At 39.6% G+C, this 72,089-nt stretch overlaps 1 long non-coding RNA gene across 1 annotated transcript; it reads left to right on the forward strand.

Annotated features, from left to right (window-relative positions):
• The first annotated feature begins 3,038 nt into the window (after positions 1-3,038).
• LOC134562037 (uncharacterized) lies at positions 3,039-30,512 on the forward strand. Its single transcript, XR_010083049.1, has 3 exons — positions 3,039-3,173; positions 25,221-25,400; positions 26,971-30,512. It is a non-coding gene; the product is annotated as an uncharacterized LOC134562037 (long non-coding RNA).
• Positions 30,513-72,089: the final 41,577 nt, after the last annotated feature.

A 72,089-nucleotide genomic window follows, 5' to 3' on the forward strand; every position in this document is an offset into this window, starting at 1 on the left:
TTTGGCGAGCTTTTAGCAGTACCTCATGAGAGACCAAGGCAGTTTATTGCTGTACTTCTGGCAGCCTTAGAGTTATTCTGAATAAAATATTTTGGTATCTGTTCAGAGTTGCACTGTGCCAAGGGAGCTGACTCTGGGTACAGCCTCATCCGCAAATGCCCCTAAGTCAAGGATGGGCAGCACTGGCCAGTGACCCAAACATGGGGTCAGAGTGGGCTCCCTGGGTGTCACAGAGAGGAGTTTTATCCCTGGGCTCCAGACAAGAGTGCTACCCTATGGGAAGCAGAACAGAGACCTCCCTCTTGGGGAGGTCCCCACCATCCACGAGCGCTTTGGACCAGACCTTCAGTTCTTGACCTCTCTGCTGGTCAGCCCCTCTGGATCCCCAGAATTAGACCTCCACAGAAGATGTTATGGGCACTTGGCAAGTAAGGAGAGGAAATATGGCAAATTAATTAAGAAAAAGGGAAGAATTATTATATTCATTTCACAGATGGAGATATTGATGTTCAGATTAATTGATTTGCCCTGAAGCCATGCAGCATGTCATTAGCAGCCTAGTGAATATAGTAGTGTTGCTTGAAAAATGGTTTCTGTGGATAATATTCAATTTTCTATTATATCAATGGAGAAAGCTATTTCTCTAAAGAAGAAATATATTTTTTTGTAAAAAGTAAGCTGTTAGAAACTTTCTATTATTTTAACCTTTTGAAAGTCTTTGTCTCCTCCCCCCCCTCAGATTTTCTTATCCTTCAATTTGCCTAAATAAGATTTGGAACATTACAGCTAAAATGAGAGGGAAAAAAACCCCAAAAACAACAGAAGCAAGGTTAAGACTGCTGATGTGCAATTTACACTGAAATTCAAAAAAATAATGTAGTCAGACTGCTATCCCCTTGCATTCCCAGTTTCAAGAATCCCAAATATGTTAGTTCATGTAATGGATCATTGGTATGTATGTCATTGTATTCAGGTCACAAATCAAACCAACTGTGTTGGAAAGGAATGCAAACATCACTCAAGTGGAGAATAATATTTCATACTAAACAAAGGAGGACAGGAATAGAAGTTTATCCTCTCTGAAAATTGTTCTGTTTCTGCATACCAATGCCTTCTATCAGCAGAAACACCTGCAGCCACCATAAGGTCCACCTTTCAAGGGGACATTTTCATCTTTTCCCTTTTTCTTCGATATAAAGGAGCAAAATAAGTATACTGATGTGCAATTAATTGTAAAGGCTCACTGCTGAAAAGATTTACTTGTGGTTCAGCAGGGTAATCATCTGTTGGGCATTTGCTATAAATCATGGGTGTCTGCTGTTGTCTCCACTAATTAGTACACTAACTTGTTATTAAGTCCCTTAAACATTATACAAGATCTCGGCTATACACAGAATTGCTGGGGGAATGAGAACACTTGAAGTTTTATTGCATAGCTACACAGCATACAGTAAATATCTGGGTGGTGGACAGTGGTAAGGCATAAGACAAGATGGAATATATATCCTTTAGTAAGTGCTCTACCCATCCATAATTATAAAAGCCCCTTATTTTTCAGCCTTCAGTGTGTCTGTTCAGTCACTCAGGCACCAAATAAAGGTCTCAAACACAATAATTCAAAGCAACTGGTACAGTAGTAAGTGAAGTTTTAAACAACAGTAGACAAGTTGATTAGAGCCTTTGGAGATGCATGCCCTGAATAAAGGTTAACCTTTGTGAACTCTGAATACAAAGCTTTCAGATGAATTTTATATGAAATCTGGTGACAAAGAAAAGCACTATTCAGCAAGGGCTGATTAATTGAGTTACACTTCATTGTAAACCCCTGACAATGATGGAAAATAAATTTAGCAATGCGCTTTGTAGCCATACATGTTGACGGGATCTCACTAAAAAGCAAGAATCAGACCACATAAAGGCCTTGTTGAATACCTCTGAAGATAGTCTGGTGAGTGAAATGTAAAGCCAGGATTTACAAATATTACATAAGTGAACACTGTTACTGCACTCAGGCTGAAAAATCCTGTTCAAATCCAATAAGTGGTTTAAGATGTGTAAATAGAGGTTTCTGCAGGGAGTCAGGCATTAGAAGCCACCTGGAGCATGTGGTAAAGATTGTATCCATCAATACAGCAGCTGGGCTGAAATTATAAAGAGAGCTGCTTTCCATCACGCTTGTTTTAATGCATACATTTCTCCTGTCACTAGCACCCCAGGAAAACTACTAACTACAAAAATGAATGGTACCCATTACCTGATATTCATACTTGTGACAACAGAGACAACAATCACAACACAACAGTAAGCAAAAAAACTGATATCCAAATTATTTTTAAGTTGTTGCAGTGGATAGATCTTGAGAACCAGTTGGTAATATTTTAATAACACTGTAGGTTAGAGGAATGAAGCAGGCATCTGGCATTCAATCCAAAGTTTCCTTCTGCTCCACACATTCCATCAAATCATGCACCAAAGCAGTTTAAACAAATCAAGATTAGTAAAAAATTGTTCCAAGAAGGGGAATCCTATGTAAGGTTCAGTTTTATGCCAGCACCAGGGGAAATTTGACATTGGTTTTCATTGTGATTATCTTTAAACAGCACTGATTTACTATAAGTGTGTTCCCAATGCATAAAGAGTGCTTTTTAACCCTACATTAGTGTTGGACGGTCTGAAGAGGCAAAGTAGGCAGCTGCTTGCCTGAGGTAGTAGCTCAGGGCATCAAAAACTCCTCTGTCGTTTCCTTCCCAAACTGGCAAGAGTCATGGGTGAGAGAAACATGGTCTTCAAATTACAAAAAGCTGCAATGAAAGCAACATGCAAGTGTCACTCCAAAACAGGCAAGGAAACTGTTAAATTGCTCACTGTAAAGTCAATGTTAAAAAATAATAAAAAACAAGCAAGCCATATTGCATGTGTAGGGACAGACTGTGCCACTAAGCCACAGGCCCAAGCCGTGGGTGGTGTGGAGTAGCATTGTTCCCCAGCAATTAAAATGAACATGCTCGCCACACAAACCTGCAATGTGTTCCTTCCTCTGTGAGCTGTGCCCTCCTTCTGCCCTCCTTCTGCTCCCCGACACAACCAGCCACAGCAGTGAGCTGAAACTCGCCTGTGTTCCAGGGAATTTGGGGGACTGCAAGCCTCACTGTCATCTCATTGCAAATTAGAAGGTAAACAAAATTTAGGTGTTCCCTGAATGATTTCTGTCCTTCTTCCTGTGCCTCAGTTCAAGCATCAGAACTGCCAGTGCTGTGTTTAGGTTATTGTCTTACTCCCTGTGGATTTTGAAGGAATACATGAATACTGATTCTGGGCGTACAGCAAGAGGCAGGTTTGCAGCTGGGTGGAGGAGATGTAGGTTGTGTAGTGATCCTATACCTGATACATAGGGTCAGGCAGCTGGACATCAGTCCTCCATCCCAGACCTCACAGGTGAGCAGCAGCCACCTAAGGAGAGAGGACCACATTGATTCCTTACCTTTTTTCTTGCCTTACTTCTGGGTAATTATGTTTCTTTTTAATTGTTTAAGAAGGGACAGCAAGTCTGTTTTTAAACTTTACCAGAGTGTAGCTTTTCCATCAGTTAATACTTTATTGCATATGAGGAGGGCTGATAACAGCCCAAATTCTTTCACTGTTTACTTTGCTGTGCAGCTTATTTTCTCAGTAGCCAGCTTGATTTAAATGTATTAATGAGGGTGCCACAACCTTGCTCTGAATGATTAGTGGGCCAAACCAGTTGAGATGTTTCAGATGTTCCCCAGCATACCTGAGCTAACATCAGAGATAGGGATCACAGGCACGAAGTTGCTACATGAATAACCTGCAGCCACATCCTGCCTGTGTGCACAGATACTCTGATTAACCTCCCTTGGGCCCCCTCCAGGCCTCATGCCTTATGTTTGATGGCTCTCACTCACCTCAACCCCTATGAAAAAGCTTTCCATCCCCACACTATTTTCTAGGACTTCTTTCTGAAGTATGGATGGAGGAAGGGAGGGAAGAGGGTATTTTTCCCTGTGTCCTTGCCTCCAATCCGTAGATCCTTTCACTCAGTAGAACTCTGTCCCTCTTTCTGCTGCCATGGTGATTCAATGAGTTTGAGATTACTTTGCTAAATCTGCCTCTCCCAAGAGACAGTGGTTTGATTCTCAGTATTCTTAGACAGGTCAAGAATCGCATTAGCTCAGGGCAAAACTGCTCACTGTACAAGGAGGCGAGTTTCAAGATCTTGTGGCAAAGCAGCAGAAAGGACTTGCTCTTGACTCTTGTGATAGGTGTCACAATGCTGCCAAATAAAAGCAGTTTTGCTGAAAGAAAACTCAGAGTGGTATTGCTGCAGCCAGGGACAAACCAGCAGTGGTGCAAACAGTCTACCCAGAGTGGAAGAATACAGCACGATAGCATCAGGCATAACAAAGGAAGGGATGGCAGGTGAATGACACGCTCATTTGGCGTCTCTGAAGCCACTTAATTTGAGACGAATTGTTGTGCGATAGCTGCTCAGCAGCCCAGAGGCAGAAGCACATTTATGCTCCGCACATCCGTGACTTGTGTTGCACAAACAGCAGCATAAAAGGCCACTGTTCTTGGTTTGCATGTGCACACGATTAGGTCCATTCACAAATCCACTTTATCCTGCCCTTTTATTTATGTACACACCAGTCAGCCACACAATGCAGCACATGGCACTTTCTGAGCAGGCAGTCTGAAAGTCTTAGCCTTCCCATTTTGAAACAGAACTGGGTAAAAAGCAGAATTTTTAACCTCATGGCAAAGAAGAGTCAAAAATAAGTGTTCTGTTTTGAAATCTAAATTATCAGAAAACTACCATAAATTGAATCATTTTTCCTAAGAATTGTTATGGAGGCTGTGGTAGTTAAGTCATAGTTATGTCTAATGCTGGAAATACTCAATTAATATTTACAAGACGATGACTTATTACTGTTAGGGAAGATATACTAAGTTGAATATTCCACAGAACTGACTCTTGTGGACCTTTGTTAGTTCAGTAAAAATTGTTTTACCCGTATCTAGCTTGAAATGCTCTCAACATGAAACTTCATGTTGTGGCTTATTTATGTTTTAATATCTTACAGATGAAGCTTTAGCTAAAAAACATCAAAGCATTTTGCAATAGCAATAGATAATGCCACAGTCCAGTGGAACTTACTGTCTTACCAATTTTATGAAGAGTTTGGACTCTGAAATCAACTGATTTCTAGAGTTACTGCATTTCAATTTACAGTAATAGTTAGTCTACCATATCAGGATGCGTGCAGGCTTTTTCTTCTGTGACCATGAACTTTAACTTCTTCTATATTGAGTGCAGAATATTGCAAGGAATTTTATTTCTTAATGTTTGTGTTGTGCCCTGACTTGTTCCACATGACTTCTTTCTTCACGTGTTATTTTTAGCTGCCAGCCTTGTAAATGCAGACTTACCAGTAAGTGGAGTTCAAGTTCAATCTCAAAAAAGCAAGGCTTTTAAAAAATAAATATGTTGTCTAAATATTAATTTCAGGAAAGAAATTCTCAGATGACACAATGTCAGAGGTTTTGATTTCTGTGATTAAGAAAAACATGATAAGGAAAGAAACTGGTGTAATTATTTTCATGGAAGTTTGCAATTTTGTTAAAACAGTTAAAGTCATTAATTTGTGAGTCATTCAGACTTGCAAACCAGATTTACCTATATATGAGAATACATACCTGAATTCTCAAAGGTAATGGCGCTGTGGGTTGTTTGTCTTGGAAAGACTTTTTTGGTCATGATTTTTACTATGTACATATGTTTTTACAGGAAATTTTGTCTGTTTCTGCTATTCTCAAGGAAAGCTATCAGAGAAAAACTGACGCTGCTTTTAGCCCTGGGAAAGTTATTAAGGGATTAGATTCCCTTGTCTAGGAGCATGAACCAGCTTTCACATTGCAGCCAGGACTGTGGTGGTGTCTCCTGCTGCAGAGAGGGAACACCATGAGTCCATTCTCCTGAAAATCTGCTGCCCAGCATTAACTGTGCTTGATACCCACTGTGACACAGCTTGACAAGGTAAAAACCACAAATGCATTCCACAGTGGAAAAGACAGTTCAGAGATCCATGAAATGTTCTTGATGGCTCCAACTTACACACAGGGAGGACCCCGAGCAACCAAGTCCAGATTAGATTCACAGTCCCAAAATCCAGAAAACTTGCCAAAGAGAGGGGAGGTGCTGTGTGTAAAATATGAAAATGTAAAACTTTAGACTAAAGCTGGAGATCTGAGGCTGGAATATTTACTGTACCTAAAAGTCAGCTTCTATCATACAAATTATGGTCATTTTACATACCAAACTAGGTGAGGAAAAGATTATCAGAGAGATTATTTTCCACCATGTGAATAGCCTTTTGGCTGAATATTGAACGCAACAAGTCATTTCCTTCTCTCATACACTTTCCTCCCTCACTGGCTTAAGTGCCTAAATTAGGCTACATGTGAGCAATTGATGGATGGCTCAGAATCTTGACCAGAAATAAATCTTTTCTATGCCTGCTTGTCATCTTTTCCCTGTGCCTTCACTTTAGGAAACTGTCTGGGGAGGAGGGAACAAAAAAAAAAAAAAAACTTCCTCAGCCTGTAGACTTTGCTCTTGGAAAAGCCCTCTTCTGCTTTGCTGCAGTGAGATTAATCTGAATTTTTATTGTTCTCTGATAAAAAGTTCAAGATAAACATAACCTTCTCTATCGTGAGGGAATTTGTATAAAATTTCCTGTGCCTGGATCAGTTCCAAAGCTGCCACCTCTGGATTAATGGTTCTACCTGAGCTGAAAACAGTGCTTGTAGTGCCAATAAGACAGAAGCTGAATTAGTATAAACTGTAGCATCAATAGTCCACTTTCACCACATTTGCAAGTAGCATTAGACATTTTAATACTTGCGCCTTTGCCTTGTCATGAAAATGCTCTTCAAGAATGTGAATCATCTGCTTGATGTACATTTTAAATCAGGAGGCATTTTATAACCCAAGGTATGATTCTACTCAGAAAGAAAAAATTGCAAGTCTTCCTACTAACAGCTCAACTTTTTTTTCCGTTTTTGTTTGCAAATCATTTCAGTGTGAGCATAACCAATGTGGGTGTGTCCCTTCCAAAATCTGTAGTAGATAGTAGGATAGATAGTTTTATGTGTTAGGAATTCTGTTTGCTGGGGGAGGTTTGGCAACCAAGCATGTTAACTTCCATTGAAAAGCTCAAATTCAGTTTAGACACTGGTGTTAAAAGTCAACAGATGTATTTGAACTGTGCTTAGATTGATGGAATTCTGATTTTTCAAAATTGATATTTTTCTTACTATGTGATGCCATGCCAGAAAGAGTCACCAAGAGTGGACTTCGCATGAGAATCACTCTGACATTAAAATGTCCATTTATTGGATCATGCTTTGTCTGTTGCAGGACTTTACACCAGGTTTTATATGTTGAACTCACTACAAATGTAATTTTGCCTGATTTTATATGTATGTTTTAACTGAACAAACATCCTCTATCTCAAAGCTCAATATATTTCTAAGGTATGTGGTTTGCTTTGTAAGTGTAAACTTTCCCTTCTGCCTGGACTCCCTAGTCACTTGTAAATAATACAGACCATAGCACATTCCAATTTTTCCAACAATATCTCCTTTTTGAATTTATCCATTTTTATTTTTAGCATTCACAGTGAACTGGCAAAAATAAAAGCTAAAATAAATATGTCCTTTTGTGAGGAAGACAATTTTTTGGAAAAAAGTGCAACTAAGACTGACTTATTTCAATTAAAGTTGTGTATCTGATCCATACATTTGGTTCTATATTAAAGTGAGAGCTTAATTGGAAGTTGTGGCTGGATCTAATTAAATCTAATAAGGATAATGAGATTTTTAGGTTGGCATGTGGATACCAACAAGTTACATGTGGACATTGCTGTGTCATGTATTAGATATCTTGAAGCAGACCAAATATAAACGTCTTTACTGTGCTCATGTAGGAAAACAATGTCGTAAAACATTACAAATGTGAAGGAAAAATTGACCTTTTTTCATATTTATAAATTATATTTTATTAGCGTAAATCTCAGCTTCCATTTTCAAATAGGGCTTGGCCAATTTTATGTATTTTGAATATAAACTAGTCCAAGCAGATGAGGACAATGCACTTAGAATTCGTTATTTAGAACAACGTTGTTCTCCTGTTAAGGAAGATTCTGTCACTGTTGCGCCCTGAAAATGTACATTTTCTATCTGTAGCACTAATTCATCGAGGTTATACCTGTATTTACACTGGTTTTCTCTTTGCTTATTTATCTGGGAGAGATGTGGACCTTCACTGATGATAAGTACTGCAAAGTGCTCGTTGTTTTCTATTGCTGAACTTGCTTCTTCTTCCATCTAATCTGATCCTTTTGTTCACTCAGGTATTCACAGGGTAAAAATGCCTCAATGAGAGCAAAGTCAGCTGAAAAAATATAAGGGATATGTTCCAAGAAAGTGATATCAGTATGTTAAAAGAAGTAAATTGAGAATCAGAGAAAAGCTTTATAACTTAAAATTACCCCAAAGCAGCAGTGGTATGCCAAATATTATGCAGCATTTAAGTGGTAAATCCTTGCCATCTTTGTTTTCTGTTGTTGGGTACTTATTATCTGTAACACTGTAATTTACCTCCTTCCCTGGGAAAAAAAATGTATAAATAAAATGAATATATATGCACATTTTTATGTATTTGTGTGTGTATATCAATGCACTAATATCTACATACTTATGGAAAGAAGCAGATTCTGTTCTCATCTCTACAACACGTACCCAAGTGATTCTGAAGAAATACTAAGCAGAGCTTCTGCAGTAGTTTGCCTTTTAAGGGGTTTGGCCTGAGACAGATTTTTCATGCGTGCTCAAAACATCACTCCAACTGACATCAACAATAGTTTTGTTCTGAATGTACGAAGAGCAAGATAATGCCAACCAATCAAAAAAAGTGGTCTCACAGGTCTTGGGTTGGGTACCCTGCATCAGTAGACACTTCAGGATTACTATCCATGCCTCATGTCCCCAGCTGAAACATAAAGAGTAGCCACTCCATCACTTACAAGGCTGTTATGAAGATAAGTGTGATTAAACAAGATTTGGATAACGTTGTGACAAGCACTGGAGAAACATTAATCATTCTGATTTTCGAAGGTTGTTTGAATAGTATGCGTCAGGGGGCTGCAAATGGGACAGGAGGAAGAAGAATGGCTAGCTGTTCACTGACCGAGGAAGCATGATCTACTTCGTGCCCTTAGTGAAATCAGGATGCCATGCAAAAATGGTTTTTGATGAGGTTATCAGACGCTGTATTATTAAGCTTACAGAAAATGCATTTTCTAACTTTTAAGTGCTTGACTTTTTAAGCAATACTGTGATATTCAACTTGGTTTTAAAATATTTTGCTCATATTTAACAGACAATTAGATTGCATTTTCACTTTTTCGTATTTGTGATTTGTATAAGTCATCAAACGTTATTATAAGTGTCTCGCCCCCTATACTTCATAGTTTTGGTCTGTGTCTGCTAAGATATCCCAGGCAAGCATTTCTTGCCTCATATATTAGCACAGGTTACCACCAAGGCAATTTTTCTCAATCTGTTCTTGAAATTTACTCCCTTTTGAAAATGAAAGAAAGGTTGGTTTCCTGAAGGTTGTGTTTCTTCCCTAAGCATCAGCAAGGCTATTGACAGGGACTCAGTCTCCCTGCAAAGCTTCCCTTACTGCCCCAGGCCACCACCACCATGGCACAGCCTCTGCTCTCCCATCACCTTTCGTGGTGCACCTGCTGCACCCTGGCTGCTCTGGTGAGTGGCTCCACATCTTTTACAGTGACATACAGATGGCACACTGTCATGGGTTGGCACTGGTCAGATGTTAATGCACTCATGAATATATGTTTTTTCTCTAACAACTCCCGTGGGATGTGATCAGGAACAGAGCAGAGCAGGCTTAAATCTTGAAAACAAAAAAAAACTCACCAAAACTTTATTAATTACATAAGAACAGGGACAGAAATACTCTTAAACACACACAGAGACAGAAATAAAAACTTCTTAGAACATTTCTTCTCCCAGTTTTTACCTCCCCACCCATCACTTTTCACAGACCAACCTTTGGGTTTTAAATCAAACAATCACTACTCAAAAAAAACTAATCTTCAATTCAGCAAGGGAGAGAGGAGTCTCTCTCGCACCACAAACTGTTCTTCAGAAAACAGGGGTCCACCCCTTATGTGTTTTCATGTCACCTATAGCACCGCCCGGAGAAGTCTGCCAGGGTGACACTCTCTTTTTTCCTATGTCCAGCGCTCTCACCGCTGTCTCATAGGCCAAAACTACATACAGGGCTTTTTAAGGATACTTGCATGCCAAGCTCTCCCCCTTTTTACTCAGGGGCCGGGGTTCCAGGAGCAGGTCTGCCCTGAGGGCAGAGGGCACCACCTCACCCTCTCCCTCTTTTCTCTGCTCGCTCCATTCTTCAAGTGCCAGTCACTGTAGCAAAAGCAAGGGCAGCTGCATCCACCCAAAAAATGCAGTTTATGTTCAAAAGAGACTTAAGTTTAGTCCATGGCTGACATTATGCAAGAGAATTCCAGCTCAGAAGGCTACTCCTCTCATTCTTCTATCGGGTTCTTTCTAATCATGCTTTATCATCTCGGTCCCAAGCCGCTTCCTTCTCCTTATTTCTAAAATTACCAGTCATGAGAATCAATGTCTAAGAAAAGTTTCTTTCTGCCAAGCAAGGGTTAACAGTTTTTTCTCAGCAGGGTGCAGGCTGAGGCACTCCCAGGCTCCTCAACTCCCACGTGGCTGGGCACCTTCTCCCAGAGTTTGGGGGTGGAGGGGGGTGAGCACACACAGAAGGCACTTCCACAGTTTTCCACCCCTCCATCCTGGACGGGGCAGCTCAGTTCTAGTCCTGTCCCTTCTCTTCTCCTCCCAGAGCCCCAGCTTACTTTAGTTCTACCGCGTGGTTGTCTTGAGCCTGGCCACGTGGCTTCTCCCTTCCCCACTCAGCCCAGAGCTGAGCAGGGGAGAAGAGATGTTTCCACTGCTGAAACCAGAACCCAAAAGAGGCCGAACCCCCTAGACTCCTGCTTTTAACTCTTTGTGTCCTCAGAGGCGTGTCCAAACCTCTGAGTGACCAATCCAGGTGTTAGCAGAAAAGCTGATCACTGATTAGACTGCCCACATCCCCCTAGAAAAAATTCACCTCCCCCCCAACTACGACACACACCATCTCTTTTATACTTTATGGAGGCTTTGAGGAATTAACAGTATGGCCTGGTGAAACTGCTTTGCTTTCTTTTTTTCTTTCTGACCCAATCTGGGCTCAAATAAAGAGCCACCTAGCTTATAAATTAAAGCACACACAGAGTAAGTGGCTTCTCTTGGCAGAACATTTCATGCAAATGAGCTAAGGAAAACAAGACATTTACAACTTTATCATCAGATGGAAACTCATGCAATGTGACTACAGCCTTATTCCAGCCTGGAATGTCTTCCCTGACCCTGTTTTATCAGCTCTGTACTTGGAATTCTGACAGACAGCAACTAGTACATGCTGCAGACTACAGTTCTGTGACCATGTTTAGTAATGAGCACACCACCACAGGAGAAAATTGGGCCTCCAGAAACCATAGTCTGGAGGCAAGAGATTTCCCTTTCATTAAACTAACAGCAGAAGCTCTACTGAGCTTTCCCTGCAAGCTGTCACTCTTGGATGTTTCTATAGACTTTCCAAACTGCTAAGTTGCAGTAAATAGCAAATAAAATAATTTGGCCCAGTCATCATTTGTATCTATGAAGTTTTACCATCTCAGAAAGCTCCTAACAATCAGACAAGCTCAACAGATTTTTAAGGAAGTGTAATCAAAAGGCTGGAGGATGTCTTAGAAGTATGAGCTCTGCCTGACTCTGCTAGTGCAGATGAAGCCAACTGCCAGTGCATTATAAAGAATATATGTCTCTGTAGCAATGCCTTTCATGGAAGAGCACTTGATACTTTCTGATGATGAGCAAAGGGATTGAACAGTGTGGTTTTAGTACAGCAGTCATGCACTCCCAGCTCTGTGAACTGAACTCAGAGATGTAACAGAGAGATGAAATTTTTGACTGATATCTGATAGTTGCTGCTACCAAAAGATCAGTAATTTTTGGACCTTTGTAGCTAATTTTTTTTTCCTGTAACAGGACACTCTTCAGAATAGGTGAATCATTTGATAATAAGTTGTGTTCTCCAGAGATAAATATTTGTCATTGCATATTTGGGGGTTTTTTACATTTCATTTTTGTTAAGCATGATATAAAACAACTGTGGACTTCTACTGTACAGGATGGGTTTATTCCAGGGATGATTCTGCATGAGTCAATGCTGATCCTGTAGAGCATGTTTTAAAACTGCTCAGTTGGACTTACCATCAGAGAAGACACAGTTGCTCTATGGCAAGGGTACCTTTGCTGTGTTGCATGTATAATTCCAAAATCACAGCTTGCTCTTTGGATCATCCAGAAAGACAGAGGGAGAGAAACTGCTGGGTATATAGACTGTGATTGCTTATTTTAACTCAATATAAAACATAAGAATACAAGACTTCTGACAGCTTTAAAGCTCAGCAATCTCCAATATGTTGATTCTGCTATTCTATACATTTAATTTTCTTTTTAAAATGTATCATATTTCTCCAAGCAGTGATTTGCTTTTCAAATTATCGTTGCCTAGCTAAGACTTGTGTACCAGGTGCCATGTAAAAGCATGTTAAAAGTAGATAAAAGCAATTTATCCTGCCCTCTAATTAGAGATGTCTTGTCTTTACCACTGACAATAGCAGCATGCAGCTGTGGCAGAGGAGAGATAATAGCACCAGAGCAGAGAGAAATTAAAGATAGGTTATCATATGCTGGCTGATGTAGAGTGTCATCTCTCCATTGCATTGCTAAGATGGTCCTTAGGAAGAATACTAACTTAGCTCTTGGCCTGACTCAAGCAGATTTATTTTAGTTATTAAATCCAAGGTAAGATTTTATTATAATGAGGCAAAGGGGGCAGAATAATAATGTCTCCATTAAATACACAGAAAGAGAATGTGACTCGCTGTGATTACTGTATCAATAAATACATGCACACCACATCCCAGTATGTGCTGGATCTTTATGAGGGAGGGACTAAGATTCATTTTGCCCTACATAGAGCTCCTCTTCAGATGAAGTGAATGAGTGCCAGGGGGGTCATATAGTGGGATGGATGGTGGCATGTCTGCTGGATGATATAAAGAGTACCTTTTAGTTCAGCAAGAGGCTCAAAATGAATGGGGAAAGGGTGGCATAAGCCTGTAAAGATATTCTAATTTTTGTATCCCGATGCCTCAATATGCTATTTACAGGGAGTCTGCACTGGAAAAATGATATGGAGAAAGAAATCTCCATCAGGATTAGGACTGAGCAGTGTCTCAAGAGCTGCAAAGGCACTTGATGTGGGGCACCCAGCAGGGAGAAATTCAGTAAGAGTGGAGCTGAATACGGGATCTGTTTTGGTTTTAGAGAGCAAATTTCCTCATATTGTTACAGTAATACTGGGGTAAGACTCCTAAGTCCTTACCGCAAAACCATAGTCCCCAGATTATGGAGGAGTTAAAGAACTTGATCTTTGTCTCCAGCAAGATGCAAACGGGGTCATCATCATCTCTGCACTTTGTCCAGGTGAGAAAAGATCTAAGACCAAGGCTAAAACTCACTTCTGGGGTAAAGAGTAGTGATGGGGAGAGGCTGTGTTCAAGGCTGGGGTGGAGAATTAGATCATGACTAGGAAATGAGCTAGATCATGCCTCAGTCATCTGTACTCATGCCATCACTGACATATGTCTGCACCTCAGAGTTAACTCACATCAGATATCACAGACTGGATGACATGGAACACCAATGTCACCCTGGTTTTTCTGAGTTTTTCTAAGCCTTCTGCATTATACATGAGATGGAGTCAGTTCTTTAGTTTCTGCACAATATTAGGAGCAGTTTTTTCAGGTTCTCATGCCTTGGAACATAAACAAACTTTCTTGGTTTTGTTCACTGTCTTTTGTTGACATATTTCTAGCCTGACAGCTGGTCTGGCCAGTGGGGTGAAGGGGTAGTAATCCCAGAAGCCAATCCACAACCAGACCCACAAATGTATAAAAAATGAAAGAAATAAACAGGCTTGCCCTCTTTTTGGGGAGCAGCTCTGCACTGCAGACCTCTTGCCTCCGTGTTATCATTTTACATGCCACTTTCACACACCAACAGAGGAAGCATTTCACATCCCAAGTCCTAATTACAAGAGGTTGATATTATGCATGTTTCCAATGTGCAGACACAGTAAAACTGAAAGAATGCACTTCACCTCCAGTAAGTTCACACACAACACCAAGGTGGGCAGGAATGTTGATCTGCTGCAGGGTAGGAAGGCACTGCAGGGTGCAGGGCTCTGGACAGGGTGGATCAATGGGCTGAGGTCAATGGTGTGAGGTTTAACAAAGTGAAGAGCTGAGTCCCACACTTAGGTCACAATAACCTCTTACAGTGCTACAGGCTTGGGAATGAGAGGACAAAGAGCTGCCTGGCAGAAGAAGCCTTGGGGGTACTGGTTGACAGTGGCTGAATATGAGCCAGTGTGTGCCCAGGTGGCCAAGAAGGCCAATGGCATCCTGGCCTGTATCAGCAATAGTGTGGTCAGCAGGAACAGGGCAGGGATTGTCCCCTGTGCTGGGCACTGCTGAGGCCACACCTCAAGTGCTGTGTCCAGTTCTGGCCCCTCAGTTCAGGAAGGACATTGAGGGGCTGGAGCGTGTCCAGAGAAGGGCAATGGAGCTGCTGAAGGGTCTGGAGAAGAAGTCCCGTGAGGAGCGGCTGAGGGAGCTGGGGGTGTTTAGCCTGGAGAAAAGGAGGCTCAGGGTGACTTTTTCACCCAACTTCAACCTGCAAGGATGTTGTAGCCAGGCATGAGTCAGCCTTTTCTACCAAGTAAAAAGGAATAGGATGAGATCAAATGACCTCAAGTTGCACCAGGGGATGTTTAGATTACGAAAAACTTCACTGAAAAAAAAAAACTTCACTGAAACTGGTGGTTGGATATTGAAACAGGCTGCCCAAGGAAGTAGTGGATTCACCACTCCTGGAAGTGTTCAAAGGAAATGGATTTGGCACTTGAGGACATGCTTCAGTGGTGAACACAGAAGTGTTAGGCTAATAACTGGAGTTGATGATCTTAGAGGTCTTCTCTAACCCTAATAAGTCTACAGTTCTATATCAAATCACAAAAAGAAAATCAATTTTAGTGTACAGAATTCAGAATCAAGACTGACTTTGAAAATCTAATCACACTTCCAGAGTGAGTAAAGCTTTCACTGACATTAAATAAGTTTGGAAAAAAATGTTTGTTTAGAACACAACATGCATAAAATCATGGATTTCCCTCTATTGCCCTTGCAGTGTGATGCCTGAGAACAGTGCTTATAACTCATGCCACGGTATTGCATGTACTCTGCACAGAAGTTTTTTTCTACTCTGACCTGTCCAGCTTTTGATTAAAGGGAAAAGAAATCAAGATATACCCCTCTACTTCTCTTGCTATATCAGATACAGACAGATTAAGCTTTGTTGATTAGTTTAGTTGTTTTAACATGTTAGTAATGCCACTTGCAGTACTTGAAATTTTCTCCAAAGATCTAACAAATAATATTTTAGTGCTAGTGGGCAGAGATGGAGAGGAAATTGCAGCCAAAAATCAGTTTAACTGATTTGATATACACTGGTGCATTTCTCCAGATCTTTCACCTGACTAGATCCTATCAGGGATTGACAGAGATCAAATTCCTTCTATATTAATTAAAATGTTGATGTTTCTGCTGAGTGTAAGTAATTCCTTTATAGGGATATTGCCTCTGAAGGGTACTGGAGATAAATCTGGTATACATGCTCTCATCTGTGGAATTATGTCCTTGGATTATTAAATCTGAGCTCTGTTTTCTGTTTTGAGAGAACATGAATTTAAGCACTGAAATCAATTGTACTCATTGAGTTCATCCATTCCTACATTGATAGTGCAATGCAGAGAACAGGTTCAAAGGTCTTAAAATTGTATTTATATGGTATCTGAAGTATTGCAAAATTTTATCCTATAATTTTATATTTATATCCTGTGGTTCTGAGCTTTTCAAATCCTTTTTTGACTTTATAAAAATAATTTTGCATGATGCCTAGTTGGATTATAATGTGTATTGCAGAACCATAGCTAGGATTTCAATTAGTGGCCTCATGCTGCTGCTTGTTCTTACTGGGGAATTGTTTAGTTTCTCCAGGACCACAGAATCTTCATGGTTTAAATAGCAGTTAGTTCACTGATGCTGGTATCCATGTACGATTACATTGCTTAATAGACATAATATTTTTTAGGTTGCTGTTATTTCCTTTTGTTTGCCTAGTAAATTTGTGTTTGTAAAGGTTTATGATGCTGGCAGCATTGGGAATAAGAGTCTCACGTGTCTCTAAGTCACTAACACTGTGAATTGCTGTGATCCTCCAAGATATCGTGCTTTCCTTAGGATCTCTGCCTCCTAAAATCCCTTGAGCATATGAGATAACTGCAGTTCATCCTGTCACCCAAACAATTTAATGACTGCTGGGTGACCATGTTTCCTCTTGCAACCAACATGCCTCTAAAATGCAGGTCAGTTGCTGAAGTAGCAGAGGAGAAGGAAGAAAGGGGATGTATCCCATGAGCCAGGTGAATGGTGATGCATACAATTGCCTCTAGCATTGAGGGCTGGGAAGCCGCCAAGACTCTAATCTGGGAGGACTGAAATCACATGAAGTGGATGGAGAGTGGATGAGTGAGCTCACAGGGCAGTGGGGGACAGTGATCAGAGGTAGGGAGCTCACATGGAGGTCCATCTCTAGAGCAAATAAGTTAAGGTGGAGAAGAGAGGAAAATAGACCTGTGATGGAATGGAGTCACGATGGTAAAGCAAAGGCAACAAACGAGAGACAGGGAAGAAAAGGAGAAAAGTATTCAGTCAACTCAGTAGCTGAGAAAGGGAAAGGAAACTAAGTCTGTACTCTTAGGCTGGGACAAATGAACCTTGGTACACAACAAGGACAGGGATAACTTTCTGCCACCTCAACAATTTTTTAAACCACAGTGTTACTCAAATGTGAACTGGCTTCCAAAGATGTCAGCAGATGTTTGACAGAGGCTGTATCCACCTTCTGTTCACTTCAAACTTGCCAAAGAAACACAGTAGGCAACTGCCTAGAGTACATGAGTGCTGAAGCAGTAAAATAGCCACGACTTTCCTGACTTCACTTCTGTCATGGGTGTTGCCACCAGGAAAGTGCCTGGATGTGTGGGGCTGTGATGACTACTGAAGGTGAGGGCATTCTCCTGCTAATATCAATCCATAGCTCAACCTTTCCCTTGTTCATACTAGTGGCAGGAATGGCCACTGGCCTTTCTCTGCTGCGTCCAGTCCTAGGATTCTTGATTAGTCCAGATCCTTGAAAAGTCCTATCTGAAGAGCAAAACCAAATTTTCATACATTCTGAGAAGACATAATCCAGTTTCTGTCCTCTTCTATGGTTCTTACATTGACTCTGGGAAAATACTACTCCGTCTGGGAGAGGACCCTTCTGTGAGCAGAGAAGCTGCCTTTGTGATTATTTCTTGTCGTTGAGGTGGCACAGACAGAAGGAGCTGAGCTAGTTCAAAGGGGCTATCATCAACAGGGTCCATGGTTTTGTGATTGCTAGCAATTTATTTTCTGCTGTCTAGAAGTCAAAAGCAGATCGTTTTGAATGTGAGAGAAGATGACACTGCCAGTATCATGTATATATTTATACTTTTAATGTATATATTGGGTCTGGCAATGAGGAGTCCAAATTGGTGACTCCAGCTCCAGCTTTCATTTGTGTTGTGAGTTTGCATTCATCTTTGAAGTCTGGTCTTTTAGAATGGAGTGTGTGCAAACTGAAGCAACTTTTGTGGGACTAATTTGGAATAAAAATAGGGTACCAGTTAACCAGAAATATATGGATCTGGTTGGCTTCATGAACAAGCAACTAACTTGTACCTACAATTCCATCAGCTGCACACTTGCCAGGTCTAAGGCTCTATTTTCTGTAAGTGGGAGGTATGACTTTCAAAACAGGATGCTTAATATTCTGGATTAAAAGTAATGAGAAAATAAGGTAGCAACTAATTTTCTGCAATGGTGGGCTTTGAGTGTAAAACAATTCCTATTCATAAAATATTTTAGACTTTTGCACAGAAGTGTAAATTTTACAGAGCAAAGATATATAGATATATATATATATATATAATTGGTGAAGTGCAGTATTTCTGTACACAGAATATTTTATTGAGCTCTCTAATGGACTAGGTAAATGGATTGCCCCATAAAAAGTTTACCAAGGCAATAAAAAGATCAAAGACATTTTTCACATTGCATCTCCAAACATCTAAACCACTGAAGTTTAAGAGTTGTAATGTGACCTTCCAGCCTTGGAAAACTTGTTACAATGACTAATTGTCCTGCTTTGCACTTTCAAAAGGTGATGACTGTATATAGAAATTGAGATCTAAAGGAGAATAGGAGTGAAGTGTGCGTATGAGAGAGAGGCAGAAAACCAATTCTGTAAAGAGCCAAAGGCAGAAAGTTATAGTCACAGGCTATAATTAAGGTCTAATGAAAGAAAAATAGGCATGACATAAACAAAGGGCAGAAGACTTGATTATAACAGGAGGGTGAAGAACATAACAATGAAAGGCAATGTTCTAATACAAATAGAATAAAGAGAACAAACAGAACAAAAAGTAGAATCTTGTGAAGAAAGCCAAATATGTGTGCAACTCATTTACATTGCAGGACGTGAAATCAGAAATCACATATATATTTTTCTTGATGGCGATGAAGATTTTGTCATCTAGGAGTTAAACAAATGTGCCAATTGCTAGCAAATAGGGTTTTTATCATGTAGATCAAAGCACTATTTTGTCCTCCCCAGTACTGTTATGTGTTCATGTAACGTGAGTCTGTGAGCTGGCATTACGTGCAGTGAAGACTCAGCCTGAACAGCCCTGCAGAGGAACAGAGCCTTGGGCTGGCACGGCTGACACTGACAGCAGCTTTCCTCTGCCGTGCCTCAGGAGGGAGGACACCAACACCAGGATTCTCCACCACCAGTCCATCTGCCTGACCCACAGCATGTTCCTGCACAGGACACTGCCACAGGCTGTGGGCTCCTCAGGAGCAGCCCACAAGAGGACAAGCTGATGGGCTGGGGCTCGCTGCAGGAAGGAGCAGATCACTGCACATCACCGGCCGATGACACTGCAGGGAGAGCCTGAGCACAGAGGGGCTCACGGGGTACTTCTTGTCAGGTTCTGGTTCTCCTCCACAGCAAACAGCCAAGCTGCAGCATGGGCACAGAAGAATGTTAAAGTTGCTCCCAGATAGCATGGGAAAAGTGAAACCATTTTTCTTGAGGCTCCCAGGGAGAGAATGGCATTGCCCAAAGTTTGGTCCACAGTTCCCAGAGCTCTTAAATGCTGAGCATCTTCTGCAATGCTCTGTGCAAACTCTGAGCCTCCTCAGGTTCCCAGGGCTTCAGTGACAGCCAAGAATACTCAGTACCTCTTCATACAAAGCACCCTGAAAAGTCAGGTTCCTGGATGAAGTGTGTGCCTCTTGGGCAGTTGTAGGTGCTCCTTCTGTCTGCTCAAGCGTGCTTGTGTGTTCAACAAATCATACATAATAATGTCAAATTATTAATAACTTGTGGAATTTCTGGAGTGCTTTGGGAATATATTCCTAATGTTTTATGCAAACTACTTTGCTTGTTTCTTTGAGAGCCTTTTATTTGCTTATTGAGTCACTGATAATTTCCAGAACAAAATGAGCCTATTTAATATAAAAAAAATCTATTAGTCCATGCAGTAGAAGTTGTAATTTTTTTCAAAAAATTGAGAGTATTTCTTTGTACTGGAGAAAAGACCACACAGGCTTTAACCAAGTGAAAACAGCTGTGTACAATCTCTGGTACTTGCTTTGCAGGATCACATCTGTGTGGTCAGCATGTGCTGCAATACTGTGAGCAGACTATTTATAGATCAGCTGTTTAGATGTGGTGATCTGTCTGAAAGTGTCAGTAGCTGCTCTGTTTGTTCACTTGATTTTCATATTATATTTGGTCTGATTGTTAAAAAGAGTTTGAAATGCGGATATGGCTTTTGCTTATTCTTTGTCTTTCAGTGTTCACTAAATATTCAGACAGAGTATTTTCTGAATATCCAGTCCTACTCTGGGAATGACATGAAGGGTGCACACTCTGCTTTGCTTGTGAAATTCAGTATATAGAAGTTCTCTCTAATGCCTGTTTCCTACTTTGTTTCCATTTAGACTGTGTCAGGCTTTTTGTATTGTGCAGGGGTTGTGTTCCTGCAGAGGATAATGCTTAGCATGTGTATCCAAGGTGAGTTTCCATTGTAGTCTATCAGATTGCATCAGACTTTCAAACAAATTCAGTCCTGGGACTGAGTGTTTCCAGAGCCTTGGCTGCCTCCTCCTATCTAATGAGAATACCTCATGTATTTTATTAGATAACTGCCTTGAGAAATATATAATTTTGCAGGATCTCATTCTTTAATAGGCATTATACTGCTGAGGTTCTGCTATAAAAACTTTTAAATGGATAATGGATAGCAAAGGTTTGCAAAATTGCCCCTGGAAAAGCATTACTTTCTCAGGTCAATTCAGTGAAGAAATACTGAATGTAAAGACATCTGGTTTTCTGTCCTCATATTAACGAAGACATGAAAAGGCCAAGTAGAAGAGTTGCACCATTACTATAGTTTGCAAATGGCTGTGGTCACTCCATTGTTTCCCACACTGGGGTTAGAAGGCAAACACACCGAGGAGTGTCACACAAGAAGGGTGAAGGCACAGGTCAAACATGTGCATACAAGTGCTGAGAAGTAACTCGAATGTTTCTTCATTAATTGAAAGACCAGTATAACACAAGGATGAAATTATGAAGGTATCCTAGCAACTGTGTTTTCAGAGCAGCCATGGCCTGTAATATTGCAGTGAATGCCAGCTGCATTTTATTAATTCAAGAGGGTGAGAGCAGATAATTTTAATTAATAAAACTTAATAGCAAGCTCCTAATGCAGAAATTTGATAAGCCCCCTATTGTGGGCACCATTGCTACAGTTCTGTAGAGCTTTTAGAGTTTCCTGAATCTGAAATTATGAACTAGTCCTAGACATGTTAAGATGATCCTTACGCTATTCTTATTTTGGAACATAAGCATGGTTGTGGACCAGGACCTCCTGCCCTTGCAATAATAATATGGAAAACATGAACAAGAGGGGGAAATGTTTCTTGTTTAAGGGGTCTCTGCAGTGACACCTGAGTGTTTCCTCCTAAGCAGGGCTCAGGCTGGCCAGGAGCAGGCAGGGTGGAGCTGAGGGATTGAGTTGCTCTGCCAGCAGCACACATGGGTGTTGCACAGTGGCAGCCAAGTCTGTTCCTGGGCCAAGCAGCTGTCATTTAAACAGCAACAAATGGTTTGCTGTGGAGCAGATGGAATAGAGAGTTGACCCTTTAATTTATTCGCATGTATGTGTATATAAAGGCAAGATTGATAAAAAATTCAAAAGTAAAAAGACCCCAAAACCCAAAACAAGAAAGGCTTAATTACCCAGGTTATTCTGTGTGCACAATGGCAGAAAAAAAATAAACTAAGTCTTTCAGCTGGTGTAATTCAGGTTAGTTTTGCAAAACTTATGTTGCTATGGTGGATTTCTGCCAACTTCTACCAGCTGATGATCTGGCTGATTATGTCTGGTAATTTGTTTGTAACGTCCATAATGCCTTCTTAGACATTTTAGCTCTGGAGATGATTTGTTGGATTCCACATGCTCTGGGACGATTACAAATTTTTATATTCTGAGTGAGCCAGGTCAAACCACTGCTGCTGGCTTTCCCTGTCAGTGTGTTCCATCAAGACGTTTCCATCTGCAGTTCAGCCAGGGTGTACAGGCATGCAAGTGCCAGCCAAATTTGGAGGAGGCACATCCCTCAGGTCTCTGGAAAACATCTTCCTGAGATGAAACCCAGCATTGTGTTCTGGTGTGAGTCCCTTAGATACATTTATCAGCACAGACAAGGGGACAGTTCTCATGGGAGAGCAGGAGTGGAGGGCTCCCAGACCCATACTAAGTCCAATCTTTTCCACAAATTGTCCTGCATCCTTGCTTACCTAAAAACAGGACAAAACTGGCATCACTCTGTGGACCAGATCATCAGATCACTGGCTGGACATGGACTATAGTTTGGGAATTGCTGTTGTAAGCTTATTTATGAACCAGCGGAAAGTTGGGAAATTGCCTGCAGGGCTTGCTTTTTTCATTGGACTCTGTATTTACATGTTTTGTAAATACTTATCAAAGATCATTTAATTGAGGGAGGTATAAATGGGCCACTGTGTTTGAAACTGCTTTTTGAATGAGGCAGATACATGGAGATATTCTCTACTGTTGAGCTAAGGTTCCACATGGAACATCCACACATCTCTGAGAGCCTGCAGAAAGCATCACAACACACACAAGGAACCCTTCCAGTGGTCAGAAATACATGTCTCAGTCTATGCACAGCTGGCATGGTATTGCCACTGTGACAGGCTAGCCAGTTCAAGAGGTTTTGGTTGGGTTTTTTTAAAACCATCCACGATGGCTGTTTCAGCATGCTGCATGAACACTGGAGGCTGCTTTCTCACGTGGCAGGAGGATTCACAGCACTTCTTGTTTGGCTTTCCACAAATATTTTCTTAACATAAAACACAGTTCACATAGAAATGCACAAGAGGGAGAATTTGAACCCAACTTAAAGGTGAGGTTCTGCCCCATGCAGTAGGTGAGATGGGATTTCATAAAGGTATGAAACTCTTACAATGCAAGGATACAATGCAAGGCAAGGGCTGTTGATTGGGTCAGGCAACACGTGGTATCCTATGAAACTGGACATTCTACAGTTGGTGTTGGGGATTTCTGATTAGCTAAAGAAGCCAAAGCAACATTTCCTTGAGTTAAAATAAATATTGTGTGTATGGAATTTACTCATTCTCAACGTAGAATGGCCAGCTCTGAAAATTTTCACAAACAAGATCAGCAAACAGGGCCATTTGAAAGTCTTGTAAGCTAAATCATGGAAAACTTTCTACACTTAACAATTTGCCTTTACATCATTTTAATTTGATGTTACCTACACTCTTGATTTTCTTTTTCTACTCCTTGCTGAAATGAAAAATTATCTATCATATGCATTTTAGGAGTTGAAACACATGTCTTTGAGAAGTCCTTCTTTATTGTTATATTTCTGTACATTTTGGGACACAACTTTTGTTTTAGCTGAACCCTATTATGCCTTAAGATATTTACCTCATAAAACATTTTGTCCAACTCTTTTTTTTCACCTTCTATCACTTCTGTAGGAAAACTGTAGAGTACAACTCTTATTTTCTGCACTCTTTTGAGCTTGATGGAATCCAGTCTGCAGTGCTTAGACCACTGTCCGAGGCAATGGCTGAGCCATTGCAGAGGATGGCAGAGAATTTGTGGAGGATTAATGTTTTCCAGGGGGTGGAATAGGGCCAGGGTTTACCCTGGGAAATTAGACCCATCAGCATAACTTCATATCCCAAGAAAAGCACTCAAGACTACATAAAAGAAAATGCAAGGGTTGATTTGCTGCATTTTTCATTTTTACAGGCTGGAGTAATTTTATTTGAATCAATTCTCTTGAAGTATATTAGAAATCAATTTTTTTTTAGATTTGTTTCTATGTGTGTGTGTGTGGTGTTTTATTTCAGGCTTTTCTCAGAGGAAGGAAAGGAACACTGGGGAGAATAGCTAACTTGTCTTTCTTCCTAAAGTAGACTTCTGGAGCCTTTGGCCTCTACTCAGATGCAATTGTTTAAAATTTGCTATTGTCCAGTAATATTTCTATTTTATAATACAAAAATATTAATACAAGCAATCTCTTTTCAAACTGCTGTTCCAATTAAGTAACTCTGCAGTTGATTTTATTATCAGAAAGTTTTCAGTGTTGATTTTGTGGATAAACCATGAGCCTTCCCTCTTCCCTCAGTATTTGTGATACCTTGTTTTGTTAAAGAATACAATTAATTATTTATTTTTATTATGTACAAACAAAGCAATATTTTATTTTGAAATTAATTGTAGTAGAAATATGTAACACTTATGCTTAATGCTTACAAGGTTGTGGTTTTTAGGTGTTAAATTGTTTACTAAATATCATTGCTAATGTTAGATCAACCAATCAAATGTTTTGTGAGGCTGAGTGTCCTTATCTTTTAATCGGAAAGATTTTATAAGTCAGTTTTATTTTGTTGATTCGCAAAATTTAAAAAAGAGTTTATAAACACTTGAGTAATGTGAATGGAATAATAATGTTGGTCTATTCACAATTCATTACAAAGTGCTAAACAGAGAAAGAAAAGTTAGAGAGAAAGATTGTGCATATTTTAGCAAGTATAGATTATTCCTTCCTGTTTTATCAAATCTATTTTTTAAATTTCCACATATTTTGGTATTTATCAATGTAACATAAATGTCTAACAGGTCTATTGCCAAAGAACTGTATAGATCTTGGGGTCGAATTCTAGCCAACACCAATTTCTGCTAACATTGCAATCAGTGACAATGATGTTCTTGCTGAGAGACCCTCTCTCCCTGAAAACCAGTCTGACCAGAAAAAGAAAATTTCTACAGATAAGGATAAAAGCACAGAGATTGAAAGATTTGCTCACAGCTATGAAGGCACAAGCTGAGTCAAAATGCAAAATCTGATCTGTCCCCTGCACTTTAGCACAATTCCCTCTGGAACTTTTGTCTTTACAGCTCCTTTGGCACCTAATTAGAGATGGTTGAGAAGCTGATGGGTTAATTCCTGCCACAAAGCTTTGAACTGAGCAGTTTTTCTTCAGAAGTCTTCCTGAATTTGCTGAAGGACTGAGCCATGCAGCCCTTTTCAAGCAAAGCCTTGTGTTAAAATGAGCTTGAGACATAGTTAACTATTTCTGCAGGGGGCAGTGGTTTCTCACCTCTGTCTGTCCCCCCTTTGCAGACAGTTTCAGACAACAGTGCGGACAGAGAGAGAGAAGAACTCTGTGAGAGAGCTGCACTCAGAAATGGGCCCTTGCCACAGCAACTATCCTTATTTCCCACTGAAACGGTGGAACCCGAAATGAAATTGTGTCACCAGCAAGGAGTGAAGTATTTTGCCCTTAGATGGCTGCAGTCCAAGGTAGGTGGCCTTCTCCCGGAATGGGTGGCAGGCCTCCAGCCCCAGAAAGCACAGGGTATCCTATGAAACCTGAGAGCCCTGCTGCTGCCTTGAACCATCACCCCAGAGCTGGTTCTGACTGTTTAATGCTGATAAAGGTCCCTGTGAAACAAACAGGCATTATTTGTGATAAAGTCATCAAAAACCAAGACAAAATGCAAGTACATTTCCTCTGTTCCCCAAATCTCCCATATCTGTCTGGCCTAGGTTTTATGCTTATTTCTTCTGAAGAGGCACCTGGCTTGTTTGGACACTGGAACTGTAATAATTATGAGGTGAAGCCTTGACATCCCCATGTAACTCAGGTGCTGGTGGATATCTCTTTGCAAACTGTCCAGACCATGAGACCTTGAAATTAATTTATATTTTGAGCTGTAACTGCTATGTAACATGATACACTTCAGCTGGCAGATGAAGTAGATGCTGGTGTGCCTCTAAGTAGTATCTGAATATGTAGAGAAAGCCCAAGCTGGATTGTCATAATGTCATTGTTCATGAGTCTCTGGTCCTTTGCTTTTTACTGTTGCTTTTAGAAACACAAGCTTTATATCTCAGAGGTATACTCCTCCCTTCCTCCTTCCATGATCTTTCTATGTGATCTAGGGCATGTTTCTGGGTGTCTGGGATTACCTTCCCTTCACTTTGTTCTTTACAATTGCAATGTTTTCCAATGTTTTCCAATGTTTTATGTTGAAAGGAAAGGGGAAGAAAAGGCACAGCAAAACTGGAAATGTCTGATCAACTTCCAAAATGATCTGACAGCCAGTATTTTTTTCCCCATTTTCTATAGTCTTTGCTTTAGATACAGTATTAATAATAAAAAGAACAGGCAAAAACCTCTGGAGATTTTGATTGTATTCATCTTTTTTCAATGCCCATCGGCACTATAAACATATTTTGACTTCTGACTTGGGAATAAACTTTCTAGGATATAACATCTTTGCATTCTGTATTTGAATCAACACCATACTATGAAGCCTTTCAGAAAGCACTAAGACATAAGGTGTTATGGATTGGTTGGTCTTTTTTTTCAACTGTGTATGCTATTACAAGCTCTAGTGTGCTGTCTGAATGCTCACTGGGAATAAACTTTTGAGTAAGTGCCACTTTTTTCCAAAATACTAAGACCATTTGCTCCCAATGCAAAAAATACTGACTAGGATTTCCAAACATTTTGGGCAACCAAATCCCATTAAAAGGAGTTCACGTTAAAACATTTCTGTCATTCTGTGGAAGCTTGTGGCTTGTGACAGAATTGTGATAGAGTGAATTCAAAAAATGAAGATTTCTGAAGAAATCTTGTAAGAATTCTGGGAACTGCAAGCAAGCTTAATACTAATGTTTAACTTTCAACAATGTCTTAAATGATGCTAAAAAACAGCAGTGGAACCACTTGCTTTAGCTCAAAATACCATCAGTATATTTCTGCTGCCTGTGGATTTTGGTGTAAACTTTATCTGAAACTTTAGTTTCTGAGTCTGTTGCAGTGGCAAAAGAGGCCTGAGTGAGTTTCCTCCTTTCTGTCCTGCAGCAAGTGAAATTTGTGACTTGTCACTTCAATGAGAACACTCACACCTGGGACCCTGCGACTGAACATGTGGAGATCTGAAATGTGTCTGAAAATAATGGAGTGAAAAGAAATCAAGTCCCAGTATGAAGGCAAACCAAGTTTGCTTCTGGAGTGTATTGAAAACAACAGAAAAAGTTCCTGTTTGCTTCAGACTGTTTTTTTCTACGAGGTTTGCAGTTTTTTCTCTTGCCTGTGTTAAAACAGTAAGAAACTCAGTGACTAACACAAAGTTATAATAGATTTTCTTGCATTATTACAGCATGTCGCATAATGCCAACACTGAAAAACAATATCTGTACAAAGTTTGTTTTTAGAATTTCTTGAGAGGAAATTTAAAAATGCTCATTTCTATTATTTCCATTTTACAAATATTTAAAAGTATTTCCTTTTTTAATTTTCAATAGTACTGTTTAAAAGTTGTCCTACTCATATGTTCTGTTCACTATGTATAAATTTTTCCTTCTAATAATTTCTTGACAGGATATATTTACTGTTATTCAATCAGCTGTATTCTTACAACAGTGCTGCTGTAAATCACTCTGTACTTGTGACTATTTCCTACAAAATTGTCAAATACTTACAGTTCAGAGTCATGACACTCTTGAGGGATTTGCTACCATCTCAAGACTGCAGAGAACCAAAAGGAGTCAAAGATGACAGTCCTGCTTAGGTGACGAAGCGTAAAGAAGTTTCTTGATGCCATAGACTTATTAATCACAAACAACACTTCTTAAATCAGATGTATTTTAAGATTTAAAAAAATGCTTCTAACAATTTCTTTCTTCCCTCATGGTGCCCAGCAGAGGCAACTAGTAATATTTAATAAAAAATAAAGATATTCTGAATGCTCTTTTGTGTACTGTAGTTGAATTCTACCTCCTGTCCAAAGTAACATGAACAAATCATGTGTAAAGATTGTCATCTGGCAAATACTGTCAGCCTCTATCTTCCAATAGAATAAATATATTTAAAGAACATGCATGTTAGATGTGTGCTACGTTCTAATTCTACTTAAATAATATATGTACTTTACTTAAATAATATATATACACACATATTAAATCCTTCCCAGCAGCAACAAAAAAACTAAATGAAAATATAAATCTTATTTTTACTTCTACAGAAAATGCTATAGTAATAAAATCATATGATAAAGGCTTGCCAGTTAATGAAATTGAACATGTCATTATAATGATGATTTTAAAGAAGTCCAAAATGTAAATTCATACATCTTGTCTTTATCTAGTATCTTTCTCTGCTTGAGCATTTAGTTTCTTTAACTTGTGTTTCATTTACTGTCAAGAAGGTAAATAGCATGACCTGGAAAATATTGATCTAGGCAATGCAGCTGAAAATAAACAAAACAAACAAACAAACAAACCAAAGCCCCACATAATTATGAATAACATTCAGCAAGATTTGCATGAAAATAGATCTGTCAAAAATTGTATTGTTAAATTCACAAAGTGGATTGATAAGAAAAGTGTGCTGAAATAACAAATTCCATAAGGAATATAGTCTCCCAATACAATATATTGGTATAATACAGTCTATGTGATACATACAGCAAATATTGTACAGGCTAAGTTACCAACGGAATGTAAAAGGCAATTGTAAACTGAAATCATTGTCCAACAGGGGGTTTCTAGTGGGTCTCTCTGGGATTTATTCTGTGTCTACATACACTGTCCTTGGTTGCGGTAGGAAAAACAGTATAAAATCATTGCTGGTAACATTAGCAAATGATTAAAAAATAAAAGGTAAATAGAAAATAATGACAGGGACTGATAAGATATATTGGGGAAATGAGCTCATTGTAACACAAGTGAATGTCAGGTCATGATTCCAGGAACAAAGAAACCAATGTTAAAATAGGGTTTCCTCCTGCAAACACGTCCTCTAAGACTAGGAAAGATGGAGGGGATATAAGTATAAACAGCTAGAGCTGCATGAAATTACAGCACGATGTAAAGCCACTTTGGATTGTATGAACTTAGAGACAATGCTACCACATTGATGACAATACTGTGATTAATGCTGGATATGTCACTTCAGTATTGTTGACTGTACTTCCTAAAGGAAACTTGAAGATAAAGAGAATCAGTGCAAAATTAGTCTAGTAGCTGAAATGGTTCTATAGTGCACTGATTCTTAAAAATCCAGAACTCCTAGCATAGTAAAGGCCATTTTAAGGAATAACTCGGTATCTTAACCTAGTGAATGTAAAAAATGTTGCAACTATTGCAATTCTTCAGACAGTAGCTAAGTCTAAAGTACAGCTTTTAAGAAAACACTTTACAGAATGGTTGTTGTCTTCACATTTTCATTTACATGCATGTTTTAAAACCAGCTATAAAAAGTGTTTCTCAATGTACCTAAGAAAGGGGGAAGGTCTGACTCAAGACTTCACCAAAAGGATTTTTTACCTCCTGCAGGCCACCTCTGACTGTAGAGTCAATAGCTGTTTCCTTGAGAAAAGAGCTCAGAACCAGGACTGTGCTGATGTAATGCTCTGCACGTCTTCTCCCTTCCTGGTCTTGCTGCATTAAAATTTGGTTTTGCCCTCTTAGTGCCTTGGAGACTACACTGGACTGCTGGGTTCAGTGTCTGTCTTCAGACAGACACCATTTCAAATACATTCCTATCTTAACACCCTAGAAATTAATTAATTATAAAAGAATGCATTTTGTACATATTTTTTTAATCTGTATTTTAAGTCTTTGTTCTTTGATCTGGTTTTGTTGTTTTAGTTTTTTATATTCAGTGAGATGTAAAAAGCCTAATTTATTTTCATGCTGTATGAAACACAGAGTTCCATACCAGGTACAGTAAAGTCTTGGGACAGCAGTGATTACAAAGAAAACTTTTGACTGGTAAACTGAAGTAATGGAAATAAAATCAAGTAACATATATATGTAAGCACTTAAGTCCCTAAGGTGTTTTCACAACAAGATCATTCTATAAAAGCCTTTTTTAATATATTTCTTCATGATTTTGTCTTCAATTGCCATCTGACCTTAATAAAACTGCCCTGGCTGCTTTACAGGGCATAACGTACTGTTCCTAATGGTCTCTTGCAAACAGCAGCATTTTTATAGTGTTCTCTGATAATCTTTCAGAGCTGAGCCCAGTTCCTGATAAATTGGTGTTATTCTCCCAGGCTGATTGTGAGCAGTTATTAAACAGGTAACATGGTATAAAACATAACAAAGGGTTTATGTCTGCAAAATTTTAGATAAAGTGTGAAAATTTATATTTAGGTGGAGAAAAATTATTCTTCATATGGGTTTCTTTTGTTTGTAATAGGAGCCACTAATCCTAAGACCGATGAAAATATTGTGTGTATTCTAAATATTCTGCTCTGCTAATGCACTGATTTTAGCAAAGATTTGCAATAGTGATGTTTATACATTTTTTATCACCAATTAAAAGATGGGTTTGCACTATTTTTCTCCAATGCCTGGGCTTTTTTTATTGTTTACTGGTCTCTGTTGTGTGATGTTTCTTTCACAAGGTGTTGTGCTTTACATAATAAAATTCTGTATAAAGTTTTATTGTATTGCTGCATATTTTCCCAAGAAGTTGCATTCAAAATAATATTCAAACTCTACCACCAAATACTGCAGTTTGACAGTGTTCAACTGCAAGGATATTGTTTTAGCCCATATATAGATGCTCAAATAAAAATTAGTAATTAGCACAGCCCATGCTGTGCTAAGTCCACAGAACAGACTGTATCTGTGATGTTTTTATTTGTATGCAGCTCAGTACTTTTCTCTTCCATGTCTAAATTCTGCAGTGAAGTAGGGAGGCCATTGTGCAAAAAATTTAACCCCAAATTCTTGGTTCCTTCTGCAGACTTTACATTTGTGCTTGTAGAGGGATCTGAGGCAAGGCTTGCATAGGTAACTGAACATCTTTCTGCCAAGATGCTGCCGAACCTAATAGTCAGCAACCTCTGACTTGGTAATACAGAATTCTGCTCACACACTTCACAGATCATCTCCTTTCTCTAAATGTCTTTTTGCTGCCAATTCATATGGAAAAGGTTTACTAATTCCATAGTTATGAGCTAAGGTCTGTGAACGTGTAACAGCTCATTTGGCTTTTGTTGTTGTTGTCGTCTTTCCCTGTTGTAAGTGTATGTCTAATATTCTGCTCAACTTCAGCCCTTGCATTATTGTTTCCTTCCACTAAATCTCAATTTGGAGTGTTTTCTCACAGGTATACCTTGCATTTTTCAACTTTTAATCTTATTTTCTTGCACCTCTTCCTAACTGCTTGATGTCATATTAATTTTTTTTTCCTCTCTAGTATTAGCAGGTCCTCCCACCTTAGTGTAATATTTGATTTTCATTTATATGCTACATCATGAATGATAACATCAAATATGCCTAGACTGAGTACTTACCCCTGCAGTACCCTAGATGAAACCTCTCCCTCCCCTGAACTGATACATGGTCATTTATCATTCCCCTTTGTAATTCTCCTGGAAAGGTTACATCTAATGGGTTTCTAAGCAAACACATAAAACCTTAACTTCCCTATCAGAAGTGAAGTGGTGGAAGACAGAGTTAGGACTGTCTTTCATCAATGTAATATTTATAGCCAAGCAAATGAACACTTCAGCTCCGCAAATCCTAAATTTGTTGCCAGACAGTATCTGGAGATTGTTTTGCATGTTTTGATTAAATGCAGATTCCTTAAATGTTTTGGGTTTTGTTTTTTTTTTTTTTTTTTTTGACAAAGCCAGAGTCCTGTTTTTGTTCTTGTTCTTTGTTTTCTCTGGTAAGAGTCTGTGATGAATGAGATGTCCAATTAATGACCCACGTCACTGAGTGTAAAAAGTCTCTTTGTTCATGAATATAGCAATTCACCTAAATTAACTTTTTACAACAGTTCTAAGGCAAAATCTAAACCTCTGCTCAATCCAGGCACCTGGGAGACATGAAGAAATAATAATTCTCAAGCTTTAAAAAAACTTGGCTTTTTTAGATATGTGATTTTTTTTTAATCTTTCAGCCTGCCAGAAGCTGGACACAGAGAAAAGAGTGAATAAAATGAATTGAATAAATAAGATTTACCCTTTAATATGTCCAGATTGATTGACTGATGTCTGTTTCCATGCTATTTGAAAAGAACATGCTTGATTCACAAACATGTGATAAAGAAGGAGCTGGCCATTTGAAGTACTTCTGCAATTGCATTATCAAAATTTCAATGGAAAACCAAGGAGTCTTTACTGCTCTCAGAAAGAGGTGGGTTTCTTGTGGATTTCTGACAAATATAAGGATGAAAAGAAACCTGAATCAGGAAAAGAGACCAAACTGAAAGAAATACTTTTTTGCTTTTGAGCTGAAACTTCTTGCTGAATTGAAATCACCCTTTGGTGCTTCTCAGAGAACCCCTGGGATATACCTGGCTCATGGGAAAGTGCCTTGTGTCTCCTGCCGCAGCTCTTGACCCACGGAAGAGACCCAGAAATGAAACTGAATGAATCCACAGGTCTTATCAGGCTTGAAAAGACAAAATAATTTTACAGTTCAATAGCTCTCACCACTGTAGCCTGCTGTATTTCCAGTAACCCTTTTATATTATTCTTGCAATCAAACAATGAGCATGGACAAATGTATTTGCCCTAAAATACTGGAGCTTTATGGCATCCATCAATGTTTGTTGCTGTCATAGTGTTTAATGAAAAGCAAATTACCATCAATTTTTTATTGTGAATTGCTGCAAAGGCCTTATGTTAACGCAAAAAATAGAAATTCTAGGTTTTGTTGGAGGGTCCCGTGGATCAGAGTGGCGCTGGAGAACAAAGTGGCTCAGATGTCTCTAGGAGTGTTTGTGCCCGTGCGGGTTCTGTTTCGCTGTGACGGGTTTTGCTGCTTTGTGCCCCAATTGGACCCCAACTGTCCCCACCCCTCACAGCAGGGATCCATCATGGCTGCAGGGGCGGGGCTTGTGTGGTGTGGGCGTGGCCGAGTGTGAGGCTCTACCATGCTTCACTCCGGGGGCGTGGCCTCAGAGGAAGATGTGCTGCCCTCAGAGCGGTGCCATTTGGCCTCTTTCTCTCTACAGCAGTCAGGGCACTGGGGTTTGCCCCTGTGGATCTGGTCCCTCTGCTGCCCTGCAGGTCCCTCTGCGCCTTTCTCCATAGTGCAGTTACAGGATGTGGTGCTGAAAGGAAAGTGGCGAAATGCAAATCGATGGGGGTTGGATGGCAGCACCAGCAGGGAATGGGCTGGTGGGGGTGGCTCCCGGTCCAGCTGAAGGGAGCCCAGCCCACAGGAGCCGAGCTGAGCCAAATCCAGCCAAGCTGAGCAGAAAGGAGCACAGCAGAGCAGTAGGAAAGGAGCAGCAGCCTGTGGGGCTGAGCTCCAGCATGGTGAAACTATAAAACTGCAGAACAGGCACCTGTGCAGAGCTGAGCCCAGCAGAACAGCAACACAGCCCGGCTTGGGAGATGTAGCATTTGGGGGTTTGTCATTGTTTTTTGCTGTTTTGGGCTGGGAGGGCCAGAACACTGTCTGTGAGAGCCCCCTCACCCTCTGGCCTTTGTTCCTCATGGCCATGTGCCAGGGTGCACAGGAGGTCTCTAAAGTGCCTTTGTTCCTGCTTGCTACGTGCCACAGTATGCAGCATTGGACACCCTTGTATCTTGGTCTAGGGAAGCCGACCTGTGACCTACAAGGAGTGTCCATCATCTTGCTTTTGTTCCTAGTGGTGAACACCTTTTTTGAGGATAAAACCCCTTCTCTTTTTGTATACTTCTGCAATTAATATTGCTGGTGTTGCCATGAGTTTCTTAGTCTTCACTTTCTTAGTCTTCGCTTTCAGTAAATCATCTCAACCCATAGCCTCTGCTTCTGTCCCTTCCTCACCAGAAGGGGGGTGGCTCATTTGAAGGTTAAATTCCTGCTGGTGATAAACCACCACACCTCCATCTCTCTCCCTTCAAGGCTAATCCTGCACTGCCTCCTGTGCTCCAGCCAAGAGGCACTCAGCCCCCAGCTGGCTCCTGCCATCCTCACCATGGAGGGCACACCGTGGGTGCCTTCATCACCCCCAGATGGGTCAGACAAGGCCGTGTTGAGGCACTGATGATTCTATAGACAGCTTCTCCTTTGTATAGCAGCAGATTATGGAACAAAATACATAACATATGACTCCAGAAGCAGACTAAAGTCAGGTGTGACACCTAAATTTGAAAGGGTCTAATGATTAATTTGGACACTTAGAGGACAAATTCTTACCTCTGATTGATGATTTCATCTTCCCAAATGCATCCACATGCATGATACTTATTATAAATAATAGGTATTAATTATACTCCCTTATGATAATTCCTTAATAATTACTTAAGATCCATTACAATTTTAACACTAATCAGAGCAGGGATTGTATCACAGTTGTCCTTCTTGTAGCTGAGTGGTGTAATCAGAGTGATGAAGTGACATTTTCATTCTTCCCTCTTCTGTTTCAGAAAAAGTGTTCTCTGAACGGTCACTCGTGAAAAAATCCTGGAGTAGCACATCCTTGCTTGTCTGACCACAGTCCCTTAAGGAGATCACGGGCTGAGACTTGGTTTCCCACATTCTCTTCTTGTTTTTTTCTTTCCAGACCAGTTTGAATCCTTTCTACTAGGTAACAAGACAACTGAAAGTCATGTGCAGTCATGCTCAGTGACAGTGCTCAAATAATTTGATCAGTCATGCTTTTTTTCCTCCTAAAACTCTTAATAATGTTCTGAAAAGCTCTAAAAGAGTTTATAACTTTGTGTTTCTCCTGTGTTGTGTATCTTGGTTTGGTAGTTGCACTAGAAGGAGATGAGCTGCTGTGAAATATTTGCTGCACAATACCTGTTATGTATAAGCAAAAGCTGAGAGGCAATATGCACAACAACAATAAAAACACCCATGGTTGCGTTTTCTCAAACAGCAGCGCAGAGAGAGGAAGATCAAGCTTAATAAAAGTGTATAAGCTTAGAGTGGGAGACGGTTTGATTGAAGAATAAATACTTATATTTCTGGATATTGGTCTTGCCTTCGACTTTGTTACTCTATTACACACCGGGTTGCAAAACAATAGATGAGCATAAAGGGGAAGTAGATTGAGAAAGAAGATACTCCAGAGGAGAATACTGCAAGTGCTTCTACATAGTGCTGTCACTAGAAGCAACCCTACAAACCCTACAAACCCTACAGCCCTACAAACCACCCTCAGATTCTGAATGGCTGGTTGTCTGTGTCTTCCTTTGCAAGACTTTATTTAACCCGTTGTCCCAGGCTGCAAGCAACAGAACAGCATTTAAATATGAATCCCACTAGCAAACTGCTGACTGTGGCTTTCTAGTTCATGTAGGCAGGCATGGGCAGTGTTATAAAGCATTCTTGACAAATAATATAATACTTCACTAATAGGCTCTATATTAGCCAGAGGAAAGTTTTTAGTAACTTGAGAATCCTGTTAGCTAGTAGTGCTTGAAATATGATGACGATTGCTCTAAAAGTTGCTTTATTCTGTTTCCCATAAGACATTTCCTGTCCATAGGAGTCACTGGTAGGTTGAAATATCAAAATATTCATGAGAAAGTTCATCAAATATCAAAAGCACCGTATTTCCCTAGAGAGGCTATTTCCCCTATCAAAGGATGTGAGAAATTATCCAGAATCAGTGTTGCCAGAGTAGACCCTCCCGCTTCCTCCTCTCTCCCTCCCCTCCTCCTTCAGCTGCCTCTGAGGCTGCAGCTCTCAGCAGCTCTTTCTCCACCCAAGTGCAAGAGTCAAGGTGAAAAACAACAGGTCATCATAACCCAGCCAGGTCTGTCTTCCCCTGTCATCATGTTCCACCAACACCTTTAAAACCTTGCTGCTGTTTTGTTTACTTTGCCCTTTTTCACATTCCTTTCTCTGAGGGTGAAGCTGGGGTAATTTAACAACTCACTACTGCCAAGAGGGAGGTCCTTCTTTTCACCTACTCTTCTCTCAGGCTCTTCCTCTTCCTTTTTTGGGCCATGTCTGGTGCTCATCAGGCCTTTCTCTGTTCAGATTGTGAAGCCAGCAGGAAAACTGTCACTTTTTTTGGTCACCTTAGCTGTCTTGCCGGGGAACTTATCTGGCCCAGCACTGGGCTGAATTTCAGAGCTTGTGCAAGGAAAAGGAGTGAAGATGAGGGAAGGTAAGGGAAGGCAGGAGACTATCATTCAACACTGGTCTGCCACAAACTTGTTGTAGATGGTGAGAGGTAACTTTATCCTAAAATTCATTATCCTGAGTGAAATTAAAAAGGAGCAAATGTAAAACCACGTGCTAATTTGTTACCCATGCACTGAACTAATCTTCAAAAGAAAGAAACAGATTTTTGTGCATTAAGTTCTGTGATCCCTAAGAGACTGGTTTTTCAAGTGGACACCTGTGTGTTACGGCTCCCTTAGGCTCCTGAAAAATCCATTTTTCTCCATTCTATTTAATTTTGCCACTTCCTTTGCCTTAGATGTCTCCAGATTTGGCTCCAAGAAAGAAGTTTTTAACTTTCAGTGTGTATCTCTTAATGGTATTAAACCATTGCAGAAGAATAAGAATACAGTCTTTTAGGCCTGGAAAATCCCAGTTCTTTTCTTCATTATTGAAATAACTTCCTGTTTCCCACCTCCCATTGAGTGCCTTCTGAGGCAGTCTAAGTTGATGTGGCTGCATTTACCATCATATTAAAAACAATGACAGTGACTGAGAGATGAGTTTTCTCCTGTAGATGTGTGTAGCAACATTAATTTCTCCTGTCTGGAGAAATCAGAGCGCTAAGCTGTGCTGCAGAAGTGCTGGCTTCTGTTACAAGTCATATGGTCATTAATTCCTGAGGAAAAAAGGTAGCCCATTCAAATCAGTCTGCTGCATAAAAAAATACATGGGAGACACATCCCTTATGAGAAATGCTCTTGAGAACACTTTTTAATTGTTACATGTCTTGCACCAGGATTTCTAGAGGGCACACTTGTTACCTCTAAACTCTAAAAAGTATATACCTGGGGTTTTTTTCCCTCTTTTTAATGATAATAGTTATCTTTTCAAGACTGAAAAGCTTTTCAAGCCATACCATAAAACGCTCTTTTTTTTCCAGTTTCTTTACTTGAAGACACAGCCCTTTCCTTTACAAAATTATCCATAGATCTCTGCTGATCCACCTAGGCTTTTAAATTTGCTCATTCCTAGTTTATGTTAGGTTTAGATCCTCCAGATACATCCTCAGCCTCCTGGATGGTATCCCAAACCTGAGATCTTCTGAGAAGTAGGTAAAGGAGAAAGAAAATCCAATGTCCCACTAAACTCAATTGAGAACAGGCTAAGCTGAACAAAGAGAAATAAGCAGCTTTGTCCCACAGCAGAACCTACCACAGACAAATGATACACACCTAAGTAGAAGAACATATTTACACATTCTTCTGTATGTAAAAGCCAAAGGCATCCACAGTCCAAAGACATTCTGGCAGATGAAGTCTCTGTAACTGGTGTCACTGGGGTCGGATCAAGTCACATGAAGAGAGGAGGACATTCTTGAAATACTGAACAGCATTTCTTGTTTGTTGCTGTTTCTCCCATGAACAAATTGCTTCTCAATTTCACAGAACAAAATCTTCAGCTGAAAGTCCTTAGGCAAAAGTTCTAGGATGTTGGATAAAAGCTAAAACAGGGCTGTTACTTGGTGGTGACACACCACTCACCATAGCAGACACTTCATCTTCTCCCCTGTCTTTTCCTCCCCTGAACATTTTCCATACAGGGGAAGTTACTCCAGAAGGTATTGTTTAGATGCTAGATAGCTTTGGCCATGCCTGAAATGCTGCTAAAGCCTATGTGGGAAAAGAGAGCTCTTCAGCAGTGTCCAGAGATCCCTGCTCTCCGAGTGCCCTTCCCTGGGGCTGTGTGCCACTCTGCCGAGGGTGTCACAAGCCTGGTTTGCTGAACTCCCCAGAAGTACTCCTGCAGAGAAAACATTCACCCTTCCTCACAAGGAGGATGGTCCCTGAAGGGCAGAGCAGCTGGAAGGAGAAGCTGTGTTTCACACTGTAAGAGGGATGCAGTGGCAGGGAAGGAGGCACTACAGATGCCCCTGAAGAGGTTTTTAATGGAAGCTAATAACATTTCAGGTGCTAAGGCAAGTGAAGGGAAATGCTCAGATTTGGTTGCAGAACTAGCTTGAATGGAGATTGAATAATATTAGCTTTCTGCAGGCCTTCCAAGCCATGCGACTACAATAAATCCACATCAGACACCACTGAGATCTTTACTTGTGTTCTCTTTAGCTCTGTTTTAGTGTATCCTTCTCAGACCTGGCTTAGCAGGAATTTGGAATTATGCAGCATTTTTGCTTCTTTACTGTTGTGTTGCTTTGATACAGATATTTTCTTAAGCTGTAAAAATAGCCTGTATTCCACAGTAGTGCTAAAGCAGCAGATAAAGGCAGATCCCCATATCTAGATGGGACTGACTATTATTTTTCTATACCTCATTTCATCCCTAGAGACCAAATATGTCTATAAAACATTAGAAAACTGTGAAAGCAATGTGAGCTCCTAGGGGTGATAATGCTATATAAACTAAACAGGATGAAAGACATCCTGGTACGTATGCAGGCTTGCCTGTATCAGTTACAATGGTACAGATATAATTGCTTACAGTTCTAGCCTCAAACATGAAAAAGGCCTGCCATTTGGCCATTCCACATTAAATAAACTAGAGATAATGCTTTGATGTACTGATCTTCTTTTCCTTTGAGGGTACCTATTTAAATCTGGTAACACCTTGCCTGTAATGATGAACAGGGAGGGTCTGAGTCTACTTTCAGACTGGTGAGCAAGGTCAGATAGTAATCCCAGCACTAATGAAGTTGCATGAAGCTCAGTGCTCCCTGCTTCACAGAGAAAAAACACGCAGCTCTGCCTTGTACCAGGTCACAACTCTTGAAGTCTGCTTAATTTCACCTGAAGTTATCTCAAAAGCTTCTCCTGCCCCTGCCCAAATGATCCTTTGCTCTGCACAAGCCAGATCTTCTCTTAACAACTTTTGTTAATACAGTTGTGTGAGTTGGTAGTGTAATTTATTTTTTATGACACTTTTACTAGGACAGATTCCCTAGCATACTCTTAGTTGAAACATCAAATCCTCCTGCCAGCAGAGTTTGTTTCATCCCAGGGAGGGGTGAGGCATTCCTGTCGATAAGCATCGCATCTGTACCGGAAGGATCTCTAAGGAGAAGGAGCTTCACCAGCAAATCTTTTTATTTCCTAAGAGTGGGTCTTCAGCCAGGTTTGCATTTGGCTCTGTCAGAATTGTAGCAAGTCCTGTTGACAGTTCAAGAGATACAATATATATCTGCAAAAGTCAGCGTTCAAGTTGGTAAAATTTTTTTATCTGAAAGCGACTGTCCATAAACTGAATGCATAGGACCTGCTTTTCCAAAGTTTAGGCATCACTCCACCATGGTACTTTAGAAAAATTTACTTGTAAGAGTTTGCTTCAGACAAGGGATTTTCCAGTCAGCATTTCTACATGATGCCTTAAGAATGAAGCCTTCAAATTTGTAAGCAAATATTTTCATAGCATACAAATGTTTTTAAAAAGTGGCCCTTACCTACAAATTACTAGCTAGGGGGTAAGAAATAATATTTTGGGTTTCAAGCTTTTATTTTTTTTTTTATTTTGGTAATTGATTTGAAAATTTAGGCACAGAACTTGGGCTTAGATCAAATCAAAGAAAACCTTAGGCATTTCAGCAAACAAAACCAATTATATTCATAAAACCTATTACTAATAAAATAATGTTGCCATATATCAAGGGAGGTGAACTGAAAAATCTAGTTATTTCAAAATACTAGCCAAACCCATAAAGTTGGGGGGAGGGGGTGTTTGAATGTCAATTAATTTTATTTTTTTCATCATATTCTTTTTCAGAATAACATTTAAATTAGAAGTTAGAAATAGTTCCGGTCTCTTCTTATGATGTCTGTATTAGTTATCAATAAATTTGTTCAGTACAGTCAGCCTTTTCTTACTTTTTTTAATCTGATTTTCAAAACAGAAATATAATGAAAATAAACCCAGAAATACTACTAGAGGTTTTTTGCTTGGTGTGTTACTGTTTGTTGGTTTCCTAAAATGAAGAGTTTTTTATGGTGATACATATCTAATTAACAAAGAGAATGACAATAACAATGACATTTTCTTTCTTTTGACCTTATGAGGCCTTATGCAGAAATCTTTTGTTGGTGATCTTCCTTGCAACAGAGCTTCACAGAGCTTTAGTTTCCATTTTACTCCTCCAGATAAGAGAGCTGCATTGTTATTTGGTCTAGGTTTTAGCTTAAATAACAAATAACTTATTAAGAATAACTATTTGACATGGCAGCAGTATGATTTGCTTTAGCCATATGCCTGACACTAAGCTGTCCAATACTTTATTCTCAGTGCATGCAAGCAGAATATTCCAAGTACATCTGAAAGCCAGAGAGCAGTGAACTTTTTTAAATACTCTGTATTATTTTATTTAACAATCATTGGCATAAGAGACTTGGCGCAGGGTTCAACCCTATAGCATTTAGCCATTGGAAAGGTTGCCTGTCACTGCAAAATAACATTTGAGTATTGACTGAGTATTGATTTCAGTGGGACTGACTTCAGTCCCATTGATTTAAGTGGTGTTTGGGCATTTCTGAAAATCCCACTTGACATCTACCTACAATGTTAAATGCCAAATTGCCTTAGAAAACCTCGTCTCTTGGACAGTAATATCACATTTTTAAAATGCAGTGTAAGTTCCTGTGTGATTTAAGCAGTTTTGAAAGTTCAGTCCATCTGACAGCTCATTTAGGGGAAGTACATGTATTGCCTCCTTTCTTGGACGTTGAGCTCATGTAGGGTGGTACAATATTTGATCCATCTTTATTACCAGAAATTATCTAATATAGATCTTGTTCTTTGGTCTATTTTCTTTTTATATGCATAGTTTAAAAATCAGCTTTGGAAAACAGAGTTGGTATCACAGAACAAGTACCTACAGGTCAGGAGAGATGAATAAACTCTATTTGAATAGACTCTCTGTACACAGGCCACGAGGAGTGCAAAGTTACAAGGATTACTTTAAGCCTCTTCAAACTGTTTCACATTTGGTGAAGAGTGAAAGCACATGGATAACTTGGCTTAGTTAATATGCAGTGATTTGGTGTCTCAGAGTTACCTGAGGATTTCTCAGCTCTTAAGATGCACTTTCAAATTTATATCTGGTTTCCAAATACTTCCAAAAGGTGTGCTGTCAGATCTAGAATCTGACCCAATAATCACTTATGGATATTCGGAAAAGTTCAGAGCAATTTGTGCTTTCCGAAGTGTAACATATCCTAGAATCTGAGAATCTCTTACTTTTTTGCCTTTAATTGTTTGCAGGTTTCCTTTTTAGGTGGCCGTATTTATTTAATTATTTGTGTTGCATTAAGCCACAGGTCTGAAGAAAAATGGACACGTTTGTGATGGCTGATTGTTTTCTATGTTTTCTTATTTGTATGCTAATTAATGTTATAGCAATATTTGCATGTGGTGGATATTGGATGTTAGGCATGTGCACTGTCCTGCAATGGAAGACAGTTTTACTGCTTTTCACAGCTCTTGTTGTGTAAAATATGCAGCACAATATTGACAGATTATCTAGTATTAAACCTAGTCTGCCTATCAGTTCAACAGGAAGGATGAGAAAACACCAGTACTCCAGCTGGGTTGGATTCTACCCTTTTAAACCATCTAAATTGGATCCAACCCCATGGAACAATGCCCATCATATATACAGATCTTACTGCTGACGTATCTCAAAAGGAAATTTCTGTTAATTTTTCATTCTTGAGAAATGAACTACAAGGGTACAATGTATATTATTTTTTCCCAGCAGGAAAGGAAAAGAGAGAGGGAACAAGGCTGGTAAAAATGTTGACTAGAAAGCAAGGTGTGGTCAGGGAAGGGGTTTATGTTCCTGTGTTTTGTTTGGTAACACATGATAACAACCATTCCACCTGTGTCCTGGCTCCTTACGACCACAGCAGCCAAGTGTTTGCAAAAACAACCAAATAATAAACTTCTTACAAATAAATTAGCCCATGTATTTATTTTTTCTCCTCTTCTTTTGCTGCCACTCAATCCAACTTTCCTTTCCACTTGCCTGGAAGCAGCTGTGCTTCCACTTTTTAATTGGAGAAGCAGTACTGCTTCATATGAGTAGCATTGGCTTTTGGCAGCTTGAGATGTGTTAAATTCAATCAAAATACCCATGAGCAGCAGAGAAATCAGACATTTTTTCCTTCCTACTCATTACTTGTGAAACCTGAATCTTTTCCCAGGTAGCAAGCCTTTCAATTTTTAATTCACTTTTTAATATTTTTGCATTTAACTAGGTTAAGTTTAAGAAAGATAATATGTTATATATATATGTATATAAAGATATATATGAATTTGAGTAGATGAATGAGATTATTTTAAGCAAACCACTTATTTCCCACCACTCATTTCCCAGGCTGGTATGTCATTGTTATGAAATGTCATGTCTCTTTGCAGACTGCCTGAAACTGATTGACATAACTGGAGAGGATGCCTTGGAACTATTTCATGGGAGTTGAGGGCATTTGGAAAAAAACCTCACTTGTCTAAAAAATCACAGTTTGAAAGAGGGGAGGGAATTAAATGTCTCGGCATAAAAAAAATCATGAGTTTGAGGCATGTAAGCTTTTTTAAAAACTGTTTCATTTCCAATTCAAGATGATATTTCAAATTAGGGGAGGAAACAGAATGCCCTTATTTCGCATTTTGACACTGTTTTCATGAATAAAATAGGGGATAAGTCTAGTCATTGGCTAAATTGGAAAATATTTTAACTGCCTGGAGAAAACAGGTTGCATGATTTTGTCAAGGCCTTGTGCATACTTTTATGAGCAACATCTCTATACATCAATCTAAATATTCTACTTTGCACACATTTAAGTTAACAAGTCTTATCTCTCTAACTAATGTTGAATAATGGAGAAGGGACTGGCAGAAAGAAGCAAAATCTGTGTCATGGATTTGTATGTTAAAAAAAAAGTTGAAAAGGCGAAGTTAAATCATAAAGCCTGTCTTGTTCATCTGATGTCAGAAGCACATGAGAATGAGACAGATCATAGAAGGGATGTAGTTAAAAGATACATGCCTTATTAACTATTATTTAAGTGTTGTCAGCTGCAACACCCCGTACTCAGTTTGGATAGCTCTTCTGTAATCTCTATCATATCTGTGCCATCCTCCCTGTGGAATGTGTTGACATGCAGAATGGTTTAATTCTCAGAAATATAATCCGTAGTGATAGTGGGGAGAGCTGAGGACACGTGAGTGGAAGGGAGGAGCACTTGTGTGCCACCAAGTGCAATGAGAAGGTGTGGTGATGCAGACAGCTGGGCAAGGAAGATGCAGATACCCTGCCACAAAGAGAAGGGGAAGTGGAAATACAGGCTGCTCTCCAAGGAGTGTCCTGGCAGCACACAGGGCAGCATCAATCCTTCAGTAGCTTTAAAGCTGACTGTCCTTTGGAGAGTGTGTGAAGTGATGACACTTGCAGGCCTGGTCTACTAGAATATTAGTTAGCAAATCAGTTTTTTCTTCCCCAGACTAGAACACCCATCCATGCATCAGAAAGGTGCTCTTAGTGCTGTTCAGATAGTCTACATAAATACACACTTAAATAATTCATTGAAATATATATTATGTAGCTGTTATACAGGAACACTTTGGTTTGTCATTGAATATGTATGAGGCAAACATTTTCCCTTAAATGATTGCCTGTGGATCTGCCTGGGTTTGTTGTACCAATTTGTATATAGGACATGCTCTCCTGGAGACAAAAAAAAAAAAAAAAATCGAAGCTACAAAAAACTAACAACCAAAAAATTTTTATGAAAATGTATAAGAAATGAAAAATAGTTTCCTAGTACAACATAAATTTTTACATTTTTAATTTTTTTTTAATTTGCAATGCTAACATTAATATAGATGAACACAACAATCCCCATGCAATTTTCATGTGTATATATTCAAAGCATCTCAAAACAGAATGCAAGGAAAAGGTGGAAGAGGGAGAAGGCAGAAGGAAAGAGATGCAGCTGTGGTCTTTATGACTCAGTGTTTTAAATTCTTTTCTATTATAGCTGTAAAATCTCAGGGGACCCAGCATGTCTGCCAAGGGTGTAAAGGAGGTGTGAACTTGATCCACATTCTTTTCAAACTGAAGAAGGAACCTTTTGGGATTATATACATCAGTGTCTCTGTTCTAGAGGACAATGATTGATTTGGATTTCTTCCCTAGACTAACAGAGCCTGGCTCCCTCTAGAATCAATGGAAGTAGTAAGACTGCCATTATAATTATTTAACTCAAATGTTGTGTCTGCCTCTCTTTGAGTGTTTAAGGGGTCATAGGCTAACTAGTCTGGCAGACCTTGAATTAATTGCTCTGACTCATTCAATGCTTTCTTGAATTTCAATTTAAGTACCCACTATTCATTCATCTTAGATGTCACAGATGTCACAGGAGATAATCCCTCTACATATATGTTTAGTCCCCTTAAGCATATTTTTTAAAGGGAAGAACATTCACCTACAAGACAAGACAGCTGGAGAGAGGTGCTTGGACATATTTGTTCTTGGTGTAGCTGTGTCTTCAGTAAAAACTGTAAAATTCACTTTTGCTTCAGTGGGAATAGAGGCTGCCAAGACAGAATGCTTGTCTTGAAATTGTTCTTTATGTCTGCCTTCAAGTGTCTCAGCTGAACTGTAGAACCAGAACACCTTGATGCCCAACAGAAACTAGCAGAACGTGAGTAGACTAACTCTGCAAGCCGGGGTCTGGTACCTGTGAAGATGTCTTTGGTCAGGACACTGTGTGCTAGAGGGGATGAGGTTGCTGATAAACTGATAAGGTTGATGAGCACTTTGGCACCAGTTTTCTTGCCCAAGAAGGGGGGGACAGGGGGCTTGGGGACAGGATTTGGGGAGTTCAACTTTCTAAGCTAAGGCAAACAGACTCAATCTCTGCAGATCTGACAGAAATAAAGTGGTTTCTAACAACTCACATCACAGTAGTTTCTCAGGCACAGTATTTTAAAATTTTGGCAACTACATCTCTGCCTAGAAATTCTCAGGCAGTCAGTGTATGTTACTGAGCTCTCCAGTATTTGAAATCCTGCTGAAGCACAGAGATAGAACACGGATGCTTGATCTGCTCAGGTACCTGGATGGTCAATAATTTGCCTCACATGGACAATTTAGCTAGTGCCAGTACTGCAGAGATTAAATAGGTCCTGATGAAAATGTGGGGCCACAAAGGAGAGAACACAATGAAACTTGTAGCAAATATGAGAGGCCTCTAGAAATATCAGTCCACTACTTGCCTACAGAACAAGAAAATAAGTAGGTGTGATAGATTTGATGGCTGTTATGGAGCTGGCACCTCCAACATTTTCCACCAGGTGAAAAACCTGACTGTGAGACATTTCTCAGGTGCCCAATAAAACTTTTAAGAATCTTGTTTTTGAATAATCTAAGCAGGAGTGAACTTGATTTTTTCCAGATGCTTGCTCTTTTCCTTGTTATTTTGATATATTCATATGCAGTTCACTCTCCCACTTTAATCTCAGAGGTTAGTTTTGTGCTCTGAAACAGTCCAGTGGAGCAAAAGTTCTCTTAGGGTGGTGATGATCAAGAAGTAGACCTAATTCAAAAGTGTTGTTTCCTCGGACTGAAAATACTAATTTATATTCTAACGGTGTGTATGAGGTGTTAGTGAACTGCCTTAACTACCGTACCCTAGACCAGAGGCACCAATTCACACCTTGCTACAGATCTCTTCTGAGGTTTTCTCCCAGTCAGTGGAGCTGTAACCAACATTTGACTGTATGGTTCAGGCTGAGGAACCACTGGCCATTGGATGTTAAAACCCACCCATTCATCTCTGTGCTTTTAGTTAGAGAAGTTGGCATGCCTCAAGTACAGTGGTAGGCAAAATGTGGTCATGCCAGCCACAAACTTACCAAACTCTTCAAACTGTCACTTCTGCAGATACTTGACTTTCAAATAAGTAATTTTTGTAATTTAGTTATATGGGAAAAAAAAACCCTAAACTAACGAACATATATGAAAGGAGAGCATGGACATGCGACAGAGAGAGAAAGCATTCAGTAAAACAGTAAGATTTGAGAAAAAAGTGGCAGACAGTTAAGTCTTTAGAGTGCCTTCTTTGCTGTAGGTTCATGCTATACGTCAGAGATATTTGAACAACAACTGAACTGTGTGTGCACAAAGACACTGGAAATGAGCTGCATGCTCTAGAGAGTTCACTATTATGCCCAGTTACTGAAAACATTGAATTTAGTGTGGGATGGGTCATTGTCTTCTACAGCATGGAAAACATTTCTGTATGATTTCTTTAGTGTGAGAGATCATATGGCAAAAACATTTAAAGTAGCCAGGTAAGGCTCTGACAATACCCTTCCTAACTAGAACTGCACAGGCATGCAACTTTGCGTGACTGTAATGACAAAAAATTACACTTCAACACTGCATGCAGCCTAGATATTGTAGGAATGATACTGTAGGCAAAACATGGATAGCCCAGGAGGGAAGAAAGAAATTATTCTAAAACTCCATAATCCTTTTTATCTCCTATCCTAAAGTGAATCATTACCTCCCTACAAGAGATAATATTTCTTTTTTCTCTTTCTTTATGTGAATTCACACATCCAGAAGAGAACAGAATTTTTTCCTTCAGAGTTTATTCCAAATAGGTAGTGGTTGAAGAAAAGAAACCCTCATTTTTCTTTGCAACAAGGTCTTCACTATGCTGAGGAATCAAATGCATCTCTTCATTGACATCTGGTAAATATAATAGCTACAGTCATAAACAATGGTATTGGTAACTGGTAATGGAAGAAATAAAGCACTAAGTTTAGCAAGTACATGTTTGACACAAAAGTACATGTTTGATACAAAAAGTCAAAGTAGATTTCAGAACTAGTTGGGCTCCAGAAACCATTCTTCATTACTGTTACTCATGTGGAGCAAATAGAGATGACTGTTCTGTATGGATGGCCATCAAAATCTGCCTCAGGAGCACAGCTACTGCCTGAAGGTGTCGTTGAAAGTTTGAGGTAGCCTTAAACAGTAGCAGATAAAATGTCATTTAAATATACTTCTTAGAAGTGTTTTAAAAACTGTAGTATGACCATATCAAAATGATGTGATGTTATCATATCATGTGCTGAAAGAGCTGCCAACTGGATTCCTGACTGGAAATTGATGATAGCACTGCCTGGCTACTCAAAGTGTGCCCCTAGGAAACAGGGGGAAAAGTCCAGCTTTTCTCCTCTGCTTGCAGGAAACCCTGGAAGCATGGGTTAAGACATAGTTATGATGTGGTCTTTGGAGTGGGTGAGACTACAGGCAGCAAAGCCCAGTTATTTATAAAACACAGGGCTTTCCCAGAGAGGATGTGGGGTGGAAGGCTGGTGAGAAACAGAGCAAGACAAGTTTGAAGGTAGGTTTCTGTCCAAGTAGACATGCCTGGATGCTGCTGAAACACTGTATTAATATTTTAGCCTCTGTATAGGAGCTAATAGTAACTCATATTATAGTTTGAAAGTTTTCCTGGCTTCCTGAGTGTCCTCATCAAGTTGTAACTTGGACTGAACAGAGGGTCTTTGAAAAGCTCCCACAACAGTCTGGTGCAAACATTTGAGATGAAATGCAGGCTTATGTTCCATCCAGCCCCAAACTACTAGGAAATAACTTCACAGCTTCCTCTTGAGGTGTTTTTCTATGTCAGGATTTTCCACACTGCTTATTGCCACCATGCATGATCTTAACCTACAGCTACTCACTAAGACAAAGAGGCACAAATACATGGCTTGCTTGAGAAGTTTAAAGCACCACTTTGAATCAAGCTCAAGTCTTGAGACTCCTATGTATTAGACCCATTAGGTTTTCCTTCCTCACCTCTGGGAATGGAAACAGACCACAAACCCCACACTTCTTAGAGCAAATTACCTGCTTTGTTATTCTGTCTTTCAACCTTTGCCATAAATTCCACTTCATTAACATTGGCTGAAACACTTCACTGAGTTGCACTGCTTGGGCAATAAAATGTGTCTGGTGAGTAGGCCGGAGAATATCTTTAGCCTCAACCATACAAAAGAGCAGGATCACGAGGCTCTGTCTGTTCTGTCGTAAATTGTCAGTGAATACTAGCAAATACAGACTATTTGTTTTCTTAGTTGCTTACCAGTGTGTTGCAGTGTCAATGTGTCTCACCACACATCGTGGAAAATGTTTTTTCACTCAATGCCAGTGGGCAATAATTTCAAATGGACAGCCTGTGCAACACACTGCAGGCTAAATCCCATCTGCATTAAGTCTTTCCTCCCTGAGTCAAGCCTTGGAGTGATGAACTAGCCAGCAGTTCAGCCCATCTGCAGGTCATTAGTGGTACATGTGACAAAGAAAACACCTGAGCAGGGAAGCAGAGCTCACAAGCAGGTGTTGCTGTCTAGGGAACAGGTTGAGTTCTGTAAGGCACCTGGAAAATCTCAGACCACCAATGATTTCAGCAGAGCATGGCAATGCACCTCCAGTGCAGTGTTCTGATAACCTAAGGTCAGGTGCAACAGGGGAGAGATGCTGAACTTTTGTGAAGAATGTAAGAAAATGGATTAATCTTTCTCCAGTTTTGAAAGGTATGTGACAGCTGATTCCTGAAGTATCTGGGCTGAAGCTGAAGATACTCACCTGGAGAATGAAGTTTATCCCACTTTGATGTCCCAGTGTTCCAGTGATGCTTGCTCTATTCTGCTGGTGAGCCAGTTCCACAGAACTGGAGATAGAAGGGACCTACTGGATTTCGATTAACTTCACAGACAGTCCAAAGCAGACCAGAGTAATAAGCATACCAGGTTAATAGAGATAGAGTTGTTTTAGGGTTTTTATATAAACACTTGCAGCTTTCCATAGGAATACGTTGAAATGAACATTCACCAACTCCACACAGCTGTTATTTACAAAAATAGATAAACAATTTCCTTTAGTGAGAGGTTGTATTTGCTGCTTTATTTATCAAGGCACTTAGGAGGAAAAAAAAAGGTAGTTAGTGTCTGAAATCGTCAGAGAGCTGGAAGGACAGATGTGAGAGCAGAGACGGGGAAGGTGGTGGGTAACTGGCATAGCTGGAGAACCAGCTCTTGGCTTCTGCCTGTGCTGTGAGGTGAGCTAAGCAGAGCCCTGGCAGGGTGAGTGCTTTTTTTGCAGTTGATTCAGACATCTTCCACTGCTATTGCTTCAGGAAAGTCTCAGCTTTTCAGAAAACCCTGTATAAAAGGGATACAGTGAAATACAGAGTCACAGGCTCAGAAGAACAGTATTAGTTCAAAGCATCTTTAAGCAAATGGGAAAGTCTAAGTTATTGTTTGCCTTATAATTTCAAAATTTTATTTTGCTTGCTTTGTTTTTTCAAGGTGGAGGCCATCTAAAATCCAATGCCACAAAACCACCCTTCCAAAACACTGTAGCTTTGCAGAGGTCGAAACAGGTCTCTGTTTTTTCTTTCATCCCTCTCTGTACACTGTAATAATAATACATCTGCATTTTTATTCCTCAGCAAGTGAGACATGGGAAATGAGGCGAGTAAAGGCATTATCAAGGGCAATAGACAATGGAAGGTTGACCTAGGTATATGTTGAGCTAAATTAAGGAAGGGGAATGTGAGAGAGATAAACTAGCATCCAGGAAGACAGCTACTGAATTTTTCCACAAGTAACATCTCTTGAAAGCTACTAAAGCACCACTCAAATCTCTTTGATCTGAGAAAAGACAAGGCAGAGTGCACAGCTTTTTTATGCTCCTAAGCAGCTTTCCCCTCAGAGACAACCGTGTGATCTACTGCTCATGAGGATATTTGAATGTGAAAATCAGGAATTAGGTGAATTAACCTTTATACTAAAGCGTCTCAAATACCTCAGGTTCAAAAGCTTAAATTGCACTTGAATGTTGTTGAACTACTTTTCCATTTACCAGTCAGAAAAGGGGTGGCAAGAAAGAACTGAAGGAGAAAATAGGCTGGGATGGAGCAAGCACTGTGAGAAAAGAGATAAACAAATAAGTTGTGACAGGAGACCCAAGCAGGAATGAGAAAATATAACACAAAGAGAATATGGTCTTCAAGACTATATGGAGGAGGCTACTGCTTTAAAATATTCTACTAATTAAAAAATTACTACTCCCAGAAACATAAACTTCATTATTTTCTTTTAAAAAAGGGAAAATAAAAACAAAACAGTGTATGAAAAATAATTTTCACTTAAAAATAAAGAAAGGTGGACTAACAGAATTAAAAGTCAGTAAGACTCATTTCATCTGTAGAAAAAATGCAAACATTTAATGAGATGCCTGTGAGCACCTACAAGATAGCAGAGCAATAAATTACCAAGTGGAAGGAAACAAAACAGGCCCGATGACACTACAGAAAGAATTAAGGTTAATAGGACTTCTGAATAAAGCAAAGAAGTAGGTGTCATGCATCTTGACTTCATTAAGATTTTTGACACTGTCTCACATGATGTTCAATAAAAATAAGTGCAGGATACACTGTCAGAATGTAGCTATGTGGGAAACTGTACATGTATACTGAATACTGGGATACTACTGAAAAGTAGTTACAGCCAGATCACTATCTGACCACAAGGGTGGATTCTTCAAGATTTTTTCTTGGGCTCAGTTCTATCATTTAGTTTAATTAGGAACCTAGATAGTAGACTGCACACGTTACCAAGGCAGGACGGACTGCAAAGGCTTTGGAGGATGGAAGGATGAAAATGGTCTTTAAAAACTGGGCCAATGGACTAAAGCAGAGAGGGTGCGATGCAGTGTGGAAGAGCAGCAGTGTCCTTGGGCTTCGATGGGGGCTGCAAGGGGGTGGAATGGATGACAAATTACTTTTTGTGCAGTGAAGGAACGGGGGGCTAGAGCAAACACAAAAGGAACATAAGTGAGGAAGGTCAGGCTGTTACCAAACCCCAAACATCATACTGGGTTGTGTAAACAATGTTGGCTTATGTAAGAAACATGAAATAGTCCTTCTGCTTTCTCACCTCATCTGGAGCACTGGGTGCAGTTTGGGGCACTGCATTTCAAGAAAGATGTGAATCAGTTGGAAAGAGTCCAAGGAGACGAGCATGAGTGATCGAGGGTCTGGAAAACATGATCTGTGAGGAAAGACTCAAGACAGCGAGGTTGTTTAGTCTAGAAAGAGGCAAACTGAAGGGATATATGATAAGTCTTCAAATGTTTAAAAGGTAGCAGCAAAGAGGAAAGTAATGAACTGTTGTGAATGTCCAAAAGAAGTATCAGGCTTAACTTTCAGGAAGAGATTAAGCGTAGACACAAGGAAATGTTTTCTGTGATAGTATCAGAATTGATTGGGTAGGAAGCCTGTACAAACTTCACTGTATGAGGGATGATAAACAGGTTGGACAAATGTCTGTCAAGAATAATTTAGGAACAGCTGATCCTGACTTGGTGGAGGGGATGGCCTAAATGATCCCTTGAGATGCCTTCCAGGCTTATTTCTGCAACGTTATGGTAAATGGGTAGAAGAAAGCTATGGGTTTAAATTCATTAGGACAGGTGATGCATGAAAGAGTCTGGGAAAGAAATATTCACTCATGGAACTTACAAAATTTCAAGTTACATGATCTTCCCTTCTTAAAAACAAGATGTTCTCAATAGAGGTAGGGGCTGATCTATGACCCAATTAACAGTTCAAGCACAGTAGAATTTGGGGATGTAGCCTCTCTGTTGGACTGTACCAGCTAACCTTTCTGCAAAATTAGAATGTCTCTGACCCCCTGTATGATAGTTTCCGAGTTTGTTTTTTGGTGGCTTGATTGGTATTTTTTTCTTTGGCAGTGAGAAAGTTGTGTTTAGTCAAATATGCTTCTGGATAGGTCAGGCCTGCTATAAGTGAGTTTACTTACCAGTACTTATATGTTCAAAATCTGATTGCAAAGCAGGGCTTATTTTAAATTGTGAGTCTAAAAATACTCTAAATCTAAAAAAACTTTGAAAAACTTTCCCTTCTCTTCATCCAATATTTTTTTTTCATAAAAGGGCAATAATGTGTATATGACTGTTTCATCTTCTTACCTAAGTTTGTAGGAGACACTTTATAAAAAGAAAATCTTCATGATATGTGACCATCATTCTGGATCTTTACCTATCCTTGTGATTTGTGTTTTCCTTGTTGTATCCTGAAATCTCTATAGAAACATTTCTGTGTGTACACTGGCTTTCATCTCATCAATAAAATAGGGGGTTTGTGAAAATAATGCAAGCTTTTTCAGTATTTTTATAGGCCTACTGGTTGGCATTACCAAAATTGTTTGATCTTTAGAAAACAAAGTCCTGATTCTGTAAGCTTCCTGAAATTTGTAGAAATGCAATGTATGTAAGACCTTCCAATTCAGACCCCTGCAAATGACTGCATGCTGTAGATCTCTGTGTATGGCTCATGTTGGATGCTTGTGATATACTTCTATCAGCTACAGGCAGTTACCTTAAAAGGGATCTGCATCCAGGTAGATGGTTTATAGACTGTCAGGCCACACTGCTGGTTTAGATTTGAGGAATTGCTTTGGAAGAACAAGGCGGGTTCTATTTTTGACATTTCAGCAATGAGACCACTTGTACATTATGACCCAATTTGATTTACTGTAAGAAAATAAGAGTGCTGTAATTTGTAAAAGACATTTATTACATGAGTCAAAAAAAGTAAAAAAAAGGGGAGGGAAGGGGGAGAGAAAGCAGCTTAACGTCTCTGTCCATCCCCATCTGGTTTTATTTTAATCTCACTCTAGTCACATATGAAATTTTGCTTAGCTGTCTTCATTTTCTTAGTCAATCTTGATTAATGGCCTTCAAAGTAAAAATAATTGGACTGCATCAGGCTTGTTTTATAACTCTTGTTCACAAAGAATGTGAAAGGCTGGAAAATGAGCCTAAACAGAAGGAATGCATTACGTTAGCCTTTGAGAAAGAGCAGTCCTCCAGTTGTGTTTCACTGTGTATTTTTATAACAGGCGCCTCCTTGACTGTCCATGATATTGCAGATATGCAGTGCCAAAAGCTTTCGTGTACTTCATCAGGCTGACCATGTCACCTCGCAATCTCCCCGCAGCCGTGAGCGCCGGGCGGGAGCGGAGCCCGCCCTGCCGGGCAGAGCGCCCCGGGCACGGCCGCAGCAGGGGGACGCCTTTGGGCAGGGGCTCTCTGAGCAGGGGATGCTTTTGGGCAGGGGCTCTCTGAGCAGGGGATGCTTTTGGGCAGGGGCTCTCTGAACAGGGGGATGCTTTTGGGCAGGGGCTCTCTGAACAGGGGATGCTTTTGGGCAGGGGCTCTCTGAACAGGGGATGCTTTTGGGCAGGGGCTCTCTGAACAGGGGATGCTTTTGGGCAGGGGCTCTCTGAACAGGGGATGCTTTTGGGCAGGGGCTCTCTGAACAGGGGGATGCTTTTGGGCAGGGGCTCTCTGAACAGGGGGATGCTTTTGGGCACAGGCTCTCTGAACGGTTCTGCTCCCACTCTTCGGCAGAGTTGCCATGCGAATTAGGGAGCACAGAAGAATAGTCATATGTTGATTTCAGCTGATTTGAATGTGGCCCTGTGGCTTTATAATTACCTTTATTCCCATCCAGTGAAAGCGGTCCTGGTAGTACAATACAGTAAACTGATTACAAATTCGATATTTTTAAAAATCTGTTACATTATGAAGGATTGCATCAATTTACTAAGCTCAATTAACTTTTAAATCAACAGAGTGTACACTTATATTTAGGAAGACAAAAACCAAAAAAATCCAACCACCACCAAAAAAAACCTCACACACAAGACAAACAAACAAACGAAAGCCTTTTTCTTTGGTGTAACAGGAAAGGACCTGATACAGGAAGTTTTTTTCTGTTGGGACAAGCACTCTTGCTGTCAGAAAGTTCAGGAGATTGAGTGTAGTCCTTCCTTTGTGTAATGCACAAAACAGATTGTTGTGTTTACATGCTTATGGCAAGATTCAGTATTATGTCCTGCTCACCAAAAAGGAAGTCAGCTTTCTGTTGCACAGCTCAAGGGTGAAAACTATTACTTTGATATTAACCAAAGAGAAAGAAAATTTCTTCTTTTGAATTATGTATGTTAGGAATATTTGAGTTACTGATGACAGTCCTGTGAAGTTATACCATATACTATTTCCCTGTACAATTTCGAAATAGGAACAGTTTATGCTTTTCCTGATGCTTTTCATGTAACAGCCTCAACATATGAACTGAACTTCCATTAAGCTTCCTAAGATTTCTCTGGAGTATGCATGTGATATAGTTATAATACTTTTGCCAGATATGGCTGGATCCAAACTTGGTCTGAGACGAACATTTTCCCAGAGTAGCTGAGACCAGCTGCTGAGTCCTGTATCTTCTCTTCTCCCAGCAAGGCAAGCCGGGGTTATACAGATGGTATTTTCATGTCAGTGCAGATCAAGCTGTGCATTAACCTCATGGCATGGACCAAAATCAATCTGCAGGGCTGCCTGCATTCAGTGGGAGAGGAATGTGTATTTTCTTCTTTTCACAAAGTGGCATGCAAAATACAGATATCAAGAGATCCCCTTGCCTGCACCACTAGGTTTGATGTGCTGTTCTTTTAAAAAGTTAATGGTGTATCGTGACCCAGACACATGACCTTCAACAAAGCACATCTCCACCGTGACACTCCTCCTCCATAATGTGTCACCAGCTTTTGGAACGTTGGTTTTAGAGCAACTTCTGTTGGGCTCAGGGCAAGTAACCAAGATCCATGAAAAGCAGAAAAACCTCCACCATCTTCCTCCCCACGACTGGCTGGAACATGTTGGATTCTTCAAAAGCAAAAAGCTTCTCAGATCCCTAAGTCTTTGACAGAATTCTTGACCTGTCTAAAGAGAGGAGAGAGACCTTTGCTAGTCACGAAATTGAGAAAATAACTCCAGAAAGTTTAAAGCTTCAAAATTATGGCAGTGCCCTCTTATTCCATGGACATATTTTTTGAGAATTGTTCCCACTATCTAAAGCTTTGTTTCAGTTTTGGCTTGGGGTGCATTATATCATTGTTCCATTAGACAGCTATAGGATGCATCTACCTACATGAAACTTCTGTGTCAATCTCTTAGGGCAGCTGCATTTTTCACATGGAAGAAATGAGAAGCTTCAATACTTTGTTGCTGTCCACATTACAGCAACAGTCTGAGTAACTGATCTCTTCCTTGCACTCTGTTTGCTTTTTTAAAGTCCACCATGAGTCCTCCTCTGCTCTTTTATTTTTTGCCTTGGAAAGGCTTGGCCACCAGCTGCTGTTGTGTTTGTGGATGATGCTGTGTTTGATGATTTTGCCCAAGTGCTGCTTTTAAATCTTACAGGTATATAGGAAGTGGTCTGAGCTCCAGCAGCACAATATTGTGTGAGCACCCCAATGCTGGCTCTAATAACCCGGACTCCTAATGCTAAATGTCAGTGGAAATCTGCCAGGTACATGTTCTAACTGGCTATATCAAAGCAACAAGAATAACAAATATAGTTATAGTGGTGGTCAGATTAGAGAGGAAAACCTAGAGCATTCTGGTCTGATTTATGAAAGTCCTGCTTATGTCCCTTTGCTCATATTGCTCCTTCTTTTCATGATTCACTCCAGCCACCTGTTTTGCCTTAAATTTCAAAAAAAGTAGCCTTTTGGGGGTAACTTATCCATAAGTTTTCTTTAAAAACTGCTGAAGTCCTTAGAATTAAAGAAAGTTTTTCATCTCATCTGGAAATGATAGGATTTTTTAGAACTAGATTGTTTGCTTTGCAGAAATAAGTTATTATTTTGGTGTTGTTTGCTTCCCCTTGACTTGAAATGAATTTTTCATTTGGATTGCTTGTTTCCACCTGACCAGCAACTCTCCCAGTCAATTATTTGCATAGTTCAAGCTGTGACTGCCTAAGTGAAACTGAGTTTTCTGTTCCACTTGTAGTGGAAAATGACTGAAAATATCACTGGATTATCTTATAAGTCATCATAAATCATTAGTATATTATGTCTTATATTGTATGCAGAAGATGTGGTAGAAGTAGGAAAGGTATCCTAGACAAGAGTAGCAGATATCCATAGGTATGGCTTTCTTATGTAAAGAGACTGAATAGAGTAGGACTTTCAGCTTAAAAAAATGTTCAGATGATATGAAAGAGGTACATAAAGGCATGGATATTTCAGAGAATATAAGCGGGGAGCTCACTGTTTGCCTTAATAGAACAATAAGGGTGGTGCTCCTAAACAACAGGTCTAAAAGAGAAATATTTCTCCTATAGCAGCCACAGTCTCATTTTGTGATACACTTTGCTGAGGAGGCTTAAGTTTAGAGAGGATCAGTAAGAAATTAGACTTTCCCATGGTTTTATCAATTTGAAACAAAATTGCAACAAACATCCAAGGGAGATGGGAAATTATTCCCTCCTGCTGCTGCTCCTTCCTCTCAACTTGTTTGGCTTCACAGGCAGGACCTGGGGAGCTGGCTGAGAGCTGTTGATCCAATGGACTGGCCTGGACATGTGCTGGTCCTGCCTGGCCAGAGACACTGGGCAGCCCAACATCAGCAGCTGTTCTCAGATGTCAGAGAAGAAAACCACTGCCTCAGAGACACACGTGTGGTTGCATCCTGTGCAGAAATGCTTTACACACGTGTGTGGTGAACACAAGTGTATCAGACACTTTGAACTAACAAGGGAATAGAAATACCAGAGAAAAGTTGTTTGTAGTTTGTTAAGCTTCCACAATATTTGCCCGAAGATGCAAAACAATTACCTAATTATTGGCACTGAGAAAGGAGAAATCACCATGCACAATCTCTGTGAGAGTCCTTAAAGGCTATCCTCCTTATTTAATTTATTCCAGGAAAAGCTTTCTGAAGGGAGCTGGTGCATAATGAAGAATGCTGAGAGTCATATGCATGTTTTCACACAATATTTTCACAATTCCAATGTGGTATGTGGTAGAAGTAGGCAGCAGAACAGTGGGAATGTGGCCATTATATATTTTATAATTTATAAATTAGTTTTCTTTCTTCTGTTTTTTTTTAATTCTAATTGGCATATCTTCCCTTCTGAAAATTGATTTTTCAGTTCAAAGCAGCATTCAAAGGAATACGAGGAAACTGAAGGCATTTTGAATGCATTTACATACTTCTAAATAACTAATCCACTTTTTCAGAGAAAATGAGAGACAAGTATTTACATTTACTCCCCTCAAAAGAAGCTGTGAAAATATTAACACTTTCATCCAATTTTACTTATGCCAGCAATTCTATTTTTTCTGTAAGAAGTCAGCACTTATTTTACCTCAGTCTAGGACACACATCTCTTGGTTTCTCAAGTTATAGCATGACGTATGTAGGTATGTACAAGCAGCTTACAGCTGCTGGACTTAGGAGTTGGCCTTGCCTTGCTCCTTGATCACAAGAACTTTCTGAATTATTAAAACCTAAGGATTTGGGTTTTGCAGTGCTGATATACTTACCTATGCTTGAGCAATGGACTTCATGTAAACACTGTTAACAGTGCCAGCAGCTTGTGACATGCAGTCATTTCTAGTTCATTTAAGGTTCAGAAATGAAGTCACCTTCATGCTAACAGGAGATCATTCACCTCATACAATTTAAAATGTTATTGTTCATGGTGTTGTTGGTATAAAATGTCAATATGATGCTCACCTTGGATGTGGGAATGGATATTAGTCTGAAAATGCTTTCTGTTGGTTACTCAGGCTGAACACTACCATGTAAAACTGCTTTTGTTTGTTTGTCCAAAAAGATTTAGGATTGCACATCATCTTTATCCATGGTAAATATTTTGTTATATACAGTATACTAATTATTGTTGAACTGAAGTGTTTTTCAGCCCCAGTGGCATAATGGAAATTATACTTCAAACTACATAATATTCTTGGAAAGGGAATATAGACTTAGTAAAGAACATCATCATTTTGCTATAATGATAACATACCTATTTACATAATGATAATGTACATATTTACTGCCAAGAATGTTTGTTCTGCATTAGTGTTCATAGTGTGGCAGGGAGAATTGCAAAATGGAACTTCAATTTGTGTCTGGTAGCTGTTGTCTTGCAGGGGGACAGAGAAGGGAGAGCAGGCAATGGCATGTTTCTGGAAAAGAGAAAGAAAAAGGAGAGAGGCTGTGTTCTAGGCTTGCATTGTGTACAAGATCTGATCTGCACATGTCCATTTGCTTTCCTTTCTTTCTTTTTTTTCTACGGGACCTTGTCCATTAAGTAAGTGAAAATCCTTTGTGAGATTCCTGGCAGCAGGCATCAAAAAGATGCTAAAAATCTATGTTAGCTGTGTGCTCTTTCTTTGAACACATTCTGTAGTAATGCCACTGTTGGAATCATTTAATCTGATAGATAAAAAAAAAAAAAAATCTACATTTTTGGTTTCATTTCAAAACCTGTAAATCTTTGTATACATCTAAAGAAGCAGGAAATCTTTGTCTTGAAGGAGACAGAAAAAAAGTTAGGAGACACTGCTTGGTGAGCTGTCATATGTTTTCTGAACTTTTTGTAATAGGAAGAAGTCTCTAAAGAGCCCTTTTCCTCACTCCTCTAACAAAGGCATGTCCCAGTTTATTAAAAAATCATACACAACAATGCTGCCTGCCAGGTTTTATAGCCCTAATGAAAATTTGGTCGAGAGCACAAAAAAAAAAAATATCTGGAAAAGTGCCTGAAATCTCCCTGTCGCAGATGTTCCAACAGAAGGTGCTTGCATGCCATTCGTTAATGTAGCGCCATACGGGACTCGGCATGACCACCGCAATAACCAGTAAGTAACACACGCCGTGCGCGCATCGCCGCGCCAAACCGCCCGTCTGCCCGCGCCCCGCCGATTGAGACGTACCTTGATGAAACTCTATTGTCAGTGAAGGATAATATTTGTGGATCGCTCTGCTAGGAAACATCCCGTCCAGAGTGTGGGAGGTCCGCGGAAAGCCGGCGCAGCTCATTGGTATGGCAAGGATGGGAATGTTCGTGTTTATGCCCCTTTTTTAGCCTATCTTTCAGATGCCAATTTGCAGGAGCAGCACTTCAGATATTAAAGCACTTTCTCTTTGAGAGAGGCTGTTGAATTTTAATCTCAGACATTAAGTAATTAAAAGGGGCATGTGAAATACAGTAATTATCGATACAGTGGAAAAAAATTGCACAGATATAACGTTCTCCTGTGATAGTTATTTTTTATTTTGTAAGATTAAAAGAGGAATGGACTAAAAAGAGAAAAAAAAATCTGGAGTGCAGTATACTTCATCAGCTGTGGTTTTGTATCCAGAAAGACAGAGAAGCACCTGAATAACTGCATACTACATTTCTCTGTGGACACAGATGAATATTGTCTTCTGCTCTTGGAAGGGAAGATGGGGGGTATACTGCTTTGATTTTTGTATGTCTGAGGGAGGTGATGTGGATTTATCTTACAAGCAGAAGTGGGAGTTGTGTGTACAAATCATCCGTGCTGTGGTGGGATGTACATGCATGCTTCTCATGGATCAAACCAACACGCTTAGAAACACTTCTGCAAGAGTTAAATCTTCTAATGGCAAAGGGCTTGAGATGCTCCTCTGATCATTCAGGCTTCCCCTCTGTTTAACAGTAGGATTTCCTGGACTGTTTGTTGGCTCTTTTGTGCCACAATAATCAAAACAGGAAAAAGTACTGCGTCTGACTTACCTAGAAACTGCGTTTGGGTTCAAGACTGAGGAGGGGCTGAGATTCAGCAGAAATCAGACTTTTCCTGTCAGATAAGAGAATCATAAAAGTGCCATCATATTTGATTAAACATGTCTCTAGGACATTTCTTCCACATTTGAAATGAATCTGGAAAATAGTTATGGGCTTGACACAGAAGGAAAATCACTGAAACGGATTCAGATCCTAGGGTTGTGAAGCTACGTTCAGAGAACTTAAATGAAAGAAAAAGGTTTGCTCTGTAGTGGTCCTACTAGACTAATATCCCACTCCAGTAAAACCAGTTAGGTTATTTATGCCCTTCCTTTACTACAAATGTCACTTCTTTTCTTGGATAGAATTAAATATAGATGTTTCTAAGAACATGTAAACCATAACAACTGGAAGTCGTTATCTCCAGACAAATGGAGACTGCTATGTCATTATAGATTTGATTTTTTATCATTTAGACTTTTTGTTTGCCAAGTGCTATTTATAGGACAGTGCGACTGGGTTTTTGTTTTTGTTTGTTTTTTTCATTTTATTTCCTATGTGCTTTCATGTATAACCTTTCATTTATAGCTCAAACCTTAGAGCTTCAAATTAAGTTTGGCCCATGTGTTTTCATGACATTATGGATTCAGAAGAGTGCCCAGGACATTCTTATTTAGGAGAATAATCTATCTTTAACAGTTCCATAGCCAAGTTCACAGTCAGGTTTGCTGCTGTTGCCAGAGAAAGAAGAGCTGGGGTGCCTCCAGTTTTTGCTACTTGAGGCATCATCAGCTGCCCCTGCTGTGATTTCAGGAGCAAAAAGGACCAGGCAGCCCAACTCTCTGATACTGATCTCTATCCCAGTTCACCTTCTTTGGACCACTGTTCCTGTGGCAGGAGTATCCTGACCATTATCAAGTTTCTGCCATGCCAGTGTTAGAAGACCTTGAGTCTGTTCCACCATCAAAGACAAGGTTTACAGAGTTTAGAGATACCAAATGCACAGAGCATTCCTGGGACTTCTGCATGAAAATTACATAGAAGCAAACATAATCTCATCACGTGGAAATTTTGCTTAATATTGTCTCAGGAAGAGTGGCAAGTAAGGCCCACAGAACTGTCTCTAAATCCTTTGCAAACTGAACCTCAAGAAACTCGCAAAAAAAGTAATTTTCCAACCTTTCCTTTGATCTGGGAAGAGATCAGCATTATTAGAATGGATTAATTTCAGTAAGTCAGTGGTATCTGTTGGTTCTACAACCATTATTATCTATTTTTCCTGGATATAGAATTGATTAAATTTGCAAATCAAATTTGCCTGCACACTATAACCCTTTTTTCTGGAAGTTAAAGTAAGTGGCTCTTACAGAATTGTTCTAAGGAAAATAACAGTATGGTGAGGTGGAGCGGGAAGGGAAGGGAAGGGAAGGGAAGGGAAGGGAAGGGAAGGGAAGGGAAGGGAAGGGAAGGGAAGGGAAGGGAAGGGAAGGGAAGGGAAGGGAAGGGAAGGGAAGGGAAGGGAAGGGAAGGGAAGGGAAGGGAAGGGAAGGGAAGGGAAGGGAAGGGAAGGGAAGGGAAGGGAAGGGAAGGGAAGGGAAGGGAAGAACAATCTTCACCTCATTGTCTCTTTCAGTCATTTTCATTTTTTATCATCATGCACAACTTTTAATAGTGGTAAGGCAGACTATTAATTGTGATATGGCAGTGCAGTTCACTGGAATGTGGTTTTTTAGAAGGAATGAGTCTCCTAAAAGCTCTGTATTTTTCTTTGGTACCTGTGTAGTGCAGGTATGTCGATTTGCTTGGATATTTCTCATTAACAACAACATAAGGAGATTTTTTTGTACAAACTTGGTATGCATTTGTGTGTGGTTGAGAAAGTAAAACAAGGAGAGAGCAAGGGAGGATTAGTTTTATTCATTAACCCTGAAATTTCCATTAAATTTGCAAAGTCAGAGGCCAGCTGTGTTACTGTTAATCAACATAAAAAATATTTACTCTATGGCAGCAATTTTCTCAAACACACTGCACTGTGGCAAAGTCCCTATGAGTCATTTTGACACATCATAATTCATTTACTGAAAGACCATTTTGTATATAAGAACCACCATATACACACTGCAAATTTACGGTTTTATGGGACACTCATCTTCAAGAGCATATAAAGAACCTCATCCATCTCTTTGCTAGCACAAGGCTGTTCCTTTTACAGTAATCAATACTGTCCTGTACATTTCTGCAGAATTCAGGATATGATGCTTTCGCTGTTTATTATGAAACTGGAGATGAGAACATTTATAGATTTTTATTCCATTTCATCTACCCTACACTCAAAAATGTTCACAAAGAGTTTATTTGTATCTGTATTTTACCTACTTCACTCTTTGCACCCAACAAGATTTCTTTTAGAAGTCCTTATCATAGCTCAGAACTTCCATCTGCAAGAGTGTCTTGTTTTTCTATAAACAGGTGGTCAGCTTCTCTAATTTAGCTAAACTAAACATCCAAAACTGTTAGTCTTGGAAAATAATATGGACTGTAAAGGGTTTACTTTTTGGACAAGAAATAGCTGGCAAGGAAATTTAAAAATAAAATTAGTTTTACCTTGCCAACCGTCCAAAACCAATATAGATTGGTAGTGCTCATCTTTGCCTTGATTCTGCACACGACAATCGTGATATCCTATTGTTATTGGTTATTATGAAATGTCCTTACAGAACAAGCAGATCTTTCAGACTAGCTCATAATAATCTCTTAAAAACTCACATGATCATTTGTCATTAGCATCTCTGTGTATTTCCCTTCCACTGTCTCATTTTACACTTTTTTCTTTTTTTCATAAATTCTCTTTGAAGCATCTCACTGTAGGTAGAAACTATCTGGGAACCATAGTATTACTTATTTGTTGTAGATCCAAGGCCTTGAAAAATATAAGTTTTAAGTCATTTTCCTAAAATCCTTTTGAAATATCTTCTTTACGGATCAAATACTGTTATTAAAAGATTGGTAACTGAAAGGTAAAACATGAGAAAGTATGAGGGAAGAAGCAATGGAAAAATGAACTCTTCAAATACAGTGTATATGCATGTATATGGTAGAAATATGAACAAGTTCTTTCTATAGGATAGGAAACAAGAATAGTAAAAATATTTTTTAAGAACAAGAAAAGTTTTGAAGGTTGTGTGTACTGTCTGAACAGTCAAGAGTTTTTATTTGCAGTTTTCCAGATGATATTGCCTATCTGATCTAGCAGCACTGGCATTATTCTGTTAGTGTTTCCCTGCTGGAAGGGAGCAGTTCAGAACTCCTCTGTTTGTCTGGCTTCTCAAACATAAGGTAATACAATGTGCACAACTGCTCAGCAGATTTACCCCATCTGTATATTGTATTCCAGCTTGCTAGTTAACACATGGGATGTCACAGAATCACAGAACAAGCTGAGTTGGAAGGGACTCACAAGGATCATGAAGTCCAACTCCTGGCCCTGCCCAGTACACCCCAGGGGTCACACCATGTGCCTGAGAACACTGTCCAAATGCTTCTTGAACTCTGTCAGGCTGGTGCTGTGACCACTTCCCTGGGAAGACTGTTCCAGGGGTGCCCAGCCACCCTCTGATGAACATCTCCCTAATATCCTGCCTAAACTTCCCCTGGCACAACTTCAGACTATTTCCTCAAGTTCTATCACTGGTGACAATTACATACCATTTCATACCATAGTGGAAAAGTTACACTTAAAGAAATTTATGCAGAATATTAAGGTTCAACCTGTTAGTATTTCTGTAGCTGTTGTAAGGTTATACAGCTCTGTAAGCAATTAAAACTTTTTAAAAATTTAAGACTGTTTGATTGATGGAACTCTAACTTAGGTACCCTTCATTTCTTTGGGAAAGGTACTCTTCACTAATGGGACTGCATGTATTTCCTAGAGATGTGAGTTACATATCAAGTCCATGATCTTTATACTGCAATACACCAATGGACCATATAGGCAAGACTTTTTACTCTTCTTATTTGCCTTTTTGAGATAGCCATGCACCAACATACCAGAGAGATATCCTTTCTGCTGTTTTAAACATGATAGTACCCTCATACAATATTTGCCTCTTTTTTTATGTTGTTGTTTTTCTTCAGGATCATATTCATGGCTCGCAATCATCTGTGGCTGACTGACATTGCCAAGTCCATTTCTTCTGTCATCTCCTGCCGGTGACTTCACATCTCCTAGCAAGCTGTTGTCAGAAGCAAATGAGCTGCTGTGGATTCAGACCTGTGCAAATGTGTTGGCTATTGCCATGTGTATGCCTCCTTCCACCCAGTGTCAGAGCTCACTGGTCTTACACCACAAATTAGATTTATGTCTGCAACCTAAAGGAGCCCTAAGTGAGACACCATGAAATATCATCTTGCCCTCACATCAAAAATGGAGATGAGCCTTTCTTGAAGAGGTGGACAAGGTGTGCTTCTCTTACTCCTGAGACGTGCTGTACCACAAGTGACAATGTTTACCAGAGGAAACCAGCCACCCAGCGCTGGCAGTGTCCCAAACTGTTCCTCTTCCAGCCAGCCACACGCCGTACTTGTCGCTGACGGAGTCACGGCGTGTGTGCGGTGGATGAGTAGTGGTGGCTTTGTGTTGCCAGGGCACGGTGCCACAGAGCTGCATTTCCCCTCCGCATGGCCTCCATTTGCCTTTTTCCGCATGATTATCACCCATCTGTTGCCCTCTGCCATGTGTGGGAGGGCAGCAGATGGGCCAGAAAACTGGAACACAGGAAAGCAAGTTCTTCTGAGAGGCAAGGAGAGAAAGCGTAAGGTCAGAAGAGAAATCCTTAGACTAGCTCTAGGAAAAGGAGCACTCCATGAGAGCATACTTACCATCAGTGGAAACCTCAGGGAGAGAAACTGGGCAAAAAGGACACCAGTCAGAAGGAAGCAATGAGGATTTAATGCTTTTGCTCTTCACCTGCAGAACCATCAGTTTCATTTGGTTTGTTGACTTACCTGTAAGGACCATAGTATTTATTTACCTACATAATACATCATTGCAAACCCATGGTTGTTAGACATGTGAGCAAAACAGCTATTTCCAGGCTCCAGCTGTGGCACTTTAGCTTAAAGGCTACATGATGTGAGTAAGAGACCAAGATAATCTCTACAGAGCCATAACAGTGTCCTCAGCATTTGCAGACTCTCTAATAGATTGGTAAGAAAAATAACAGTCAAAGTAAGTATTTCTTAACTAATGTTTTCTTTACCTGCAAGAAAAATAACATTTCATCGTACAGGTAGTAAACCAAGTCATATTTCTTCAGCACTAAATCTACTAGGTTCTCATCAACAGATGCTTGTTGATGTTCCCATTGGTCATAAACATACTCATTAGGCTTTCTCATTTAATTTATTTATTTTTAACTGACAATACCAAAAATTACTTTGAAGCAATTGATATTTTTAGCGGGGGCAGGTTGTGAATCCATATCTCTTATATTTGTAGTTGTCAGTGTCATTCAGTTTGATTCCAGTGAGAAATTAAAGTTTATGCTCTCAAATCCACTGATGTTAGCTGCTGATTAAATGAATGTTTCAATGTCCCTCCAGCATCAGGTAGAAATAATGTATGCAACTCCCATATCCCCTCAGAAAGAAGGCTCAGGAAGTTTTTCTCAGAATATACAAACACTATGCTTGTCTTTACCTCCACTTCTTTGACTTGCCCAGCCACAGTGCAGAGAGAAGTGTAAAAAATAGTGCCTTAAACAGTATTTCTGAGTTTTCTCCCTAATTATAATGAGTTCCCAAATACCATAATATTCAATACTCTGAAGCTGAGCATCACTGAATTGTGGAGAGCTGAGTATTCAGTAAGTGTTCAGCACTATACTGCGTTTCAGAGATTCAAGTGCTCACTCAAAAGAAAGTACATGTAAGGTGAATTATGAATTACACTGGAGGAGAACTTAAGATACAGGTGGCAGGAATCTAATGAGGAGAAATAAAGTAGTGTTCAATGGAAGAAAAGAAGACACAATTTTAATGTGTTTGGAAGCATACAGTTAAAATTAGTGATATTTTTCTTGAATGGCTACATGTGTATGATATTTGCAATTAACATTGATTAATGCTTAATACTTATTTGTGATTAAGGGCTGAGAATCCAAGGCCTTCAGCATCTCACAGGATCATGAATCTTCAGGTAAAATGAACTGCATGCTACCTCCAAATAATATCAGATGCAAAACTCAAAGTATGCCCTGATTTATTACTAAGAAAAGGCTTGTCAACAAGCTTTATTCTTTCATCATGAGCAATAACCAGTACAACACTAAGCTACAACGGAGCTCTGGATGACTTGGAGAGAGGAGAACAAAGGAAGTCCTAGTAATGTCTCAGGAGGGTAGAGTAATGGCTCAAGTTACATACTCTGAATCTGGCAGAACAGGAACTTGAATTTAGGTCTTCCTTGTTCATGGCTAACCAGTCCTCTATATCCTCTCAGGTAGGAGCCAAAAAGAACATTTTCAGTGAGGTGTCACTACCAAACATGTTGGAATTGGACTCAGAGTCTCCAGGCGTAAGAGGTGAAGAAAGACATGAAGCAAATGTTGGCAGTCAGCTGGGCAGGGGCCCCATTTCTGTTCTGGGGTCATTACAGTTTGTTGACACAAGCCATTTTTATGTTATTGAAAAATTTATTTTTCCACTGTAAAAAAGGGGGGGAAAAATCAAAACTCTGAAGGCTGTGAGAAAGTGGAACTGCTGTCCCCTCCTCTGCTCTTTGAGTGATTTCTGGTTCACACAGAAAGTTGACCATCCTTTGGGCCATCTTGCCATGCAAGCCTCTTAGTAACAAGTGCCCTGTTTATAATCAGTACTAAGATACAAAAGAGACATCTCTGGCTCCTTCCCATGCTCTTTAGTTAACAAAAATCTATTCAGAGGTTTGAATTTCCGTGCAAATAACCCCTCATCTGCAATAGTCAAAGGAGTGGAAAATACAGGAGAGTCTTTGGAGAGTTAACACCCAGACCCTGTGAACATGAAGATGATTATTTTCCTCTACAAGGCTTTTTCACATGTGATAAGCTTGGCATGTTGCCTTGGTTAAGTGTCAAGCCCTGAATGTTTTTGGTTTTGCCTGGTGGTCCTGAGGAGTTACTGGAATACTTGTTGGACCTGTTTTATATCACTGTGTGCACTGATAGTGACATTGAGAAGAAACAGGTAGAGGAGTGGAAGGGGGATCTGGATTTTCTCTTGTTCAATTCTGATAGCAGTCTCCCTGTCTGCCCAGGCAGCCCTACAGCTTCCTCCAGTCTTTCTTTAGCTCTTTGACTGCACTTTTTACATTATTACATTGTAATCTCTTCTTGTTTTTTGGGCTTTTTTTTCCCCTCTCTTGGTCCCAAGGGATAGTTGTCAAAACTCCTTATCTGTTGATGAATGAAAGGAATTTTTGTCTCCACTGCCTGGAACTGGTTAATGCAATTCTGGACAATACCACCGGGTCACTGAGTCAAGTGAACAGCAGAAGTTTAAACACATAGAAAGATTTTGTTTGGTGCCAGTTTGTATCGTCATTTGAAGATATTTTCTGCCATGCAGGAAAGTGAAAAAGACAAGACTGAAGGCAGTTGCAAAGAGTTTCTAGAACTGAAGAATAAACATTACCAAATTCTGCAACTTAAATGTTGGCAGTGGAAATCAAAAGAGAGATGCTTTAACATTTGCACTAAAAGGCATTTTCATTCTGTGGTTGGAACACTTTTTCTCATTACTGTTCATTAGAGTCTGATGCCAATCATGTTGTTGTGTGTCTGATGTGAGAAATGGTACTTCTGGCCAAAACCTGCTTCTCTGGGTAAAGACAATAGACATTGTCTATGAATACGAGACCAAACAATAACAGCTATGCTCTCTGGCAGTGACCCAAACCCAGTTCTATAAGGTCCTGTGAGTTTAACATCCATCGAAATGACACCTTGCAGAACTGAAATTTAAAGTAGTAAAAAAAATACTTCAAAACTCTGGAACCTGAAGCCCAAGTTCATTTCTGTTTTCAGCATTTTTAAGTTACAGTGAACAATCTTGAACCTGCCTTTGATGAAGCCAAATGTGCTATTGCTTTCAGGCAGCATGAGGCCAAGCTCTACCTGTTTGTTCCAGACACAGTACCACTGTGTCCCAGTATTGGATGACAGCTGTTTGGGACAGTAAAATCTTTGTTTGAAAAACTAGATAAAGTGTGTGTATGACTCCTGAACTCTCCATAGTTCATTGAAATCATTATTAAAAATGATTACTCATAGATTCTTGTGTTGATAACACTTCCATTTGACCATATGTAGTCATAGAGAAAATTCATGTATTTGTGCAGAAATGTGCGTTACCCTGAGTAGAAGCTTCGTCCCAGTATTTGCACAAACAAAGCTCTGCCTGGATAAACATGAACAACAGACAATCAGCAAGCAAGTATTCCTTTGAATGGAAAGTCTTGGCTTGGAGCTTGAGCCAGACTCCTGGAAGCCAACAGGAGTCATCCCATGGATTGCAATGAGCTTTGTATCGTGCCCTTTATTCACAGCAGTGTTTGCAAATCATCTTTTGCAGTATTCACCCAGCTGAAATCATACTGCAAGCATATTCATATGGTATATTCACATAAATATGTGCTGTGATTCATAAACAAATTACATTTGCATCTGTCGACTATGGCTGAGGAGCAACAATAAAGAAAATAACAACAGAGAGGAATGGGAGAAAAAAAGTGATAATTGTATTACAGTGAAAGGAAGAAACTCAACTGTATTTCCATATCATCCCAGGTATCAGGTAGCAAGGACTTAAAAGGTTCCCTGAGAGCTTTCAAGAGAGTTCTATGCAGAAAAAAGCTATGTCATTCTGTAGATTAAAAATGCCATTGTTTATTTCAAACCATTTCAGGAAAATATTCATACAGTAATTTTTGAACTTTCAATCCCATCTTTTGCACAATCTCTTGTCCAGTCCTGTCCTGACTTTTCAAGAATGTCATTTTCATACATCTGAATTTTAGTTTGAAAAAGCAGTATGGATGACAGAAGGATTCAATACCAAATTTAAGGTTCTCTGGGGACAGCTGTTGCATTGCAGTAAAAAATTGCATATTAGGAAAAGTAAAAGGCTTTCTCTGGTGTGTGCATGTACATGTATACTCACACTCTAAAAGAGCGAGTTTTAGCTTGAAAATAATAGCCAGTTTTAACTTGAAAACGATATTTTTTACTTCTGTTTCCTTAGGAGACTGCCAGCATTTGTTTTTATTTTTTTTTTTTTGTAACTCTTTCTTCTAAACTGAGAAAATGACCTCTCAGCTGATTCTACCTCTGGTTTATGAAAAAATGTCAGAATATATGATTAAAGAAACACCTACTTAATCATCCTCCTAGGTATGCCAGGACTTGTAGGGAACCAAGCAAGGTCCTTGCACCCCCTCACCCAGATATGTGTCCATGCAATCCACTGAGCTGGCTCATGTGCAATGTTGTAATGCTGTTTCTTCTCAAGCCTTGAGCCAGGCTTTGAAATGCATTACAGGTTTTCCCTTGTTCTTGTTCTGAATCCCACCCCTTCTGTACAGACTATCTATAAAAGAAGGAATTGGGATTCTCAAAGCAGACTGATTGTGTTGGATGCCAAATGAAAGACAAATTAAATGGGCCTGATTTAATTTCAGAAGGTGTGGAAACACACCATGGTAAGACATCTTGGTTTAGATTTCCAAAACCAATCTTATCTTCTGAAAAATTTATTCCAGACTTTTATAAGCCCTTGGCTGTAAAGACCGAAGAAACCTTCACCATAAGACAGATTCTCACGACACAGTGCAAGTCTGTGTGAAACCTCATGTTGCCTGTCTTTGGTTTAAGAAATAAATGAGTTAATCATGAAAGCACATATCTGGGGAGTTTCAAACTACAGAATGGTGCAGGCTTTGTACAGCTGGGCACTCATAATCAGTTATAGCACAAAAAGCAGAAAGGTCCTTATTACTTTCCATATAATTTTTTATTTCTCTCCAAATATCAATGTTATATTGACTGTTAATCTGAAAAACCTCATTTAATGTCAGCTTGCTCACAGTTATGAAAATTCAGGTAATGTATTCCTGCTACTAATTGTATTTGAGAAAGTGTTATTAATTTCATATATCAAGTTCGTAGTGGCCATCTGTTCCCTCCGAACTGCTGCGTCTCCCTCCATCTGCCCTGTTTTTCTTCTGCTAATCGGGTGGCAAGGGCTCAGATGATTGGGAAGTTTCACTCTGACTTTTGATTTGTCACTCATCATCAAGCCAGCTGTGCATTTTTAAACAGACTCTTGCAACGGGTGGTGCTGAATTTAAATCTTACTGTCTGATTTTTAAAAAAAAATAAAACTTTTTTTTTATTAAAAAAAAAATCAAAAAGAAGACAGATTGTATTTTCTACTGTGTAAAATGTGCTTTGCTGCCACTAATTTGGCTGCATCTGCACTCTCATGAATAAAGATGACGGTACATGTCCAGGATATTATTAGGGACTGTGGAGAGTGGGGAAGAATTTCAAGTGTGGAAAGACACCACAAGTTTCTAACGCTCAGAGTAGTGAGCAAGCACATGTCAAGGTTTTGGCTTCAGCTGGCTCTGACTGAAGTCAGTGCAGACCTTAGCAGACACAAACAGTAGAAAATGTTTATGCTTTAAGTAGAGAAAATTATTAAAGAATGGTGGCTTTTCCTTCCTTTATTCCCCATGAATCCAGACACAACAAATAAGGGTTACTGGTGATCACTGAAAAAGTTTTAGGATCTATGTTTCGTATTGCTGTGAAATTCACATTTTCCCTGTTTTAAGAATGAGAGAATTATCAGACAGTCACAGGCTTTGAAGTTCTTGTGAACCCCATGTTCCCAGAATACTCCATAGGAACCTCAAGGATGGCCTATAGCAGGTGCTGGGAACAGGGAGACCTGTAGAAGATGAGAACAATCAGACAAGATTAACTCCACACTCAAGAAAGTGATTTTATAATTTCTGATAGTAAAAAGGTGGTTGAAATTCTCAAACATAGCTTTTATCTCCATTCCAAAATCCACATTGCTTTTAGCTATAATGATTCTAGATATTTCTGTTATTCATGCAAATGCTCAATTCCTTTTGACTGTTGTTGAAACGATTCAAGCCTCAAGTGAAAGATTAAATATTTATGCTTCACACAGGGGGGATATTGCAAGAAACGATTGGCTGAAATTAAAGCAGACAAACTTCAAGCTATACGAGAGGAGAAAATTCCCAGACAATGAGATGTATTAAAGTATGGAATAAAATTGTAAGGGATATTATGAAAGCCTCACCACTTGGCCCATTTGAAACAAGGGCTGACAAAACAGCCTGAAACATGCGGCAGTGGAAATAAGGTGAACAGGACAGTTTATCAGGCTCCTTCTACATCAAATTTCTATTGTTCTGCAATCTGATTTATGAAATCCAGAAAGCACAAGGACATTGCAAGTGGTATTTTATCATAGTACCTGAAGCATATGATACTGTTTTACAACTCAGAGGTGAAGTTTGATAGCTTCTCTTTGCAGGGGTTCATGAGAACATTTCCTCTGCTTTGTATTTATGAGAGGTCTGAAAAAAGATCACATGTGGAATTCCGTTTGCATTAGGCAGACACAAAAAAGAGACACTTGCCAAATCTATCACATACTCTTTGCAGTGTATTCTCCACACAGAGATATGCATACCTTGGATCTTTGGGGCAGTTCTGTACGGGAATAGGAATGTTTTCTGTACTGAAAAGTATTCCTGTTAAAGCTACTTCTGAATAAAATACATGCAATTTTTTTGTGTATCTATTGCAATATTACAAACATCTCTGTTTTGTTTGATTTTCCCATTTCAGCAGTCCCAGCATTCTGACAAAAATATATATATTTAAAATTGTCATGTTTCACCCAGGTCTTATCTGCTGCCAGGGAATACCACAAATATTACCTGTTCCAGCTGTGAAAATGTAAGTACAGGCCAACCTGTTCTGAAGTTTTGAGAACCTAATCCAACATCTCACATATGTTGCCAGCACAATCCAATAGGTAAAATCGGTAAAATAGGTTTCAATTGGTGGGAGCAGAGGAGGGCAGGAGCAAGAGGAGGGCTGTCACAGTG

The sequence above is a fragment of the Prinia subflava genome, chromosome 1 (assembly GCF_021018805.1).
Source record: "Prinia subflava isolate CZ2003 ecotype Zambia chromosome 1, Cam_Psub_1.2, whole genome shotgun sequence".
NCBI classification, from domain to species: domain Eukaryota; kingdom Metazoa; phylum Chordata; class Aves; order Passeriformes; family Cisticolidae; genus Prinia; species Prinia subflava.